Source organism: Antedon bifida, chromosome 3 (genome assembly GCF_963402885.1).
Source record: "Antedon bifida chromosome 3, ecAntBifi1.1, whole genome shotgun sequence".
Lineage (NCBI taxonomy): Eukaryota > Metazoa > Echinodermata > Crinoidea > Comatulida > Antedonidae > Antedon > Antedon bifida.
Window position 1 is genome coordinate 25,147,079 of NC_136228.1, and position 72,089 is coordinate 25,219,167.

Genomic DNA, 72,089 nt, shown 5'->3' on the forward strand with positions numbered 1-72,089 from the left:
TAATTTGGACAACTCGTACCTAATAATTTGGCTAAATCATACCTGATTAATTTGGACAACTCGTACCTAATTAAATTGGACAACTCGTACCCGATTAATTTGGACAACTCGTACCTAATTAATTTGGCTAACTCGTACCTGATTAATTTGGACAACTCGTACCTGATTATTTGGACAACTCGTACCTGATTAATTTGGACAACTCGTACCTAATAATTTGGCTAAATCATACCTGATTAATTTGGACAACTCGTACCTAATTAAATTGGACAACTCGTACCCGATTAATTTGGACAACTCGTACCTAATAATTTGGCTAAATCATACCTGATTAATTTGGACAACTCGTACCTAATTAAATTGGACAACTCGTACCCGATTAATTTGGACAACTCGTACCTAATAATTTGGCTAAATCATACCTGATTAATTTGGACAACTCGTACCTAATTAAATTGGACAACTAATACCCGATTAATTTGGACAACTCGTACTTAATTAATTTGGACAACTCGTACCTAATTAATTTGGCTAACTCGTACCTGATTAATTTGGACAACTCGTACCTGATTATTTGGACAATTCGTACCTGATTAATTTGGACAACTCGTACCTAATAATTTGGCTAAATCATACCTGATTAATTTGGACAACTCGTACCTAATTAAATTGGACAACCCGTACCTAATTAATTTGGCTAACTCGTACCTGATTAATTTGGACAATTCGTACCTGATTAATTTGGACAACTCGTACCTGATTATTTGGACAACTCGTACCTAATTATTTGGACAACTCGTACCTGATTAATTTGGACAACTCGTACCTAATATTTTGGCTAAATCATACCTGATTAATTTGGACAACTCGTACCTAATTAAATTGGACAACTCGTACCTAATTAATTTGGCTAACTCGTACCTGATTAATTTGGACAACTCGTACCTGATTAATTTGGACAACTCTTACCTGATTATTTGGACAACTCGTACCTGATTAATTTGGACAACTCGTACCTAATAATTTGGCTAAATCATACCTGATTAATTTGGACAACTCGTACCTAATTAAATTGGACAACTCGTACCCGATTAATTTGGACAACTCGTACCTGATTAATTTAAACAACTCGTACCTAATTAATTTGGCTAAATCATACCTGATTAATTTGGACAACTCGTACCTAATTAAATTGAAAAACTCGTACCTGATTAATTTGGACAACTCGTACCTAATTATTTGGACAACTCGTACCTGATTAATTTGGACAACTCGTACCTGATTAATTTGGACAACTCGTACCTAATAATTTGGCTAAATCATACCTGATTAATTTGGACAACTCATATCTAATTAAATTGGACAACTCGTACCCGATTAATTTGGACAACTCGTACCTAATTAAATTGAACAACTCGTACCCCATTAATTTGGACAACTCGTACCTAATAATTTGGCTAAATCATACCCGATTAATTTGGACAACTCGTACCTAATTAAATTGGACAACTCGTACCTAAATAATTTGGCTAACTCGTACCTGATTAATTTGGACAAATCGTACCTGATTAATTTGGACAACTCGTACCTGATTATTTGGACAATTCGTACCTGATTAATTTGGACAACTCGTACCTAATAATTTGGCTAAATCATACCTGACTAATTTGGAAAACTCGTACCTAATTAAATTGGACAACTCGTACCTAATTAATTTGGCTAACTCGTACCTGATTAATTTGGACAACTCGTACCTGATTAATTTGGACAACTCGTACCTGATTAATTTGGACAACTCGTACCTAATAATTTGGCTAAATCATACCTGATTAATTTGGACAACTCGTACCTAATTAAATTGGACAACTCGTACCTAATAATTTGGCTAAATCATACCTGATTAATTTGGACAACTCGTACCTAATTAAATTGGACAACTCGTACCCGATTAATTTGGACAACTCGTACCTAATTAATTTGGCTAACTCATACCTGATTAATTTGGACAACTCGTATCTGATTATTTGGACAACTCGTACCTAATAATTTGGCTAAATCATACCTGATTAATTTGGACAACTCGTACCTAATTAAATTGGACAACTTGTACCTAATTAATTTGTCTAACTCGTACCTGAATAATTTGGACAACTCATACCTGATTATTTGGACAATTCGTACCTGATTAATTTGGACAACTCGTACCTAATAATTTGGCTAAATCATACCTGATTAATTTGGACAAATCGTACCTAATTAAATTGGACAACTCGTACCTAATTAATTTGGCTAACTCGTACCTGATTAATTTGGACAACTCGTACCTGATTATTTGGACAACTTGTACCTGATTAATTTGGACAACTCGTACCTAATAATTTGGCTAAACCATACCTGATTAATTTGGATAACTCGTACCTAATTAATTCGGACAACTCGTACCTGATTAATTTAGCTAACTCGTACCTGATTTATTTGGACAACTCGTACCTGATTAATTTGGACAACTCGTACCTGATTATTTGGACAACTCGAACCTGATTAATTTGGACAACTCGTACCTAATAATTTGGCTAAATCATACCTGATTAATTTGGACAACTCGTACCTAATTAAATTGGACAACTCGTACCTAATTAATTTGGCTAACTCGTACCTGAATAATTTGGACAACTCGTACCTGATTATTTGGACAACTTGTACCTGATTAATTTGGACAACTCGTACCTAATTAATTTGGACAACTCGTACCTGATTAATTTAGCTAACTCGTACCTGATTTATTTGGACAACTCGTACCTAATTAAATTGAAAAACTTGTACCTGATTAATTTGGACAATTCGTACCTGATTAATTTGGACAACTCGTACCTAATTATTTGGACAACTCGTACCTGATTAATTTGGACAACTCGTACCTAATAATTTGGACAACTCGTACCTGATTAATTTAGCTAACTCGTACCTGATTTATTTGGACAACTCGTACCTAATTAAATTGAAAAACTCGTACTTGATTAATTTGGACAACTCGTACCTGATTAATTTGGACAACTCGTACCTAATTATTTGGACAACTCGTACCTGATTACTTTGGACAACTCGTACCTAATAATTTGGCTAAATCATACCTGATTAATTTGGACAACTCGTACCTAATTAAATTGGACAACTCGTACCCGATTAATTTGGACAACTCGTACCCCATTAATTTGGACAACTCGTACCTAATAATTTCGCTAAATCATACCCGATTAATTTGGACAACTCGTACCTAATTAAATTGGACAACTCGTACCTAAATAATTTGGCTAACTCGTACCTGATTAATTTGGACAAATCGTACCTGATTAATTTGGACAACTCGTACCTGATTAATTTGGACAACTCGTACCTGATTAATTTGGACAACTCGTACCTAATAATTTTGCTAAATCATACCTGATTAATTTGGACAACTCGTACCTAATTAAATTGGACAACTCGTACCCGATTAATTTGGACAACTCGTACCTAATTAAATTGAACAACTCGTACCCCATTAATTTGGACAACTCGTACCTAATAATTTGGCTAAATCATACCCGATTAATTTGGACAACTCGTACCTAATTAAATTGGACAACTCGTACCTGAATAATTTGGCTAACTCGTACCTGATTATTTGGACAACTTGTACCTGATTAATTTGGACAACTCGTACCTAATTAATTTGGACAACTCGTACCTGATTAATTTAGCTAACTCGTACCTGATTTATTTGGACAACTCGTACCTAATTAAATTGAAAAACTCGTACCTGATTAATTTGGACAACTCGTACCTGATTAATTTGGACAACTCGTACCTAATTATTTGGACAACTCGTACCTGATTAATTTGGACAACTCGTACCTGATTAATTTGGACAACTCGTACCTAATAATTTGGCTAAATCATACCTGATTAATTTGGACAACTCGTACCTAATTAAATTGGACAACTCGTACCCGATTAATTTGGACAACTCGTACCTAATTAAATTGAACAACTCGTACCCCATTAATTTGGACAACTCGTACCTAATAATTTGGCTAAATCATACCCGATTAATTTGGACAACTCGTACCTAATTAAATTGGACAACTCGTACCTAAATAATTTGGCTAACTCGTACCTGATTAATTTGGACAACTCGTACCTGATTATTTGGACAATTCGTACCTGATTAATTTGGACAACTCGTACCTAATAATTTGGCTAAATCATACCCGATTAATTTGGAAAACTCGTACCTAATTAAATTGGACAACTCGTACCTAATTAATTTGGCTAACTCGTACCTGATTAATTTGGACAACTCGTACCTGATTAATTTGGACAACTCGTACCTGATTAATTTGGACAACTCGTACCTAATAATTTGGCTAAATCATACCTGATTAATTTGGACAACTCGTACCTAATTAAATTGGACAACTCGTACCTAATAATTTGGCTAAATCATACCTGATTAATTTGGACAACTCGTACCTAATTAAATTGGACAACTCGTACCCGATTAATTTGGACAACTCGTACCTAATTAATTTGGCTAACTCGTACCTGATTAATTTGGACAACTCGTATCTGATTATTTGGACAACTCGTACCTAATAATTTGGCTAAATCATACCTGATTAATTTGGACAACTCGTACCTAATTAAATTGGACAACTTGTACCTAATTAATTTGTCTAACTCGTACCTGAATAATTTGGACAACTCGTACCTGATTATTTGGACAATTCGTACCTGATTAATTTGGACAACTCGTACCTAATAATTTGGCTAAATCATACCTGATTAATTTGGACAAATCGTACCTAATTAAATTGGACAACTCGTACCTAATTAATTTGGCTAACTCGTACCTGATTAATTTGGACAACTCGTACCTGATTATTTGGACAACTTGTACCTGATTAATTTGGACAACTCGTACCTAATAATTTGGCTAAACCATACCTGATTAATTTGGATAACTCGTACCTGATTATTTGGACAACTCGTACCTGATTAATTTGGACAACTCGTACCTAATTAAATTGGACAACTCGTACCCGATTAATTTGGACAACTCGTACCTAATTAAATTGAACAACTCGTACCCCATTAATTTGGACAACTCGTACCTAATAATTTGGCTAAATCATACCCGATTAATTTGGACAACTCGTACCTAATTAAATTGGACAACTCGTACCTAAATAATTTGGCTAACTCGTACCTGATTAATTTGGACAACTCGTACCTGATTAATTTGGACAACTCGTACCTGATTATTTGGACAATTCGTACCTGATTAATTTGGACAACTAGTACCTAATAATTTGGCTAAATCATACCTGATTAATTTGGAAAACTCGTACCTAATTAAATTGGACAACTCGTACCTAATTAATTTGGCTAACTCGTACCTGATTAATTTGGACAACTCGTACCTGATTAATTTGGACAACTCGTACCTGATTAATTTGGACAACTCGTACCTAATAATTTGGCTAAATCATACCTGATTAATTTGGACAACTCGTACCTAATTAAATTGGACAACTCGTACCTAATAATTTGGCTAAATCATACCTGATTAATTTGGACAACTCGTACCTAATTAAATTGGACAACTCGTACCCGATTAATTTGGACAACTCGTACCTAATTAATTTGGCTAACTCGTACCTCATTAATTTGGACAACTCGTATCTGATTATTTGGACAACTCGTACCTAATAATTTGGCTAAATCATACCTGATTAATTTGGACAACTCGTACCTAATTAAATTGGACAACTTGTACCTAATTAATTTGTCTAACTCGTACCTGAATAATTTGGACAACTCGTACCTGATTATTTGGACAATTCGTACCTGATTAATTTGGACAACTCGTACCTAATAATTTGGCTAAATCATACCTGATTAATTTGGACAAATCGTACCTAATTAAATTGGACAACTCGTACCTAATTAATTTGGCTAACTCGTACCTGATTAATTTGGACAACTCGTACCTGATTATTTGGACAACTCGTACCTAATAATTTGGCTAAACCATACCTGATTAATTTGGATAACTCGTACCTAATTAATTCGGACAACTCGTACCTGATTAATTTAGCTAACTCGTACCTGATTTATTTGGACAACTCGTACCTGATTAATTTGGACAACTCGTACCTGATTATTTGGACAACTCGTACCTAATTAAATTGGACAACTCGTACCTAATTAATTTGGCTAACTCGTACCTGAATAATTTGGACAACTCGTACCTGATTATTTGGACAACTTGTACCTGATTAATTTGGACAACTCGTACCTAATTAATTTGGACAACTCGTACCTGATTAATTTGGACAACTCGTACCTAATTAAATTGGACAACTCGTACCTGATTAATTTGGACAACTCGTACCTGATTATTTGGACAACTTGTACCTGATTAATTTGGACAACTCGTACCTAATAATTTGGCTAAACCATACCTGATTAATTTGGATAACTCGTACCTAATTAATTTGGACAACTCGTACCTGATTAATTTAGCTAACTCGTACCTGATTTATTTGGACAACTCGTACCTGATTATTTGGACAACTCGTACCTGATTAATTTGGACAACTCGTACCCAATAATTTGGCTAAATCATACCTGATTAATTTGGACAACTCGTACCTAATTAAATTGGACAACTCGTACCTAATTAATTTGGCTAACTCGTACCTGAATAATTTGGACAACTCGTACCTGATTATTTGGACAACTTGTACCTGATTAATTTGGACAACTCGTACCTAATTAATTTGGACAACTCGTACCTGATTAATTTAGCTAACTCGTACCTGAATTATTTGGACAACTCGTACCTAATTAAATTGAAAAACTCGTACCTGATTAATTTGGAAAACTCGTACCTGATTAATTTGGACAACTCGTACCTAATTATTTGGACAACTCGTACCTGATTAATTTGGACAACTCGTACCTAATAATTTGGCTAAATCATACCTAATTAATTTGGACAACTCGTACCTAATTAAATTGGACAACTCGTACCCGATTAATTTGGACAACTCGTACCTAATTAATTTGGACAACTCGTACCTAATTAATTTGGCTAACTCGTACCTGATTAATTTGGACAACTCGTACCTGATTATTTGGACAACTCGTACCTGATTAATTTGGACAACTCGTACCTAATTAAATTGGACAACTCGTACCTAATTAATTTGGCTAACTCGTACCTGATTAATTTGGACAACTCGTACCTGATTATTTGGACAACTCGTACCTGATTAATTTGGACAACTCGTACCAAATAATTTGGCTAAATCATACCTGATTAATTTGGACAACTCATACCTAATTAAATTGGACAACTCGTACCCGATTAATTTGGACAACACGTACCTAATTAATTTGGACAACTTGTACCTAATTAATTTGGCTAACTCGTACCTGATTAATTTGGACAACTCGTACCTAATTAAATTGGACAACTCGTACCCGATTAATTTGGACAACTCGTACCTAATTAATTTGGACAACTCGTACCTGATTAATTTAGCTAACTCGTACCTGATTTATTTGGACAACTCGTACCTAATTAAATTGGAAAACTCGTACCTAATTAAATTGGACAACTCGTACCCGATTAATTTGGACAACACGTACCTAATTAATTTGGAAAACTCGTACCTGATTAATTTGGACAACTCGTACCTAATAATTTGGCTAAATCATACCTGATTAATTAGGACAACTCGTACCTAATTAAATTGGACAACTCGTACCTGATTAACTTGGACAACTTGTACCTAATAATTTGGCTAAATCATACCTGATTAATTTGGACAACTCGTACCTAATTAAATTGGACAACTCGTACCTGATTAATTTGGACAACTCGTACCTAATAATTTGGCTAAATCATACCTGATTAATTTGGACAACTCGTACCTAATTAAATTGGACAATTCGTACCTAATAATTTGTCTAAATCATACCTGATTAATTTGGACAACTCGTACCTAATTAAATTGGACAACTCGTACCCGATTAATTTGGACAACTCGTACCTGATTAATTTGGACAACTCGTATCTGATTATTTGGACAACTCGTACCTAATAATTTGGCTAAATCATACCTGATTAATTTGGACAACTCGTACCTAATTAAATTGGACAACTTGTACCTAATTAATTTGTCTAACTCGTACCTGAATAATTTGGACAACTCGTACCTGATTATTTGGACAATTCGTACCTGATTAATTTGGACAACTCGTACCTAATAATTTGGCTAAATCATACCTGATTAATTTGGACAACTCGTACCTAATTAAATTGGACAACTCGTACCTAATTAATTTGGCTAACTCGTCCCTGATTAATTTGGACAACTCGTACCTGATTATTTGGACAACTTGTACCTGATTAATTTGGACAACTCGTCCCTAATAATTTGGCTAAACCATACCTGATTAATTTGGATAACTCGTACCTAATTAATTCGGACAACTCGTACCTGATTAATTTATCTAACTCGTACCTGATTTATTTGGACAACTCGTACCTGATTAATTTGGACAACTCGTACCTGATTATTTGGACAACTCGTACCTGATTAATTTGGACAACTCGTACCTAATAATTTGGCTAAATCATACTTGATTAATTTGGACAACTCGTACCTAATTAAATTGGACAACTCGTACCTAATTAATTTGGCTAACTCGTACCTGAATAATTTGGACAACTCGTACCTGATTATTTGGACAACTTGTACCTGATTAATTTGGACAACTCGTACCTAATTAATTTGGACAACTCGTACCTGATTAATTTAGCTAACTCGTACCTGATTTATTTGGACAACTCGTACCTAATTAAATTGAAAAACTCGTACCTGATTAATTTGGACAATTCGTACCTGATTAATTTGGACAACTCGTACCTAATTATTTGGACAACTCGTACCTGATTAATTTGGACAACTCGTACCTAATAATTTGGACAACTCGTACCTGATTAATTTAGCTAACTCGTACCTGATTTATTTGGACAACTCGTACCTAATTAAATTGAAAAACTCGTACCTGATTAATTTGGACAACTCGTACCTGATTAATTTGGACAACTCGTACCTGATTACTTTGGACAACTCGTACCTAATAATTTGGCTAAATCATACCTGATTAATTTGGACAACTCGTACCTAATTAAATTGGACAACTCGTACCCGATTAATTTGGACAACTCGTACCCCATTAATTTGGACAACTCGTACCTAATAATTTCGCTAAATCATACCCGATTAATTTGGACAACTCGTACCTAATTAAATTGGACAACTCGTACCTAATTAATTTGGCTAACTCGTACCTGATTAATTTGGACAACTTGTACCTAATAATTTGGCTAAATCATACCTGATTAATTTGGACAACTCGTACCTAATTAAATTGGACAACTCGTACCCGATTAATTTGGACAACTCGTACCTAATAATTTGGCTAAATCATACCTGATTAATTTGGACAACTCGTACCTAATAATTTTGCTATATCATACCTGATTAATTTGGACAACTCGTACCTGATTAATTTGGACAACTCGTACCTAATAATTTGGCTAAATCATACCTGATTAATTTGGACAACTCGTACCTAATTAAATTGGACAACTCGTACCTAATTAATTTGGCTAACTCGTACCTGATTAATTTGGACAACTCGTACCTGATTATTTGGACAATTCGTACCTGACTAATTTGGACAACTCGTACCTAATAATTTGGCTAAATCATACCTGATTAATTTGGACAACTCGTACATAATTAATTTGGACAACTCGTACCTGATTAATTTGGACAACTCGTACCTTATTAATTTGGACAACTCGTACCTTATTAATTTGGACAACTCGTACCTGATTATTTGGACAACTCGTACCTGATTAATTTGGACAACTCGTACCCGATTAATTTGGACAACTCGTACCTAATTAAATTGAACAACTCGTACCCCATTAATTTGGACAACTCGTACCTAATAATTTGGCAAAATCATACCCGATTAAATTGGACAACTCGTACCTAATTAAATTGGACAACTCGTACCTAAATAATTTGGCTAACTCGTACCTGATTAATTTGGACAACTCGTACCTGATTAATTTGGACAATTCGTACCTGATTATTTGGACAATTCGTACCTGATTAATTTGGACAACTCGTACCTAATAATTTGGCTAAATCATACCTGATTAATTTGGACAACTCGTACCTAATTAAATTGGACAACTCGTACCTAATTAATTTAGCTAACTTGTACCTGATTAATTTGGACAACTCGTACCTGATTAATTTGGACAACTCGTACCTGATTAATTTGGACAACTCGTACCTAATAATTTGGCTAAATCATACCTGATTAATTTCGACAACTCGTACCTAATTAAATTGGACAACTCGTACCTGATTAATTTGGACAACTCGTACCTAATAATTTGGCTAAATCATACCTGATTAATTTGGACAACTCGTACCTAATTAAATTGGACAACTCGTACCCGATTAATTTGGACAACTCGTACCTAATTAATTTGGACAACTCGTACCTAATTAAATTGAAAAACTCGTACCTGATTAATTTGGACAACTCGTACCTGATTAATTTGGACAACTCGTACCTAATTATTTGGACAACTCGTACCTGATTAATTTGGACAACTCGTACCTAATAATTTGGCTAAATCATACCTGATTAATTTGGACAACTCATACCTAATTAAATTGGACAACTCGTACCCGATTAATTTGGACAACTCGTACCTAATTAAATTGAACAACTCGTACCCCATTAATTTGGACAACTCGTACCTAATAATTTGGCTAAATCATACCCGATTAATTTGGACAACTCGTTCCTAATTAAATTGGACAACTCGTACCTAAAAATAATTTGGCTAACTCGTACCTGATTAATTTGGACAACTCGTACCTGATTAATTTGGACAACTCGTACCTGATTATTTGGACAATTCGTACCTGATTAATTTGGACAACTCGTACCTAATAATTTGGCTAAATCATACCTGATTAATTTGGAAAACTCGTACCTAATTAAATTGGACAACTCGTACCTAATTAATTTGGCTAACTCGTACCTAATTAAATTGGACAACTCGTACCCGATTAATTTGGACAACTCGTACCTAATAATTTGGCTAAATCATACCTGATTAATTTGGACAACTCGTACCTAATTAAATTGGACAACTCGTACCCGATTAATTTGGACAACTCGTACCTAATTAATTTGGACAACTCGTACCTAATTAATTTGGCTAACTCATACCTGATTAATTTGGACAACTCGTACCTGATTATTTGGACAACTCGTACCTGATTAATTTGGACAACTCGTACCTAATAATTTGGCTAAATCATACCTGATTAATTTGGACAACTCGTACCTAATTAAATTGAAAAACTCGTACCTGATTAATTTGGACAACTCGTACCTGATTAATTTGGACAACTCGTACCTAATTATTTGGACAACTCGTACCTGATTAATTTGGACAACTCGTACCTAATAATTTGGCTAAATCATACCTGATTAATTTGGACAACTCGTACCTAATTAAATTGGACAACTCGTACCCGATTAATTTGGATAACTCGTACCTAATTAAATTGAACAACTCGTACCCCATTAATTTGGACAACTCGTACCTAATAATTTGGCTAAATCATACCCGATTAATTTGGACAACTCGTACCTAATTAAATTGGACAACTCGTACCTAAATAATTTGGCTAACTCGTACCTGATTAATTTGGACAACTCGTACCTGATTAATTTGGACAACTCGTACCTAATAATTTGGCTAAATCATACCTGATTAATTTGGAAAACTCGTACCTAATTAAATTGGACAACTCGTACCTAATTAATTTGGCTAACTCGTACCTGATTAATTTGGACAACTCGTACCTGATTAATTTGGACAACTCGTACCTGATTAATTTGGACAACTCGTACCTAATAATTTGGCTAAATCATACCTGATTAATTTGGACAACTCGTACCTAATTAAATTGGACAACTCGTACCTAATAATTTGGCTAAATCATACCTGATTAATTTGGACAACTCGTACCTAATTAAATTGGACAACTCGTACCCGATTAATTTGGACAACTCGTACCTAATTAATTTGGACAACTCGTACCTAATTAATTTGGCTAACTCGTACCTGATTAATTTGGACAACTCGTATCTGATTATTTGGACAACTCGTACCTAATAATTTGGCTAAATCATACCTGATTAATTTGGACAACTCGTACCTAATTAAATTGGACAACTCGTACCTAATTAATTTGTCTAACTCGTACCTGAATAATTTGGACAACTCGTACCTGATTATTTGGACAATTCGTACCTGATTAATTTGGACAACTCGTACCTAATAATTTGGCTAAATCATACCTGATTAATTTGGACAACTCGTACCTAATTAAATTGGACAACTCGTACCTAATTAATTTGGCTAACTCGTACCTGATTAATTTGGACAACTCGTACCTGATTATTTGGACAACTTGTACCTGATTAATTTGGACAACTCGTACCTAATAATTTGGCTAAACCATACCTGATTAATTTGGATAACTCGTACCTAATTAATTTGGACAACTCGTACCTGATTAATTTAGCTAACTCGTACCTGATTTATTTGGACAACTCGTACCTGATTAATTTGGACAACTCGTACCTGATTATTTGGACAACTCGTACCTGATTAATTTGGACAACTCGTACCTAATAATTTGGCTAAATCATACCTGAATAATACCCCTTTTACACTATCACCGCAACAGCGGTGTTACCCCGCAGTTGTTAGTACACCGGGCCGTTAAAAGCCGGTGTTGTGGTTTTTATTGACTGGTGTAAATGGGAAAATCGAACCACCCCGGTGTGCTCTCCGCGGGGTGAAACGAAGCTGAATGTTTTCCGGTGTGCCTCTCCGGTGTAGTCAAGTCGACACCGGAGACACGAAAGTGTAAACGGTTTTTGCGATCCAACACCGGGTTGGTAAAGGTTATTGACATGAAAAGGTCATCTTCTATCATTAAATTTGTTATATGTTTGTGCGAAAAAAATACCTGTTTCTATATTTTGAATGTTTGCATCTTAAAATAATAATTATATTGTATTTAACATTATTTTGTTCTTGTATATATATTTTTTGAGTATTTTATGTGTTCAAAATTCATGATGTTTGTGTGTTTTTAGAATGAAACCGCGCGAAATCACCACCACACGCTCACTACCTCTCTGTCCTGAATACAATCCACACCATTCTCTCTACTGCTAGGTCTACCTCTGTCATGCAAATACAGTGAATAATCATCATTATGTCTTCAAATGTTTGGATCAAGTTAAAATCCTCCTTACCATACGTTGTAATGAGGAAATTGTAGCTATGTTCAACGGGACAAGTAGGGATCGCCGGTGTTATGAACTGATCACTCGCAGATTAAATGTACGTTTGCCTGAGGCTAGCTAACTACTAAGGCCTAGAGTAGAGTAGTCCTAGGCCTAGCCTAGTCCTAGCTAGTAGAAACTAGGCCTAACTAAAGTTAGCCTATGCCCTAGGGCCAGGCTATTTATTGTATAAGGAGGTACAATTTTTATTTATATTTATTTTATCTAGGCCTAGCCTATAGTATAGGCCTAGAGATAAAATAAATATAAATAAAAATGTTCTTTAATACATTAAAAATTATAAAAAAATGTGACCATAAATTCTAGCCTAGCCTAGGCCTAGGCCTAATTCATTTTTTATTGATAATTTATTAGGCTAAATCAGATCATCTGTTTTTATGGTCAGATCATCTGTTTGTATTGTCAGATCATTAACAATTTGCCTAAACAGGCCTATATACCACAATTAACTAAATTTCGACAATATTGTTTTTATGCCAGGAATTTGGTGTGGACAAAACGCACCAACAGCCCAGCAAACAATATAACGTTTGCAGAACGTTATATGAATGTTTCCATGACGTTATATGAATGTTATAAGATAATGTTAGGATGACGTGAAAGTGTGGACCCTTTTTTTTGTTAATCGAACGTTATAACTAACGTTAGTTTTAACATTTAAGAAACGTTTGTATAACGTTATTTCTGACATTAAAAGCAACCTTTAAAAAACGTTACTTGAATGTTTTGTTTGAACGTAATTTGAACGGTTTAAAAATAACGTTAGGGTAACGTAAAAGTGTGGACCCTTTTTCTGGTTAATCGAATGTTATAACTAACGTTGGTTTTAACCTTCAATTAACATTGTTAGAATGTTATTTATTACATTAAAACTAACTGTTAAAAAACGTTATATGAATGTTTTTTTCTGAAACATTTCGTGAATAATGTAAAAATAACGTTAAGATAACGTTAAAATGTGGACCCTTTTTTTGGTTAATTGAACGTTAGAGCTAACGTTAGCTTTAACATTCGGTTAACATTTTTAGAAAGTTATATATTACATTACAAACAACTGTTAAATAACGTTATATAAATGTTTTGTTGAAACGTTATGTGAGTAATGTAAAAATAACGTTAGGATGACGTTAAAATGTGGATCATTGTTTTAGTTAATTGAACGTTATAGCGAACGTTAGCTTTAACATTTAAATAACGTTTGTGTAACATTACCTTTGAAATTAAAAATAACCTTTAAAAAACCTTACTTGAATGTTTTATTTATAAATTATTTGAATGGTTTAAAATATCGTTAAGATGACGTGAAAACGTAGAACTATTTTGGGTTGGCCGAACGTTATAACTAATGTTTGTTTTAACATTCAAACAAGGTTTTTAGAACGTTATATCATTTAGTTGAAAGTTTTGTTGAACGTTATTAAATAAGATAAAATAACGTTAGGTTAACGTGAAATGTGGAGCTTTTTTGTTTGGTATAACATTTAAAGAACGGTTTTAGAGCGTAATTTACTTTAAAAGATTACTGGTGTTCTGAACATATTAATTAGTCCAAGTTAAATGTTTGTTTTATTTTTCACACATTTGTTGGATTGCTTTACAATTGTTTTAGAAACGGACAACGCACACAATTCAAATTACCATCATTATCATTGAAATAAAATACTTTATTATGGTTTTAATAATATTTAATTATTTTACAAATAACAATACTGTAGGCTTTAAGAAAGAGTACGGCTGGGTGGGTGGGTCTAGATATATACAGTATTAGTTAAAAATTAAAATATAGAGGGTGCAATTTATAATACAGTGTAAAAGATAATAAATTATAAAGATATAGCGCGTTGGCGGCGTCTTTTTTTATTTTAGAGCAGAGCCATATATGGCTCTGTTTTAGAGTTAATCGCATGGTTTCCTCATAGTCATAGCCTCATCACTACACCAGTACAGTATGCATTATATGTCTAGGCCTACAAGGTCTTCTGTTGTATCGTCATCATCCTCCTCCATTGAATCGTCAATGGAATCGTCAATGGTTACAGCCTGTAGAGTTAAAAAGTCATTGTTTAAAATAATCATCCTTATTTTTAATTAAGTAGACGTATCTTCTATGGATTTTTTAGGGCGTTAGCGCACTTTCGCACCCCACGGTCTAACTAGGCTAACCCAATTAAAAACATTCACCCGCTGCGCGGCGGTTACAACTTTACGGTGGGTGAACAGCAGAGCCATATAGGCCTAGGCCTATATATAATTCATTCATTCATTCATTCTTTATTTAGCCTTTAAAATCGAAATACATTTAAAACAAGGTAACAAAAACAAGACAGGTGGAAATCTAAGGAGGCAAGGATAAGCAAAAGCAATTAAAATCGCTGTAGCTCACAGACAGGCTTGCTTATCCATCCTTAGATTTAAATGGCCACAAATTTATTTGTGGCCATTTTGGATTTTGGCCGCCATCTTGAAAAATAAATTACGACCAGAGTGGCTCCTAGGAAAAAATCAATTAGTAGGTCCCAACGAAGCTCTATTTGGCGCTTTTGTATGGTCCACCGTGTAACGATTTCCTAATTTTTTTGTTGTTAAGCCACCTGACTATATGCCCAGCGATCTTGGATGGTAACTGGCTAGATAGAGGTTCGAAAGTGCTCAGCGCCTTTTTTAGTTGGTTCACTTAACATTTAGACATGGTATAATGTATCAACAACATTGCTTTGGGATAGCTTAATGCATAACTATTTTATAGTGGTGTGGTACGGTTATCAAAGCTTGTCATGTCAATTTATATAACCTGAATTACTTTCGGGTATTAATATTTATAGTACAACTACTAGCCTAGGCCTAGTATAACAAGGTTTGAAGCAATTGACCATTTTTGTTGTTCCATCTTTCTATGTTCCAAGTCCTGTTTCATTGTCTATGTTTAAACAATGACTATTTTAGTTAAATACTTCAGACTATTGAATTTCATATCCTAGATTGAAATAAATCGGTCTACTTGAAAATAGTTCAATTGCTATTCTTACCTTCATCTTTGTACCTCCTGGACGATGAGGAGCATATTTTAAAAATTCTCCAATTTCTGTCTCGATTATGCTCTCCTTCGATTTTTCGTGAACCCGGAGACACGACCCTGCACATTAAACAAGAAAATATTTCAAAATTATACTTAGATGATTAACTATACAACAGCTAATGAAACAGGTAGTGCACTGCTTGCAGGCTATAAAGACACATTAACTAAAATTAAATAATAATGTACAAAAATAACAGTGAGTATGTATAAAATACGCTAGGCTATGTGTGTGCTCCATGTACTGTATTCTGATTGCGCCCAACATGCATGTCGCGTTGTGGGGAATATCCCTGACGAGTAAGAAATAGTTTTTCGCTTTGACAAAAAAAAATGTGAGCGATTAGGTGAAATCTTTTTTTTACAGCAGTAGCAGAATTTTATTTTTTTATGTTTTTTAAAAATAATAATAATTTAGGTATTTGTATAGCGCCAGAATCAACTAAACCGAAGTAAAAATCAAAGGCGCTTATATTGGATGTTAAAAAGATGCGTTTTAAGTTCTTTTTTAAAAATAGCAATAGAAGTTGATTTAGTAAAATGACGAGGGATAGAATTCCAAAGAGAAGCAGCAGAGAACAATATATATTTAATTAATATGCATAAATTTTACAAAGCATAAACAAATTGCAGATACATGGTCTTTAATATTCTAAAAGAAAACCATGAGTGTACAGTGATACATACTTTCAGCCTTGCATTTAGACAGTACAATGAAAATGAATAGTTTTAGTTTTTTGGAAATAAATATAATGATACTTACTTATAATTACTCTGGAAAGAATAAGCTTTTTAAAGCTTTGCTTTCCCTTCCTTCCCTTCATGCTATAGGAAGACCATAGTTTGTTTGATCCGATCTTCCTAAGCATAATTTTAATGGATGCCTTTACTGTAGGCCCACCAAGAACACTCAGATACTTGATCTAGAACAAAAAATAACAATAATTAATTAAATATTTTTTTTCTAAAAATAATATCATTGGCATATCATCAAAGATGCCGCAGTTGAGTTGGTGTGACTACACAGCTTCAAGGCCTCCTACTAAATATGAAGCTTATATGCATTGTACTGTGCAGGGTACACTTTTAAAAAGCTACTGTAAACTACAATCGCAAGAATAACAATAACATACTATGTTCTTTCTGAAGTCTGTTCCTTTTAGCTTTTCTTCTAGGTCATCAAGTTCCTCTTTTGCATCTAAGGGCTGCAGGAACATGTCCTCCATATCAAAATCCAATGGTTGGTGATTTGCAGCTTGCCGCCGCAAGAATGAAAGCTGTTCTTTTTGATTTTCTACTATTGTGTCCAACTTCATTAGAACATTTTTTTTGAAAGCTGACAAAATAGAACATAAAATGTATGTTGATTTATGTTGTTTTTAAATTACTGTATAATAAACTGTGCAAGTAGCTGGCAGTAGTAGATGGTACAGTATTATTAGGAATTAAAAATTGTTTTGAATTTTACAACCTTAGTTACGCTTTAACAGCATGTACTATGTTCATGTGCTAGCCAAGTTTAAAAAATTGAATGTCCATCCCATTTTAGATAATGGCAAGAAAAACTTTAGCAATAGGTGATTCGCCTGGTTTGAATCACCAAATAAAAAAAAATGTAGAAAATATTAACAAAATTTCTATTCTGAACTTTTCTGAGGATTAAAATTCTTGTTTTTATGTATGAATGTTATTTTTTGATTGTACTTACTTTCATCGGTGCTCTGGGTGATTGACGTTATTGTTGCAATACGTCGTGATGTAGATGGTGTTGTTAGATTTGGTGGCCCCACCATCTCATCAAAGTTTTTTCTTCCAGCACGTGGTGTACTTATTGATTGTGGTGGTTCGGGAAGCTTAGGAAGGTCCATTACCTTTTCTGCATTTGATTTCTTTTTCTTTGCTGAACCAATGCTTTCTGTAAGTGAAATAAAACGAAGTGTTAGGCTTCCAAAAATTGAACTGAATATATTCATCCATAATTTTGGTTTGTAGGGATTCATTCAAATCAGCCATTTGACCACTGTAGGTATTGAAGGTGTGCTGGTTTGTGTTGCTAATATAGGTCATAAAAAAATTACAAAAAATTGTATGTCATTAACAACATGTATACCTTCGCTCTCTGCTTCATAGTCTGAATCATCAGCAAGGCGCTTTGGTACTCTTGATACCCGCCTTCCCAACTCTTCATCTGAGTCATTACTTTCAACAACAGAGTCATTCTTCGCCTGATCTCTGTACTCCTTTGCCTTCTCATATAATTCTGTAAATGTAGTCATTTTTTTAATCAATCATAGCTTTATAAAACTGTATTTTAGTTAGTTTGGTGGTTTAAGGAATAATGGATTTAAGTTTAATTTTAGATTATACAGGTATATTTTCACTAGGCTATTTAATAGACTAGTAATAACATTGTTTAATTTTTCCTTTCACAATGGGAGAAAATAATGCAATTTTGCTCAAGCACTGTTAGTGTTACTTTAGATAAAGATTAATTTTTAGCATAATTTAAGAATGGACTTAACATAACATAACATAAAATAAATCTTTATTAGTTATCATTTTGTAGTGATAAGATACTAAACTTAGTGCAAATAACATATTGATAACTTTGGATACATTAAAAGTGTTTGTGATTCAGAAATATTTTTTCTTACCAGTGTATTTCACTATCCTTATAGGATACAAGGGCCATTTTGGGTCTGGAATTTCATGCCTTTTTGCCCTTGAAACAACGTTTTGCCTTGGCCAGTAGCAGTGTAATTTCTAAAAAACAAAAGTTAAAGTGGTTATCTTTCTATTTTTAATTGTTTTTTCTTCATACAGTGGTACAATACAATAAGTGGCTATAACAAAATACTTACCTCCTGTTTTTTTATTATCCATTTTTCTGAGACAATGTCCACTGCCTCTTCATCATCAAAAATTACTACGGCAAAGTTAGTCATCTGTGGGATGAAAATATTATTTTTATGTTTTTATTGTTTTAATTTAATACATATGTTATATGTCCAACAAATGGCAATGAAAAATTAATTTCTTAAATACTATTATTAGGTTGAGCGTCGTATTGTAAGATTTACCTACTACAGTATAACCCTTTGTTACTCAAAAAAAAAACAACAATCCAATCCCCATTGGACCGAAATAAAAGTGATTGAATCGTGTAGTGTACAACTCATTTGGTATGTCAGTAAAAAAATAGTATTTATTTTTGGAGCACAAAACATCATTTTTTTGGTTAAAAATGGTTAATACAACCTGCAAACCTCTAAAAAACATTGCAAACCTCATGAAAACTAAATAATTTATTTTTGGAATTATACAACCTTTTTTTAACACAATTATTTCTAACCAAAAAATATGTTTTACCCCCAAAATAAGTAGGTAACAAAAAAACTGAAATACAACCAAATGAGTCGTACACTAAATGATTCAATCACTTTTATGGGAGTTGGGGTTTGCTATGTTTTTTTGAAGGTTTGCAGGTTTAACAATATACCACTTTTGACACCATTTACAGTAGAATCAATAAAGGTTAAAAAAAATCATTAACATCTACATCGTAGTGATCAAACATAGTATCATTCTAAAATAGTGATTATAATATTAAAAGTTTCAGTTACATTTTAAAATTACTGTAGATAGATTTTATAGCCTGTGTAAAATTCCCATGAAGATTGTTTCTTCCCCCACCATTACTTTGATTGCCTGTTGTTTTAATTCAGCTTTTGATACCACTCTTATTGATGCATTGCAATTGCGAACTTTATGTACACCAATGAGACGCGAGTTGCATGGATTGTCAAAGGCATCTTGAGTTCTTCTATAAACCCTGCACAGATATTTTTCTTTATCCCAATGCACTTTTCCCACAACTTCTGCACACGAGTCATTTGATAGCAAAAATGCATTGTTTGGCTCAGCTGTTGAGATGTCATCAGTACATGGAATATTAATTAAACTAGCCTTAGAAGTTTCAGCTAACCTCTTAGATATTTGAACTAGAGGATTTTTTCCAGAACGAACTAATTTTTTCAAGTGTTGTAAATAGTTTTCAAAGGGAAATGCTGAGCAGTTGTCAAGGCTTCCGAATGATTTTGCTTCATCAGCAAGGTGTACCATGCTGTGGACATTGTACACTAAAAATTCATTGCCATACAGAACACGTCCCTGCTCATTGAAATATAACATCAAATTATGTGCATACTCTATATAGGTTGCAGCTAACCTTGGTGAAACAAGAATACAGGTGGCAATGCTTAAAGTCATAAAATGGTCAAAATATTTTTTTTGGAGTGTGCCTTTTAAACATATTTTCCCCGTATATAAAAGAAACTGACGGAACTCTGTTGCCTTCCATCTTTCAACCTCTGCTAGGCTACGAGGTTTTCTAGCAAAACATTTGGGGATAGATTTTTGCAGTGACACCAACTTTGTGCTGACTATGTCTTTTTGTAATTGAGACATCCTTACTCCCACCTTTCCTTTTGTCCACAGATATATTAACTTCCTTGTGACTCCTAAACATGACTGGTGCATGTAGTCAATTGGGAAACACTTAACCATATCTATTGGTAAATTGCAGAATGGTGATATTCGTTGCTGTTCCAATCCTACAGGACGAAGATGATGCTCCTGATTAGATTGCCTGCGGAAGGCAGCATCAGATCTGCATTCAAAGGAACGTACATCTTGGTATGTGATTCGTCCACACCAAACTCCACTTTGGTTACACTTATCGCAACCATAGTAACCAGAAAATGATTTGATTTCTTTAACAAAGGCTCTTGCTGGTGCATCACAGACAATGCATTTTATCTCTACTGGTATAGTTTTTTCAGCATTTTCTAAGTGAACTGTGAATCCATTTGTCAGAACATCATTCAAATCTTGTACTATTTCATTAAGAAATTTTAAGTTTTTTGGTTTTGATGTACCGTAAGTTAACACTACCGGAAATACATGGACAACACCCATATTCATTATAGCACATAAAACAGGCCATAGAGATTTGTTAGAACTTTTGTGAAGAGGAATGCCATCTATGTTAAGAGATAATTTAATAGTTTGTACATTTTCTTGCATATCCTTTGGATATTTATGAAATGCACAAAGAAGTTGCTTCTTTAAACCAATGTAAATGTATTGCATATCAGACATTTCAGATGTTACTATATTTCTTGGTGTATTAAGTAATGTGCGAGCAGTTGCTGGTAAATTTGAATGGCCATTTCCCTGTAGTAATTTAAGTAATTCATCTGCAGCATTGTGTTTTATTTGATGTTTGTTTATCCAACTTGCTAAATCATCTACAAATTGATTATCCCTATCTTTTTCTAACTCATTTTCAAACTCAGAATCTGATGTTAATGGAATGTCATGGTCGCTGTAACCCATATGATTGTTTAAGTCATCGCTATTCTCTGAATCACTTCTGTGCTGAACATTTATGGGAAATTCAGGGGGTAAATCATTGACTACTGCTGTAAAATTTTGATCTAAAATTTGTTCTTCTTGTTCATGATTTAATTCATTTCTTTCAACATCATAGTGATGAGGGGGAAAATTATTGATGTTGCAGTTATCATCATCTGACGATGAACTAATTTCATTATGTTGTATTCTCTTTAAAGCACGGCTAGCTGCCATCCATTTTTTGTTGTACTCTGACTTTTTGTTGGTAGCCATCTGTAATTTTTTTGACTGAAAGAATGAATTGTTGTAAAAATTCTCGGTTTTTATTCTTATGGGTATTGCTAAACACCGCAAACCTCCAAAAAAACATAGCAAACCCCACCGAACCAACATAAAAGTGATTGAATCATGTAGTGTACAACCCACTGGGTATATCAATATAAAAAAAAATTAAATTTCTACTGACCCTAACCCAAGTTCTTATTTTTGGGGTAAAACATCATTTTTGGTCAAAAATGATTGCTAAACCCCGCAAACCTCCAAATAACCATAGCAAACCCCACCGAACCAACATAAAAGTGATTGAATAATGTAGTGTACGACCCACTGGGTATATAAATTATTAAATTTTTACTGTTAACTACTTTTTTGTGGATAAAACATCATTTTTTGGTTAAAAATTAGCAATCATTTTTGACCAAAAAATGATGTTTTACCCCAAAATAAGTAGTTAACAGTAGCAATTTAATATTTCTTTTACATGGATATACCCAGTGGGTTGTACACTACATGATTCATTCACTTTTATGTTGGTTCGATGGGGTTTGCTATATTTTTTTGGAGGTTTTCAGGGTTTAGCAATCATTTTTGACCAAAAAATGATGTTTTACCCCAAAAATACTTAGTTAACAGTAAAAATGTATTATTTTTTTTACATGGATATACCCAGTGGGTTGTGTTTAGCAATACCCATTCTTATTTGTTTCTGTACAGATTTTGATGTCCGAACAAAAAAAATTAGAATTTCAATTATTTTCAAATTCTTACAATATGTGGTGTGTGTGGTGTGTACAAGCGATCGATAGAATAATGTTGTAGATACCGATGCTGTACCCACAATTTGAATTTCTTGCAATCTGAATTTTTTAACATTTTGTAACTTTGTTGAACAAGTAATAATTACTTATTTTGTGATTCTTTCCCATTAAATTAACAATCATAAAAATTCGTCAGAGTGATGATTTAATTTTGAGTTTAATGCTAACATTTGTTTTTAAGAAATCATAAATTAAATCTAGGTATTTTAGGTTCAGTTTAGTTGTTTTTTAGATTATGTGTACGGTTAAATAATAAATAAGTCAGATTTTTCAAATTATGTAGGTTCATGTAGTAAAATACTTTGTATTTATTCCTAAATTGCGAAATAACATTTTCTTAAACCAAAAAACACCGAGGTCTATAATAATGAAGTACTGCATAAAGCTATGTGTCACGAATGGGACAGCAAATAAACATGACTTTTCAGAAGGTATACATTTATCCTCATTATAAAAGATACTTAATCTGTTTTTTATTGTTGCCAGATAGTTGTTTTATATAACTTACTTTAAATTATAACATTTTATTATTATTTATTTATTTTTATTAAATATGATTTATAATGTCGTTGCGGACGAGACATTTTAACATCCAAATAGAACACTTTTGTCTAGGTTAAAAAATATTATAATTTTGCTATTAAAAGAATTGTTTTTGACACAGCGCAAACTTTTATTTACAATCATCAATATAATTCAACCATTGAAACACTGATAAAAGGGGTGGTATTGTTAAATCCTTCAAACATCACAAAAAAACATATTTTTAAACCCCATTGAACCAAAATAAAAGTGATTGAATCATGTAGTGTACAGTATGACTAAATTGGTATGTCAGTCAAAAAAAAAATTGTTAAAAATTGTTAAATACAGTACTTATTTTTGGGGTAAAACATCATATTTAAGGTTAAAACTAATTGGGTTAAAAAATGCTGTTTTACCCAAAAATATGTTGTAACAACAAAACTTTCTTTTAAATTGACATACCAAGTGGTAGAAAGGTTGTACACTACTACATATTCAATTCAAAATTCTTTAATCATCCCACACGGGGCAATTCAAATAAAAAGGTCTGGATTAAAATTATCTTACAAAATATCACAAAACACAGTACAAAATAACAAGAGTCAAATTAAAAAAATTTAAGAGTCAGATGGCCACTGCACTCGCAAAAACGAATTCCTTTTCCGGTTTGTTCTACATGCTGGGCATCGAAAGTGACACCAATGAGGCATTAGCTTGAAATCACTGAACAAGGCATGGTTAACATTTTTTAGAATAGCTCTACTTTTTTCTAGAGTTTGCATGTCACAAAAAGAAGATAAGCTACAAAGTTGACAACCTATTAATTTAGAACTTAAGTTAACAATTCTTTGTAGTGAGTTTTTCTCTTTGACCCTAACTAAGACTAAAAAACCAGCATAAAAGAGGAAAAAGTTAAAACGTTCTCAATATCAAGGAATTATAAAAAACCCTAAGAATTCAATCAATCAATTCAATCATTTTTATTTGGTTTTCATGAGGTTTGCCATGTTTTTTGAAGGTTTGCAGGTTTATGAATTATTTTTAACTAAAAATTATGTTTTACTCCAAAAATAAATACTATTTTTTTACTGACATACCAAAGTTGTACACTACACAATTCAATCACTTTTATGTTGGTTCAATGGGGGTTTGCTATGCTTTTTAAACAGTAAATGTAAGTGTATATTTTTTTTAATAACTAATTAACAAACTATAGCATTTATATATTGTGATATTATACAGAATTCCCACTGGCAATATAAAAGCTGAAATGTAAACATCAATAGTATCAAAACAAATGTAATGGTATTAAACTCAAATTAAAACAAATGAAAATGTCTATTCATTACCTTAATTTCACAATCAAACAGGTTGCTGTTGCTTCCAAATAGAAGTCAAATTTGTTGTGGACCAGCTGATGACAAAATTTAAAAATTTATGAAAGATAATACAGTACAGTATAATAATGTGCAAAGAGATATCAATTGTTGGCCTTGTTAACATTAATGCTAAACAAAGAATGAATTAGTTCAAAAATATAAAACAATTATAGGCTCAATAACTGACCAATCGGATTCAGTTAACTAAAATGATCAACCAATGAAGTGAATTATAGGCTAATGGCTGTTAACCATAGAGAAATTCTCCACATGAGTTAACAATTACAGTAAGTGGTTTTACACATAAACAATTAATCAGCAAGCAATCTCATGATCTGTGTTGTTTAATTCAAATAATGAGACAAAATTTGTATTAATTACTAATTAATAGAGTAATATTCAGCCTAAAAAAATACTTTTTAATTTAGTTGCAAACAAGAAATGGTTATTTGATTAATCATGGAGGTAAACTCATTGGCTTCATTTCTTTTAAGTCTAGTTTGCATTTCAATTGAATAATGCTAAATTTAACAAAAGTAACATTACCTAAATTCCATCAGCACTAAATGTGACCATGGACCTTTGCAGTTCCCACCAAGCTGACTTTCTCGTTGAACACTTTTAGATTTCACTCAATGACCAAAAAATAGATTACAAAAGACCTCGGCGTAAAATATTTAGGTGTACGTCAAATCCAAGTCTCACCAACTCTCTAATTCTAGTGAGAAATACGATCTGACGCAACGTCTCAAAATGATGTAATCATCGGCATGTAAATAAAAGTCTTATAATAGTTCAGACTCGCAAAGTTATTTTTTTCTATGGGTTTACTGTTACTGCTGAAGGTCCTTACTTATGACATATATTTTTACCATAAAACTTCAAAAGAACCCTAGGCCCTATAAGATTCTCCTTTTTTTAGGACTCTTGGGTGGGCTTCTTTTCGAGATTACTTTTGCAAACCAAACAGGGTGGGGAGGCGTTCTTTTTGAGAGCTTCTTTTCGAAAAGAAGCTCAGTGTAAACTACATCTCCCTGGTTCTACTGGGTAGTGTAGTTAATTGTGTTTGGTAAAATTGCTATACCACCAGTCCATTGGGAGTGACCTTCTCAGATATCACAAGATTTTATGAGAATTCTATGCTAATCATTGAAGGCTACTTTCAGTTAAATATTGTATTTGTTACCACAGTGTTATTTTGTCATTTTAACAAAGGTACTTTTCTATAATCTATAATAAATGAACTACAGTATTACTTGCCAGTACCGTACTGTAGTTTACATATTAAGATTTAGAATATTCAAGTATATGTTATGATTTCCATTACTAAATTGACATTACTAAATTTAGATCTTATTAGTAATATTGTTAAGGCTTTCAACCAATCCATTAATACTTGTGTGACTCCTAGTAATACTAATGAAGATATGCTAACTGATGAATCTCCCCAGCCTATTAGGATTGTACTACCGTACAAGGATCAAACTTGTTGTAACACGGTTACTAAACAACTTAAACAACTTAGTGCGAAGATTGAAAACGATATTTTACCAGTATTTACTAGTCGTAAGATAGGTGACACCTTAAAACCTAAAGAAATGAAACCCAGAATCATTAATTCACAATGCGTGGTGTACAAATTTCAATGTGGTTTGTGTGATACAAACTATGTCGGTTACACTTGCCGACACCTTTACAAACGCATTAATGAACATAACAAAAGTATTATAGGCGATCACCTAAAACAACATGGCATAACTGGTGATATCTCAGAATACTTTAGAGTCTTATCTAAATGTAACAATAAGTTTGATTGCCTAATTAAGGAGATGTTGTGGATCAAAGAGATAAAACCTACACTCAATAAACAATCGGATTCCATCAAAGCTAAATTGTTTATCTAACTCAGTAGGAGGAGCTAATTACTTAATTAGCCCTCAATTAGCATTTCCTGTCACCAACTTTGGTGCTTAGTGCACATAATTATTATTGTTTTGTATTCACTTGATCTTGAAAATGGTTCTATGATGGTACCGAAACGTCGATCTCTATTTTTGTCATTAAATTTTATATTGAAATTATATAGTAAACGTCTTTTAATTCGTAAATTGACATATTCAATTATTTTACACATTTTTTTTAGGAATGGTAAAAAAATGATCTATTTCAAATTGTATATTGTATACAATTTAAATATTGCTAAACAATATATTAAAACTATGCATATCATAGGGTGTACAAATTGTCTTCAATCTGATATCTAGCAATTTCCACAAATGTATATTTAGGAAGATACATTCCTATGTAGATGGAATCAAACTTTAAAAATTATTGAGACAGCTGCAAAATTTGGTGTCCATGAATATGAACTTGTACTTAATAAATTACATCCTTGTGCTAAGGGTGAGTGAATATATAATAATTGTCCCTCTGAATATTAATTTTTATAACAATTTATAATAATTAAAATTAACTCAAATTTGATTACTATTGAAGAGTGCTAGGTTTGTACTAATATGTAATAGAGTGTATCATCATGGTATTATTAACACTTGCAAGTGTTTTAATTTTTGGTTTCTATCCTTAGGGCACAAATACCATAAGATACAATTATGTTACAATTAAAACATTATAAACTATATGGAACGCTGCTTGCGCAACAATTCAGCGAATTTAATTTCGCAAGTGTTGTCGCAGGGTGAATGAAATGCTTCAATGATAAACATTTTTTTGTTAAAAGAAACCTAATTTGTCTTTCCTGGCCATGATTTTATCCAGCATTTCAAATCATCATTCCAAAAGCTGATTCTTGCAGCAATGACTTCCATAAATATTTTTGTTCCTACATTACAGTACTTGACACTCAAGGCTAATGGTAATGAGGTAACCAATGCATCATTGGTTTCACTAACCAAATTTTCCCTTAGTTTCTCACTTTGAATTCTTTGTATCATAATAATCTCCATGATCTCAATTATTGTATATAATCTTCTATAACAATAAAATTTATATATTTAATTAATTACAAAAAGAAAAACATTTTGCTTTTATTGAATCAGATTTTTTATTTATATTTATTTGGATTTACACCTTTAAATCGGTGGCACGCACACAATATTACGTAACAAATAAGTAATCAAACTATAACATATAACTACAGTAATACAATTCCCACCCCCACCCCACCCCCTTTTCTTTAAATTTATTTAATACAGCAATGATACATACTTGTTTCAGAGTAATACTAATACATGAGTAAAAAAAACAAATTCCACCTCAAAATCTATTCTCATACTGGCTTTAGTAGCAATTTTTAGTAGCTTTTATACCATGGATTTCCTCCATGCTTATACGAAAAACTATTGGTTTACAAAAAGCAAAACACTTAATTTGCCCCAACCTATTTTCCTGTTGAGTTAATCTAAGTTCTATAAGGTTCCTCTAATTCTATTTTAGTGATGATAATAGGTGGTGATTGTGCTCCCATTACTGTACATTCTTGATAAATTGTGCTTTTAGACAATGTATTTAAAGTCTACTAAACACTATTGGATGATTTTCATATTTGATATTAAAGTATACAGTATTTTGGTTTAGTTAAATCATATTTATTATTATATATTATTTTTGATTAATTTTGTTTATAATGAAAATGTAATACATATACCTGTTATTATTATTGTTACATTATTTTAACAAATGAAGCAACAAATTTATATAACATTTTAAGAAATTTGTCATTGATGAATAATAATTACCAATTTAAAATACTCCTTTTCATTTTATTATGTGAACTCTTTGTATAGATATCATGTAAAAACACAATCCTTGTATTGGGGGATGATCTCATGAAATTTAAATCCATTAAAATACAAGGTACATGAAAATTATGAATCAAACTATAAAATGCTTTTTCGAAATGAAAAATAATAATTTTATTGAACATATGCTTTTATAACAGCAGCACACTTTGACATGAAGGTGAGGAAACTTAAACTATACTATATTTATATAGACAAATTACAAAAGTATGATATTTGACCTACTAAACTATTACAAAACACCTACATTAAAATACTACATTTAAAAAGTGGTTAGAATGATCATAAAAAATTAAAATTACACAGTAATGTCAATTCCAAATGAATATTATTATTATATTAATTATTATGAATGTGGGTTGTATTTATTGTTATTGTGTCATTGGTAATTTGGTTTAGTGGATGGTGGTACTATCTGAGTGTTATCTGTTTAATTTTAGTTTACTTTTTATTTTATATTATATATATGTGTGAAGCCATGTCATCAATCAATCTCACTCATTTCCTGGTAACTTAGGCCCTATTTCTGCTGCCAATAAACAATATGGTATTTTTTTATACCTGCGACATGATCCGTCAACATCATGTTTTTATTTTCTGTCGCTGTTAGCTGTTTTACACACATGTATAGATATATTCGGCGAAAATGTGGAGCAAAGACGTCACAGTATTTACTATATAAATCTGTGTGGGGAAGGAGGGGGTGGGGAAGCTAAAATTTCTGGTCAACTAAAAGGTAATAAAAGGGACAACCACATTTTTAAAGACATTTCTAAAAAACATAAAGCAAGAGTACGGAATAGACTTGTCTCCAAAGCAAGTAAACTCAAAGCTGAAGAGCCTGCGAAAGCAGTACAACATTGCAAAAGACAATAACTCGGGGAGGGAATGAATTACTTGTCCCCATTAAGATGTTTTCTGTGCTCTCACAACATCTCTATCACTAGGGCTAGGCTGTTGAAAGTGAGACGTAAAACTTCCTTTAAGGCTTTATTGCGACTTTTAATTATCGACCAAATAAATGAATGGCAATTTGGGTAAAAAGGATGAAATTTAACACGACTACCCAAGAAGTATTGTTAGCAGAAACGGGGTACTGAAAAGTACGATATAAAAAATACCGTATTTTATACCGTATTTTTAAACCGTATTTTGAGTAGTTGCAGCAGAAACAGGTGCTTATTCTATATGAATGAGTCAGGTATATCAGAGGTGGGCCTGTAACCAGGAATGTACCTCTGGTCAAGACTTCAATAACTTTTGCTCCCATAGGATACAACTGGGTTCATTTACCTTTTATAAGTACTACTAGTACTGCATAATTAGGACACGGTAAAGTCATATCTGAATTGAAGTTCTAATATATATATTAATAGTTTATTTTGTATTTTTGTAGTTAAGTTAAGTGTTCTCCGAATAAATTATTAGTAATGGTCTCCCTTCCTTTGATGTTTTTATGGCCTCCAGATGTTACTTGCCAGTGTTTGCAATAGAGATAACATTAAATGAAGTTAGGTAAGAATTATTAATTGGCTTAAACAAATTTATGATAATAGGGTAAAGTCAAATAAAAGTAAAATTAATTAAAATCAGATATAAATTTTAATAGAAGAATAACAGCTATTTATCTCCCTGGCTCAATGTAGTTATGAAATTAGAGAAGGTAAAGGTTGTTGATTTTAAAGATACATTCCAATACACTTGCTTTAGATAGATATTTATGTACAAATAGGTCATAGTTTTATCAATATGGTAACTACACAACAAATTTACCAAATACCAGTTCATTGCAGACTAATGGAAATTTGGATAACATTTGTAAATGTTTGTATGTCTATGCGTATGAAACTCAAATTGCCAAATGTCTTTAATCCTCTAAAAATAGAACGACTATACAAAGTTTGTCGCCATGTGAATAAAAATGCTTCAATGATAAAAATGTTGTTGTTAAAAGAAACCAATTTCCTGAGATGTTTTCTTGGTCTTGTATCCTGCATTTCAAATCATCATCAAGAAAGCTGACTCTTGCAACACCACTCAAGGCTAATGTACTTAATGCATCATTGGTTTCAGTAACCAAATTGTCCCTTAGTTTCTCACTTTTACCTCTAATAATCTAAACTAGTTATGTTATGGCTAACTTGATTAAAATTTATTGGAGTAACTTAAGTAATCAAACTGGTGTCAATACTTATAATGATATAGTTATCAATAGTCATGTTTCTGATGTTAGGGAAAATTATATAGATTATGTCAATGATGATCCACAAAAAGTTCTGGATGATATAAGAATTTCATTTGAAGATGTTAAAAGTTCAATACTTCATTCTAAAAACAATAAAGCACCTGGTGTTGATGGCATCACTAACGAATTGTTAAAGAACGGAGGTGACTGCCTTATTAGGTCACTTACATATCTTTTAAACTATTTTGTTACATCAGAGAGAATTTCCACCGAGTGGAATAAGGGATCATTATACCTACCCATAAAAAAGATAACTAGAGGTATTACATTATCATCATGTGTTGCTAAAATTTTCAATCGTATTATTTGTGATCGTATCTCAGAATTTCTTTAGAGTAATCTAGTATTGTTACGGAAATCCAGGGAGGCGCTTTAGGAAAAATCATAGATGTGAGGACCACATATTTACACTTAAAGCATTACTGGCTACGCGTAATGCGGAAAATATGTTAACATACTTAGCCTTCATGGATTTCATTCTTTTGACACGGTTTGGCGTAATGGCCTTTTGTCAATAGCATGGAATACTGGTATCCCTGGTAAAGTCTGGAAAATTATTGATAAACTTTATACAAATGTCAAATGTAATGTTAAGTTTGATGATATTGTAACTGATTATTTTATGTCGATGGAGGGGTTAAGCAAGGCTGCGTATTATCACCGACCTTATTCTGTATTTTTATAAATGAACTCTCCAAAATGTTTTATAATGAAAATGTTGGATGTCATACTTTGGGCACAAAAATTAGCTGTCTTTTTTGAGCTGATGACGTTGTCTTTCTCAATTAAAAGTATTCTGAATAATACTGGATTTAATAATGTATTCTCAAATAACATACCTATAGATTCAGGTTTGTTTAAATCTTTAAAGTGTGTTAATTGTCAAATGTATGAATTGGATTGGTTTAAAAAAAAGCTGTACCAAAACCATCATTATCACTTTATGTTAAATTAAAAAAATTGCCTGAGTTAGAAAATTATCTTACTGTTAAAACTGATTTTCTTGGTGCTCAATTGAAATTTAGGGCAAGATCAAATACTCTTCAACTTGAAAGTAAATTAAGTAAATGGGATATGAATAATACTGGTAATTGTATATGTTATGTAAGGATGAACTTGAAGATTTATATCATTTTATGTTAAATTGTAAAGTACTACAAAAAGTGCGAATTTCAGAATTTGAATGCTTGAAAAAAAACCGTAATGATTCTGGTCTATCAGATCTATGGAATTCACTCCAGTTAAATAATTCAGAGGTTATTTAATGATTATACTTGGGCCTTTAGACAACGTATCAAGTCTAACATTATTGAATGATTTTTATATTTTAGTTATCTTACTGTTTTCTTTTGTTAATCAATTCTGTTTACAGTCATCAAATAATTCACTACAGCTGAAATAATCTAATCTATGCTTTCCTGTTTATTGATTGTCCCTAATTTGGGTTCCTATTGTTCCTTATTATTTTTGCTGGTAACACTGTGTATCAAGAGTGTGTATATCTTAACATAGATCTAAGTACTGTATATTCCTTTGTTCATATACTAATTGATATGCTAATTTAGTTTCCAAAGTATGTGGATTGCATTTAATTGGTATTAGTATTACAGTTTATTTTTAATTTGGTTTTATCAAATTTCCGTTTAATCGGAGTATTATCTGTTTTAATCTAGTCTATTTTTATTTTTATACTCAAATTTTAAAGGAGCAAATTTAAAATTCAAAGCAAGAACCAATAATTTAGACCATTGTAATATTTGTCAAACTAATTCAATAGAAACAATTGATCATTTCTTATTTGTCTGAAAATATATCCTCCATAAGAAACACTTGTTTTAATGAATTGAAAAGGGACTTATGTACAATTGATGAATACTATTGTAATATTTGTCAAACTATCAATAAAAACTAATTTATCATTTCTTATTTTTGACTTATTTCTTATTTGAATACTATTTGGAAATGTTTTTTAATGGTTCAACAAAATTTAAACACCATTGATTACTAGATAACATCTATGATTTATATCAAGATAAAACAATTTGCTCAATTTTTGGACTTTAATTGTAAATCATTTTTAATTACAGCTATAGTTAAGTCTAGGACCTGGGTCAAATTTGTATGCATTTAATTTAGGAGAGAACATCTCAACTGTTAGGATAATTTGACACCAACGAACAACATGGAATGTGTGCTGAATTCGCTATCCGGGGCGACCATGCCCAAAATCAGGGTCACTGACATTTGACCTAGAAATGACCAAAAAACACATTTTCTGGTTAAATTATTCTTTAAAATGCTACTCAACTTGTATTGACAATTTTTAATTATGAAACTAATTGTATGGAAAATGTGCATATTTTCATTACTTTTATACAAAAAACAAGTATTTGGTAGTGTAATTGTTATGTTTTTTTATATAATATTAAATTATTTAAGTGTTTGAAAAAACTATTTGGTATCAAATGAAAGCCCATTAAATATTCTATCCATTGCTACCCAACTTGTATTAAGAATCTGTAATTATGTTGTATTTTTTTTATATCTAGGCGGAGGATAGTCTAGATCATTATCCTATAACACTAACAGTTGAGATACTCTCTCCTAAATTGATGCATACAAATCTGACCCAGGTCCTAGACTATATGACTATACATTCATTTTAACTATTATTCATAATGGGTGTTAGTTTGTCCAATTTGTTAAATTTATTGGATATTTTACGTACTGGTGGCCATCTCGGATTTGACACCCTTAATCTTTTTTAGAAAAACATCTTTTTTGTATTACTTTACAACGTAGAGAAACTAAATCAGCTGGAATTTTGCTTTTAACAAAAAATGACAAAAAAATTACATAGTGGCCTATTAATATGAATATATATGTTCCGAGTATTTTGATACCAATATCATTTTGATAGACCAAAGGGTTACGGAGATAGGGCAATTTGGATGCCATTTTGAAATTGCATTGAAAATCTGTAACTATGAATAATGATGTAGATTTTTTTTTTAAATTTGCATATTTTATTAATTTTTGACAAAAATGAGTATATTAAATAGTGTAAATTTATTTTGGTTTATTTATAATGATTAAATTATTAAAGTGTTTAGAAGATTGTGCATATTTTGACAAAAATGAGTACTGTATACTGTACGTAAGTGCAAGTAGTGTACATTTATTTTGTATAATAAATCAATATTTTTTTAGTTTTAATGAAATATGTGACACTATATCAAATGAAAGCCAATCAAATATGCTATCCAATTGAATTGTAAAGTTAAAATTAATAAAGCTACTTTAGAAAATGTTTTATAATATTATAAATAAACCAAAATAAATTTACACTACTTACTGTATACTCATTTTTTTTCAAACACTGATGATGTAATGATTTAATATTATATAAATAAACATACCAATTACGCTACCAAATATTCATTTTTTTGTATAAAAGTAATAAAAATATGCACATTTTCCATACAATTATCTTCATAATTAGAAATTTTCAATACAAATGCTTTTATTTGATACCACACAGTTTGTCCTTGGCATTTTAAAGAATAATTAAACCTGAAAATGTGTTTTTTGGTCATTTTTTCGCTAGAGGTTGTGTTAGACTGAATATAAATATGAATATTCTGAACAATTTTTCACCAAAAGCAAATCTGTACGACAAGTGGTTGTCGAGATATAAGAACCACACATTTTTAACTTAAGACCCTGATTTTGGGCATGGTCGCCCCGGATAGCGAATTTGGCACACATTCCATGTTGTTCGTTGGGGTCAAATTATCCTATAACAGTTGAGATATTCTCTCCTAAATTAAATACAAATCTGACCCAGGTCCTAGAAAACAGAAACAGTCAAAAACATTTCAATAGAATAGATTTTACTATTATGAAAATTGTGCATTGTCAATTGTCCTTAAGATCGACAATTGTCCTTAATATGCACTTATTTCTTAAATGTATTGTTTATAGTTCATAGATTTTACAAATATGGTACAGTATTGTTAATTGTTATAACTTTTTGTGAACATTTTGTATGGGTTGAACCTCTCGTTACGTGTTCCTCCGTTTTAAAGGAGAGAAACCAATAACTATTATTATTATATTATGTTGGCACCTTTATCAACTCAGTAAAGGCACCATAGCAGAGCTATTAAAGCAACATAATATAAGTCTTATTGAAACTTTTAATCATTTTAGGATATTGTCTAAGTGCAAATCCAAATTTGATTGTTTAATTGCTTAATAAACAAAGCTATTCAGTTAAAGCTAAATTGTTTATTAATTAAGAAGGAGGAGCTTAATAACTTAAGTTCTCAGTATTGTAGGCCTTCTTTGATGTTAATTAACCAATTAATTAGTATTTCCTGTTACCCATTGGTGTTTATTGTTTTGTATAATTCGATTCGGTCTTGTTTTTTGTTATTAAATTTTATTGTCAAGTTATATAGTAAGCGTCTATTAATTAGTATAACAACAACATTTTTATATTTAATGACAAAACGTAGATAAAACGATTTTAATATTATTTTACAAATCTGTTGTCCTTAGCATTTTAATTAATTAATTAAAATATAATAGATCTGACATAAGATTATGTGTACCGCGTACTCATATGACAAGATATAGGAATTCTTTTTATCCAAATTCAATTTTTCAAATTTAATCAGGCGCTAGTTTTGTTACTTATCATTTGTATTATGTATGCCAAAGGAAAGCAAATTTCCACAAATTATTGGACGAATAAAATATATATTATATCTGATCTTAAAACTTTTTGAAAATGGAACATGTTCCCAATGTTAAATCATTACAGTGGCATATTATAACAATAGACCTATTATAATTTATAGGTCCATCAATGATACCAACACACAGATTTATTTCATTTATTTTATATACTATCATCATGTAATTATTTTTAAACCATGATTTGACCAAAAAGATTGTATCCTTTTATTTTGTATATTAATTGTAGTAAGGGATTGTAATGCTTTTATAACCATATTACTACACAATTAACTGCTCTTAGTCTTATCTCTGTGAGTGACAATAAAATCTCCCTCCCCATTAAATAACACCCCTCCCCCCTTCTACCCTAATGACATTCACACAGAGGTTCCAAATATATTGAAAAGATCATTTTTTTATGTTGCGTTATTAAAAATCTGTAATTTAACGAGAAAATGTGACTTTTATACGCAATTTTTTCCACTCATGTCGTAAATTGTTTACCACAAATGCGATGGAGCGTGACCGAAATTACGATACGCCGTCAGCGCCCGTTGACAAATATGCTATAAAACCTATAATTGACTATTTATAGAATAATGTAAATTTAATTTACAATAAATACTAATGACATAATAAAGAAATCCAAATATAAATTGAAATATTTACAGATAATGTGTTTAAAAATATCCAAATAAAAACGGCCTTCCATAACATAAAGTGCGCCCTCAATCGTCATACATTTATCAAACTTTTGAATTTTATGTTTATGTTTTATGCCATCACAAATGGCAAAATATATTTTTCGACTTTATGTTATTGTTAACTAGATTAAGAAGGAAAAAATCTACAAAGTCTACAAGATAATAATTTCACTTAACAAACTTTAACAGCGGAAAACGGCCAGTTTGTGATTAGTCAGAATCAGAAAATATTTACTCATTCTTCCCTAAAGGATGGTGGAGCTGAATTGTATTGGCATCCCACATTGTGTGACGTTTTTGAGACATTTTAGAATAAATTTCATCCCAAGTGTTATTTGAAAATATATTATTGAAAAAAAAAACCAAAACAACGCTTTTCTCAATTACGTTGTTGCCAAATTGAATACTGGTTCTAAGTTGTGTATGACCAAATCGAATTAACACGGGTGTTAAGATAAACAAATACACCATCATCCAGACTGTACCTCCCTTCCTAGACTCATAATAACTACTGTACGCATCTTGGCCCACTACAATTCAGAGAATTAAAACGCATAATATTTACGAGAGACTTGTTTCCATTAAGAATCTTCATTGAATGTCAACAACCATATTATTATTTTCCCATAAAAAAGGCCTATATAAATTTGGAAAAGAAACATCAAACTTTGCTAAGAAAAATATAAGATAAGAACTAAAAACAAATACATGTAAAAACTGCAGGTGTGCTAGGCAGATTCCGACTATACAGACATTTTGCGAAAGATCTGATCCTGTTATTTTTTCTAATGTCCTTTCTATGACTTAATAATCGCGATAGTTTTTAAATTGTCTGAATTTTATTTCAAAACCCAATACCTACAGCAAAATTAACTCGCAAATATAACAGGAAGGTTTTCCAAACGCCATGCTCTGTTGTCAAAATCTACAATTATTGTGTGAAATGAGAATAATATTATATCTTATATCTTTGAACAATGTAAATATAGGTTAACTATTTCAGCGGTACGTTTACAATCTGCGTAGGAACCTTTTTGAAAAGTCTTTGTAGGGCCTCATCGCATAAATGTGTTTCTTTCATCTCTGTTTATTCCGTTCCGTTTACATTGTATGTTTGCCAATGTTTTTATTGAATTAAAGATTGATAGTTGGTAACTAATGTAAAGAGGGTTTGTGCAAAATGTGGTCATCCCTAACCAGAGCTGCTTAGAAGTAGTTTTGGTCATATATTTTGTAGAAACAGCACTTGTGACAAAATCCGCCGTCAATATGTGCTGACAACCACATTATTTTGTGCAAACTTGCCACCCTCAATGTGCAATTGATGTATCAAATGATTTCTACACTTGTGTTGTTTTTGATGGAAATATAGGTTCAAATCGGCAAAAAATCATCACCCAAACATGACGCCGTTATATGTAACAAATTTTGATGTTAAATGTGCAAATAATATTTTTTAATCAAAAAACTGTTTCGTTTGCTAATGTGAGATTGAACGGCTGGTAATAATATGTATATTTTGTAACACGAAACATTTTTTTTGTGTTCAATTCAATTCAAATTCACATTTATTTAGCCAAAAGCAGCATGGACCTTACACTCGAAAAACGGCATTCTGTAGTAGTACCGGTAGTAAGTCCATTTACAAAAATAAAAATAAGTCATACTATTATTGCTGAGAATTATAAATTAACTTCAATCTGTGGAAGTAGTGTCATCATCAGCTATAGACACGATCGTACATCCAATATCATCGGACAAAATGTGTTGTTTTTTAGAAGACAGCATCTTTTATTCTGGATTACACAATCATATCTGCAAGGTGGACAAGGACGACACATCTCATTTTGGATATTGCATTTTTGCTATTTATTATTGAATTTTTCAAACAAAAATATGATATAGATAGTAACAACGGATAGGATTATGTGCTAGATGTATCCCGGGTCGTCCCTATGCAACGTATTTTGGTGTTGAAATATTATACTATATAGGGGGCGCTATAACAAGCAAAAATTGTATTCATAAAAGCATGCACAGCAAATTCATATCCAAATATCAGCAACAGAATTCATTTACGGCCTACAGAATTTTGCAAATCAAGATTTTATAAGATATCTCAACGTTAAAATCATATTGATGTTTTAGTTAACCCCTTCTCTGCGTATACCCGGTACTACCGGGTATAAACAAACGTCGTTGAAATACCGGGTATGGGCAAAACAATTATTTAATCGTATTTGCCTATAATATATAGCACCCTCTATATTCTTTCGATGAACTTGAATATTTTTGCAAGTCATTAAAAAAATTTTCCAGCAAAAAAAACGGCCCTCTATAGTTGTATTATCGTCTTGAAAATAATGCGCCCTCTATAGTTAATTAATTAATTAATTATATATAGTATAGTATATATAATAGTATTTCTATCTTGGAAAGTTGTTTTGAGTAGCGTAATGGCGGCAATTTTGAAAGTAACAAAAATTTACCAGCCCCAAACGTTTTTGGGATAGGATCCCGTTATTATCAAGAGGTGTGTATAACGTTAGCAAAATGTTTTCAAAATGTAATGGTTTCATTACAACGTTATTGTTAATGTTCATTTCACGTTAGTACTAAATGTTAAATTTAAACGGTTGTTGTAAATGTTTCAACGTTATCTAAAAAAGAATGTTTGGATGTTTCTAAAACGTTAGAAAAATGTTAACATGTTATGTAATCGTTTGTTTTAAATTGTAAACGTTTGTATAACGTTAGCAACAAGTTATTGAAATGTTGCTTGATGGTTTATTAGTACAACGTTAATGGGAACGTTCATTACACGTTAAATACTTGTTAAAAACAAATGTTATTTAGATGTCACATTATTTCAAAGTTATGTTGATGTTATATTTGAACGTTATTGTAAACGGTTTTTTTAACGTTAGCAAAATGTTACCAAAACGTTGTCTACTGGTTTACTTACAACGTTATTGGGAACGTTCATTGCACGTTAGGCCAATGTTAAAAACAAATGTTATTTAGATGTCACATTATAATGTTTATTGTAAATGTTATTTAAAAGTTATGTTGATGTTATATTTGAACGTCATTGTAAACGGTTTTTTTAACGTTAGCAAAATGTTACCAAAACGTTGTCTACTGGTTTACTTACAACGTTATTGGGAACGTTCATTGCACGTTAGGCCAATGTTAAAAACAAATGCATGTCACATTTTAACGTTTATTGTAAATGTTATTTCAACGTTATTTCAAAGTTATGTTGATGTTATATTTGAACGTTATTGTAAACGGTTTTTTAACGTTAGCAAAATGTTACCAAAACGTTGTCTACTGGTTTATTTACAACGTTATTGGGAACGTTCATTGCACGTTATGTCAATGTTAAAAACAAATGTTATATAGATGTCACATTTTAACGTTTATTGTAAATGTTATTTCAACGTTATTTAAAAAGTTATGTTGATGTTATATTTGAACGTTATTGTGAACGTTTTTTTAACGTTTGCAAAATGATATCAAAATGTTGTCTAATGGTTTATTTACAACGTTATTGGGAACGTTCATTGCACGTTATGTCAATGTTAAAAACAAATGTTATATAGATGTCACATTTTAACGTTTATTGTAAATGTTATTTCAACGTTATTTAAAGAGTTATGTTGATGTTATATTTGAACGTTATTGTAAACGTTTGTATAACGTCAGCAACATGTTATTGAAATGTTGCTTGATGGTTTATTTACAACGTTATTGGGAACGTTCATTACACGTTAGGCCAATGTTAAAAACAAATGTTATGTAGATGTCATTTTTTAATGTTTATTGTTAATGTTATTTCAACGTTATTTAAAAGTCATGTTGATGTTATATTTGAACGTTATTGTAAACGTTTGTATAACGTTCGCAAAATGTTATCAATATGTTTTCTAATGGTTTATTTATATCAATATTGGGAACGTTCATTGCACGTTAGGCCAATGTTAAAAGCAAATGTTTTATAGATGTCACATTTTAACGTTTATTGTAAATGTTATTTCAACGTTATTTAAAAAGTTATGTTGATATTATACCTGAACGTTATTGTAAACGTTTGTATAACGTTAGCAACATGTTATTGAAATGTTGCTTGATGGTTTAATTACAACGTTATTGGGAACGTTCATTGCACGTTAGGCCAATGTTAAAAACAAATGTTATATAGATGTCACATTTTAACGTTTATTGTAAATGTTATTTCAACGTTATTTAAAAAGTTATGTTGATGTTATATTTGAACGTTATTGTAAACGTTTGTTTAACGTTCGCAAAATGTTATCAATATGTTTTCTAATGGTTTATTTACAACGTTATTGGGAACGTTCATTGCACGTTAGGCAAATATTATTTAAAACAGTTATGTAGATATTGCTTTTCAATGTTATTTTGAATGTTTTACAGACGTTATATAAATATTATTTAGAACGTTAGACAGATGTTGAGTTTGAACGTTATTTTATACTGTCTGATTAACGTTATCAGCATGTTATAAAAACATATTGATTGCAACGTTATTGTGAACGTTCAATTAACGTTATACAAATGTTACTGAATTAGTTTTGTAAATGTTACTTTTGGACATTATTGTAAACGTTATTCTAACATTAGATGAACGTTATCAAAACATGTTTTGTAATGGTTACATTTTGAATGTTATTGTAAATGTCCTTCAAACGTTACATAAACGTTATTATAAATGTTCTGTATGAGGTAAAACGTAACATTTTTTAGAACGTTTATTTAACGTTAGGTAAATGTTAATAAAACAAGTTTGGAAAATGTTATATATTAACGTTATTATAAACGTTTTTACAACGTTGAAAGAATGTCCGACGAATAAGTCTTGTTAAGTGAACGTTATTTTAAAGTTCTTTTAACGTTCGTAGTGAACCTAACCAAACAATAACCAAACGAGAACGTTAGAAAAACGTTATGTGTTTGCTGGGAGGTGGTGTATAAACTAAAGGCTCTCAAAGCACACTTTTTCAAAGTAAATAACAAAAACAAGACTTCTGGAGAGAGGAGGAACACATTTTATGCATATGACCTGTGTCATGACATATGGGGCCACTCTGCACTAGCAACACCAGTCAATTTGTTCAGTTCGATTCAAAACGTTGGTAAGTTGTTGATTTCCTTTGTTGTTAAAACATTTTTCAAAATCTTTATTACATTTATATTAAATTTTTAAATTACATTTTCATTATTAAACATTACACAAACTATGTTTTTTGAAAACTTAAATAGAATCTGTCGAAAAATCTAATGGAGTCGGAGATGACCGCGCTAATGAAGAAGTAGTAGTTGGAGTAGGGGAACTAATGGTCGAGAACACAGATGAACCGAGGATAGAAGAGAACAGAGGAACTGGAGATGAAATAGTATTTGGAGATGAAATAGTACTTGGAGATGAAATAGTATTTGGAGATGAAATAGCAATCGGAGATAAAAGGGTAATCAGAGATGAAGCAGAAATCAATGATAAAAGAGTAATTGAAGTTGAAACAGTAGTTGCGGATGAAAGAGTAGTTGAAGGGGAAAGAGTAGTTGGAGAGGATAAACAAATCGAGGAGGCAAACGAGCCTCAACCTCAAGGCAAGTGTAAATAATTAACAATTATTAAATATTTTAATTTTAATAATATTGTGTTGCATCAATCACAGCATAGTTTAAACCTCAAAATATTACCGGTAGTTTTTAACATTTATTTTCACAGCACCCAAAAAAAAGCCGAAAAAAAAAAACAAATTCCAGGAGACAATGGAGGCAGTAACAGGGTCACTGAAAGATGTAATAAATACCCAAAATGCTCAGTTCGAAAAAGCTGAAGAACGGCGCATAGAGAGACAGGAACGCTCTGATGCAGAAATGATCAGGCAACACAATGCTAGTATCCAAAACATGATGTCTGCATTTCAAAACACGCAGATGCAGACAATGAGTATGTTGACGAATCTTCTTCAGACAAGAAATGGCCCACCACCAGATCAATATTACCACCCCCATCGAACAGTAGAACTTCATCCCCCATATCACTCTCCTGCATATAGTTCTGCCTCATACAGCTCACCACACAACTCAAGTAGTGATAGCTACAGTCCTATCTAAAAAAAATTTAGCTAAAGCTAAAATTTGTTGGTGAAACAGGTAGCATCAATTTAAAAATTGATGCTACCTGTTTCACAAAAAAGATGTTCGTTTTACCTAAATGTTTATAGTCATATAGTTAAAATATGATACCCATTTAAAAGTAATTTTGTACTTGAAGTATTGGTTTTGCATTTTCCAAATATAAAAAAAAATTTTTGTTTTTACCAAAAATGTTTATGGTATATACTGTAATGCTTTTCTGGGCATAGTTTTGACCTATATGAAAATCATTTCAAATCAATGTAGATATTTAATTGATGTTATGCAGAGTTTAAACTTTTAAAATATTTAAAATATTCCACTGAGTTGGAAATGTTACCTTAGTTTTTGTTTGATTTTTACGACAATAAGTTTGTCAGTATTAACTAGCAGTTACACATGTGCAAGACTTGCTGTGTAGATAGCATTATTACTATTACAAATGCAAATGTGTACATACGCTACTGTATATACTGATATGTCTTTATATTATATTGATAGTTTTTAATATATGGTAAAGTTTGAAAAGCTAATGATGTTAGCAAACTAATGTTGAGCATTAAAACAAATACTGAATAATTTATTACTGGTAATTATTTCTTTTAATATGCATACTTACTATATGTGAATACATTGTGTTTGGGTTTTTTTTTCAAAGCCTTATTAATATTTTTTTGGGAACAAAACATCTTAATATTATACTTTTACAAGATCTAATATAACTTTTTAGTGACAACAATAGCATCTGATTTAATCCACTATACAGGATTCAATGTTGTAAAGAAGCAGTAATGGCATCCCTGATAACTACTCCATTATCCAGCCTTCCAACACCATCCTGATTTTCATCTAATGGTATTATAGCAGGTTGGGCTTGCATCTCTTCATTTCTCAAATCATCCCATTCTTCATTGTATTGTTCTTTGTGTATTTCACAGAAGTTATGCAGTAAACAGCATGCTGCAATGACTTCACTAGAGAAACCCACAGTCACGTCGTTTCTTTTCATGAGCCGTCGCCATCTGCCCTTCAGTCTTCCAAATGCGTTTTCAACAACAACTCGGGCAGAACTTAATGTTTTGTTGAAATTGCGCTGTGCTGGAGTAAGGTTTGCATTGTGTACAAATCCTTTCATCAACCAGGGTTTTAAAGGGTATGCTGGGTCTCCAATTAGGCACACTGGTATATCAATACCATTAATAATAGCATTTTTCTGTTAAAAAATCATAGCAAAATCTGTAATAATCACTCATGCAAAATTCACAATTAAGATTAGTGGAATATCTCGATATCTTACATCTCTACTGAAAAGCAAGCCATTATTTCTGTCTGCTAAAATAGGCAAATCCGAGTGTGCGAAAACCCTGGCGTCGTGTGTTCTTCCAGGCCAACCAGCATATACATCAGTGAATCTAAACATTTTAAAAACAAGTTATGAGTAAATAATGTCATTACAATTCTTTAAGTTTTGTTAAGGAAAGTGTAAAAACTTTTGCATTTCATATACAGTATTACAAAACTACAATTACCTGTATTTATGATCAACAACTGCCTGGAGAATAATGCTATACCATCCCTTTCTGTTGTGGTAGTCTGCTTTGTTATTTGATGGACCTATGATAGGTAGATGTGTCCCATCTATAGCTCCCGCACATTGGGGAAATCCTTTCCTGCTAAATCCTTCGATGACATGGTCAAGTCTGTCTCCTTAGAATTTAGAATTATTAAATTAGTAAGAAAACACTGCTAATTCTATGAACAAACATAATTTCATCTCATACAACAAACTTACCTTGTGGAAGTGATATATACCGCCGAAAGAACTGATGATTTAGCAAAGCAGACACAACTTGTCTTGTCAATACACACAGTGTTGATATTGCTATGCCAAAAATGTTGGCCAAAGTTCTAAAAATTAATCAAAGTAATTAATAAATTAAAATGTATTAATTTTAATATAAATGAATAATTCGCCTTTTTACAAACCATGTTTCATTTCATTTCATTTATTTTGTCTCAAAAAAAAAAAAATAACAAACAATAGAGAGAGATAGGATTCCCAAAAGCGAACTAAATCAAACTATCAAGTGGGTCAATAGCAAAACAAAATCATCCAACAAAAAAATACAAAATTACAACATTTAAAACATGTGTATCATTAGATGTTATTCAAACTATTAGGGTCCACTAATGATATAACAAATTAATACAAAAAAAAATTTTGTTCATCTTCAGGAGTGAAGATGAACATCAATATTTTATGGCAATATTTTTAAACTAGCCTAGTCCATAGGCATACCCATTTTTTTTTCTATTTCCTTCAACAAAATTCATAACATAAAGATGAATTTTTTTTAATTCATATTATTTTAAGACGTTAGGCCTACATACCGATATTCTGTCGGCGTTGCCAACCACCAAATTACTATCCCAACTCTCTCTCTGTACGGAATTGCCCTGCGAAAAGTTGTATCTTGTCTCTCAACAAGAGGCCGTAGTTGTTCAGCAAGTCTATCAAATGTTGCGCGACACATTCGGAAATGTGACCGAAATGTTTCATCGCTGTAATGTTCCACATTAGCAGCCCAAAACAGGCGACCATGGGCACGGTTTTGTACCCAGATTCTGCGATCAACAAGGTTCGCTCCAAGCGTTGCGGCTGCCAAAACTTCGACGACTAGGCCCAGTTGACGTCGGTTTAGGGCTAAACGCCTTCGCCGTCTACTCCGTGAATTTGCTCTCCTTTTCCTTTGTAGATTCATTAAAAATCTAAAATTCAAGTCGTTAATTTGATATATGTATTGAAAACATAACGCTTGATAACTCAAAAGTAATGCAAGTATTACAATTTTAACCGGCTCCATTGTTATTAAATATTATTCCTGTCGCGCAGACAGGAGTACAGTTTACTATTTTTACAAATGTTGATTGACAGCACCGGGGTGATGCTGTAGTGTAAATGGGAACAACCCGAGTTCATCTCGCAGTTTTTTCTGTTAGTGTAAACGAAAATAGCCTCCGAGTTAAACTCGGGTTACTCTCCCAGTTGATAGTGTAAAAGGGGTATAATTTGGACAACTCGTACCTGATTATTTGGACAACTTGTACCTGATTAATTTGGACAACTCGTACCTAATTAATTTGGACAACTCGTACCTGATTAATTTAGCTAACTCGTACCTGATTTATTTGGACAACTCGTACCTAATTAAATTGAAAAACTCGTACCTGATTAATTTGGACAACTCGTACCTGATTAATTTGGACAACTCGTACCTAATTATTTGGACAAATCGTACCTGATTAATTTGGACAACTCGTACCTAATAATTTGGACAACTCGTACCTGATTAATTTAGCTAACTCGTACCTGATTTATTTGGACAACTCGTACCTAATTAAATTGAAAAACTCGTACCTGATTAATTTGGACAACTCGTACCTGATTAATTTGGACAACTCGTACCTAATTATTTGGACAACTCGTACCTGATTACTTTGGACAACTCGTACCTAATAATTTGGCTAAATCATACCTGATTAATTTGGACAACTCGTACCTAATTAAATTGAACAACTCGTACCCCATTAATTTGGACAACTCGTACCTAATAATTTGGACAACTCGTACCTAATTAAATTGGACAACTCGTACCTAATAATTTGGCTAAATCATACCTGATTAATTTGGACAACTCGTACCTAATTAAATTGGACAACTCGTACCCGATTAATTTGGACAACTCGTACCTAATTAATTTGGACAACTCGTACCTGATTAATTTGGACAACTCGTATCTGATTATTTGGACAACTCGTACCTAATAATTTGGCTAAATCATACCTGATTAATTTGGACAACTCGTACCTAATTAAATTGGACAACTCGTACCTGATTAATTTGGACAACTCGTACCTGATTATTTGGACAACTTGTACCTGATTAATTTGGACAACTCGTACCTAATAATTTGGCTAAACCATACCTGATTAATTTGGATAACTCGTACCTAATTAATTTGGACAACCCGTACCTGATTAATTTAGCTAACTCGTACCTGATTTATTTGGACAACTCGTACCTGATTAATTTGGACAACTCGTACCTGATTATTTGGACAACTCGTACCTGATTAATTTGGACAACTCGTACCTAATAATTTGGCTAAATCATACCTGAATAATTTGGACAACTCGTACCTGATTATTTGGACAACTTGTACCTGATTAATTTGGACAACTCGTACCTAATTAATTTGGACAACTCGTACCTGATTAATTTAGCTAACTCGTACCTGATTTATTTGGACAACTCGTACCTAATTAAATTGAAAAACTCGTACCTGATTAATTTGGACAACTCGTACCTGATTAATTTGGACAACTCGTACCTAATTATTTGGACAAATCGTACCTAATTAATTTGGACAACTCGTACCTAATAATTTGGACAACTCGTACCTGATTAATTTAGCTAACTCGTACCTGATTTATTTGGACAACTCGTACCTAATTAAATTGAAAAACTCGTACCTGATTAATTTGGACAACTCGTACCTGATTAATTTGGACAACTCGTACCTAATTATTTGGACAACTCGTACCTGATTACTTTGGACAACTCGTACCTAATAATTTGGCTAAATCATACCTGATTAATTTGGACAACTCGTACCTAATTAAATTGAACAACTCGTACCCCATTAATTTGGACAACTCGTACCTAATAATTTGGACAACTCGTACCTAATTAAATTGGACAACTCGTACCTAATAATTTGGCTAAATCATACCTGATTAATTTGGACAACTCGTACCTAATTAAATTGGACAACTCGTACCCGATTAATTTGGACAACTCGTACCTAATTAATTTGGACAACTCGTACCTGATTAATTTGGACAACTCGTATCTGATTATTTGGACAACTCGTACCTAATAATTTGGCTAAATCATACCTGATTAAATTGGACAACTCATACCTAATTAAATTGGACAACTCGTACCTAATTAATTTGTCTAACTCGTACCTGAATAATTTGGACAACTCGTACCTAATAATTTGGCTAAATCATACCTGATTAATTTGGACAACTCGTACCTAATTAAATTGGACAACTCGTACCTAATTAATTTGGCTAACTCGTACCGGATTAATTTGGACAACTCGTACCTGATTAATTTGGACAACTCGTACCTGATTAATTTGGACAACTTGTACCTGATTAATTTGGCTAAATCATACCTGATTAATTTGGATAACTCGTACCTAATTAATTTGGACAACTCGTACCTGAATAATTTAGCTAACTCGTACCTGATTTATTTGGACAACTCGTACCTAATTAAATTGAAAAATTCGTACCTGATTAATTTGGACAACTCGTACCTGATAAATTTGGACAACTCGTACGTGATTATTTGGACAACTCGTACCTAATAATTTGGCTAAATCATACCTGATTAATTTGGACAATCGTACCTAATTAAATTGGACAACTCGTACCCGATTAATTTGGACAACTCGTACCTAATAATGTGGCTAAATCATACCTGATTAATTTGGACAACTCGTACCTAATTAAATTGGACAACTCGTACCAGATTAATTTGGACAACTCATACCTAATTAATTTGGCTAACTCGTACCTGATTAATTTGGACAACTCGTACCTAATTAAATTGGACAACTCGTACCCGATTAATTTCGACAACTCGTACCTAATTAAGTTGGACAACTCGTATCTGATTATTTGGACAACTCGTACCTAATAATTTGGCTAAATCATACCTGATTAATTTGGACAACTCGTACCTAATTAAATTGGACAACTCGTACCTAATTAATTTGGCTAACTCGTACCTGATTAATTTGGACAACTCGTACCTGATTATTTGGACAACTTGTACCTGATTAATTTGGACAACTCGTACCTAATAATTTGGCTAAACCATACCTGATTAATTTGGATAACTCGTACCTAATTAATTTGGACAACTCGTACCTGATTAATTTAGCTAACTCGTACCTGATTTATTTGGACAACTCGTACCTGATTAATTTGGACAACTCGTACCTGATTATTTGGACAACTCGTACCTGATTAATTTGGACAACTCGTACCTAATAATTTGGCTAAATCATACCTGATTAATTTGGACAACTCGTACCTAATTAAATTGGACAACTCGTACCTAATTAATTTGGCTAACTCGTACCTGAATAATTTGGACAACTCGTACCTGATTATTTGGACAACTTGTACCTGATTAATTTGGACAACTCGTACCTAATTAATTTGGACAACTCGTACCTGATTAATTTAGCTAACTCGTACCTGATTTATTTGGACAACTCGTACCTAATTAAATTGAAAAACTCGTACCTGATTAATTTGGAAAACTCGTACCTGATTAATTTGGACAACTCGTACCTAATAATTTGGACAACTCGTACCTGATTAATTTAGCTAACTCGTACCTGATTTATTTGGACAACTCGTACCTAATTAAATTGAAAAACTTGTACCTGATTAATTTGGACAACTCGTACCTGATTAATTTGGACAACTCGTACCTAATTATTTGGACAACTCGTACCTGATTACTTTGGACAACTCGTACCTAATAATTTGGCTAAATCATACCTGATTAATTTGGACAACTCGTACCTAATTAAATTGGACAACTCGTACCCGATTAATTTGGACAACTCGTACCTAATTAAATTGAACAACTCGTACCCCATTAATTTGGACAACTCGTACCTAATAATTTCGCTAAATCATACCCGATTAATTTGGACAACTCGTACCTAATTAAATTGGACAACTCGTACCTAAATAATTTGGCTAACTCGTACCTGATTAATTTAGCTAACTCGTACCTGATTAATTTGGACAACTCGTACCTGATTATTTGGACAACTCGTACCTGATTAATTTGGACAACTCGTACCTAATAATTTGGCTAAATCATACCTGATTAATTTGGACAACTCGTACCTAATTAAATTGGACAACTCGTACCTAATTAATTTGGCTAACTCGTACCTGAATAATTTGGACAACTCGTACCTGATTATTTGGACAACTTGTACCTGATTAATTTGGACAACTCGTACCTAATTAATTTGGACAACTCGTACCTGATTAATTTAGCTAACTCGTACCTGATTTATTTGGACAACTCGTACCTAATTAAATTGAAAAACTCGTACCTGATTAATTTGGACAACTCGTACCTGATTAATTTGGACAACTCGTACCTAATTATTTGGACAACTCGTACCTGATTAATTTGGACAACTCGTACCTAATAATTTGGACAACTCGTACCTGATTAATTTAGCTAACTCGTACCTGATTTATTTGGACAACTCGTACCTAATTAAATTGAAAAACTTGTACCTGATTAATTTGGACAACTCGTACCTGATTAATTTGGACAACTCGTACCTGATTAATTTGGACAACTCGTACCTAATTAATTTGGACAACTCGTACCTGATTAATTTAGCTAACTCGTACCTGATTTATTTGGACAACTCGTACCTAATTAAATTGAAAAACTCGTACCTGATTAATTTAGACAACTCGTACCTGATTAATTTGGACAACTCGTACCTAATTATTTGGACAATTCGCACCTGATTAATTTGGACAACTCGTACCTAATAATTTGGCTAAATCATACCCGATTAATTTGGACAACTCGTACCTAATTAAATTGGACAACTCGTACCTGAATAATTTGAACAACTTGTACCTGATTAATTTGGACAACTCGTACCTAATTAATTTGGACAACTCGTACCTGATTAATTTAGCTAACTCGTACCTGATTTATTTGGACAACTCGTACCTAATTAAATTGAAAAACTCGTACCTGATTAATTTGGACAACTCGTACCTGATTAATTTGGACAACTCGTACCTAATTATTTCGACAACTCGTACCTGATTAATTTAGCTAACTCGTACCTGATTAATTTGGACAACTCGTACCTGATTATTTGGACAACTCGTACCTGATTAATTTGGACAACTCGTACCTAATAATTTGGCTAAATCATACCTGATTAATTTGGACAACTCGTACCTAATTAAATTGGACAACTCGTACCTAATTAATTTGGCTAACTCGTACCTGAATAATTTGGACAACTCGTACCTGATTATTTGGACAACTTGTACCTGATTAATTTGGACAACTCGTACCTAATTAATTTGGACAACTCGTACCTGATTAATTTAGCTAACTCGTACCTGATTTATTTGGACAACTCGTACCTAATTAAATTGAAAAACTCGTACCTGATTAATTTGGACAACTCGTACCTAATTATTTGGACAACTCGTACCTAATTAATTTGGACAACTCGTACCTAATAATTTGGACAACTCGTACCTGATTAATTTAGCTAACTCGTACCTGATTTATTTGGACAACTCGTACCTAATTAAATTGAAAAACTTGTACCTGATTAATTTGGACAACTCGTACCTGATTAATTTGGACAACTCGTACCTAATTATTTGGACAACTCGTACCTGATTACTTTGGACAACTCGTACCTAATAATTTGGCTAAATCATACCTGATTAATTTGGACAACTCGTACCCGATTAATTTGGACAACTCGTACCTAATTAAATTGAACAACTCGTACCCCATTAATTTGGACAACTCGTACCTAATAATTTCGCTAAATCATACCCGATTAATTTGGACAACTCGTACCTAATTAAATTGGACAACTCGTACCTAAAGAATTTGGCTAACTCGTACCTGATTAATTTGGACAACTCGTACCTGATTATTTGGACAACTCGTACCTGATTAATTTGGACAACTCGTACCTAATAATTTGGCTAAATCATACCTGATTAATTTGGACAACTCGTACCTAATTAAATTGGACAACTCGTACCTAATTAATTTGGCTAACTCGTACCTGAATAATTTGGACAACTCGTACCTGATTATTTGGACAACTTGTACCTGATTAATTTGGACAACTCGTACCTGATTTATTTGGACAACTCGTACCTGATTTATTTGGACAACTCGTACCTGATTAATTTGGACAACTCGTACCTGATTAATTTGGACAACTCGTACCTAATTATTTGGACAACTCGTACCTGATTAATTTGGACAACTCGTACCTAATAATTTGGACAACTCGTACCTGATTAATTTAGCTAACTCGTACCTGATTTATTTGGACAACTCGTACCTAATTAAATTGAAAAACTTGTACCTGATTAATTTGGACAACTCGTACCTAATTAATTTGGACAACTCGTACCTGATTAATTTAGCTAACTCGTACCTGATTTATTTGGACAACTCGTACCTAATTAAATTGAAAAACTCGTACCTGATTAATTTGGACAACTCGTACCTGATTAATTTGGACAACTCGTACCTAATTATTTCGACAACTCGTACCTGATTAATTTAGCTAACTCGTACCTGATTAATTTGGACAACTCGTACCTGATTATTTGGACAACTCGTACCTGATTAATTTGGACAACTCGTACCTAATAATTTGGCTAAATCATACCTGATTAATTTGGACAACTCGTACCTAATTAAATTGGACAACTCGTACCTAATTAATTTGGCTAACTCGTACCTGAATAATTTGGACAACTCGTACCTGATTATTTGGACAACTTGTACCTGATTAATTTGGACAACTCGTACCTAATTAATTTGGACAACTCGTACCTGATTAATTTAGCTAACTCGTACCTGATTTATTTGGACAACTCGTACCTAATTAAATTGAAAAACTCGTACCTGATTAATTTGGACAACTCGTACCTAATTATTTGGACAACTCGTACCTGATTAATTTGGACAACTCGTACCTAATAATTTGGACAACTCGTACCTGATTAATTTAGCTAACTCGTACCTGATTTATTTGGACAACTCGTACCTAATTAAATTGAAAAACTTGTACCTGATTAATTTGGACAACTCGTACCTGATTAATTTGGACAACTCGTACCTAATTATTTGGACAACTCGTACCTGATTACTTTGGACAACTCGTACCTAATAATTTGGCTAAATCATACCTGATTAATTTGGACAACTCGTACCCGATTAATTTGGACAACTCGTACCTAATTAAATTGAACAACTCGTACCCCATTAATTTGGACAACTCGTACCTAATAATTTCGCTAAATCATACCCGATTAATTTGGACAACTCGTACCTAATTAAATTGGACAACTCGTACCTAAATAATTTGGCTAACTCGTACCTGATTAATTTAGCTAACTCGTACCTGATTAATTTGGACAACTCGTACCTGATTATTTGGACAACTCGTACCTGATTAATTTGGACAACTCGTACCTAATAATTTGGCTAAATCATACCTGATTAATTTGGACAACTCGTACCTAATTAAATTGGACAACTCGTACCTAATTAATTTGGCTAACTCGTACCTGAATAATTTGGACAACTCGTACCTGATTATTTGGACAACTTGTACCTGATTAATTTGGACAACTCGTACCTGATTTATTTGGACAACTCGTACCTAATTAAATTGAAAAACTTGTACCTGATTAATTTGGACAACTCGTACCTGATTAATTTGGACAACTTGTACCTGATTAATTTGGACAACTCGTACCTAATTAATTTGGACAACTCGTACCTGATTAATTTAGCTAACTCGTACCTGATTTATTTGGACAACTCGTACCTAATTAAATTGAAAAACTCGTACCTGATTAATTTAGACAACTCGTACCTGATTAATTTGGACAACTCGTACCTAATTATTTGGACAATTCGCACCTGATTAATTTGGACAACTCGTACCTAATAATTTGGCTAAATCATACCCGATTAATTTGGACAACTCGTACCTAATTAAATTGGACAACTCGTACCTGAATAATTTGGCTAACTCGTACCTGATTATTTGGACAACTTGTACCTGATTAATTTGGACAACTCGTACCTAATTAATTTGGACAACTCGTACCTGATTAATTTAGCTAACTCGTACCTGATTTATTTGGACAACTCGTACCTAATTAAATTGAAAAACTCGTACCTGATTAATTTGGACAACTCGTACCTGATTAATTTGGACAACTCGTACCTAATTATTTCGACAACTCGTACCTGATTAATTTGGACAACTCGTACCTAATAATTTGGCTAAATCATACCTGATTAATTTGGACAACTCGTACCTAATTAAATTGGACAACTCGTACCCGATTAATTTGGACAACTCGTACCTAATTAAATTGAACAACTCGTACCCCATTAATTTGGACAACTCGTACCTAATAATTTGGCTAAATCATACCCGATTAATTTGGACAACTCGTACCTAAATAATTTGGCTAACTCGTACCTGATTAATTTGGACAACTCGTACCTGATTAATTTGGACAACTCGTACCTGATTATTTGGACAATTCGTACCTGATTAATTTGGACAACTCGTACCTAATAATTTGGCTAAATCATACCTGATTAATTTGGAAAACTCGTACCTAATTAAATTGGACAACTCGTACCTAATTAATTTGGCTAACTCGTACCTGATTAATTTGGACAACTCGTACCTGATTAATTTGGACAACTCGTACCTGATTAATTTGGACAACTCGTACCTAATAATTTGGCTAAATCATACCTGATTAATTTGGACAACTCGTACCTAATTAAATTGGACAACTCGTACCTAATAATTTGGCTAAATCATACCTGATTAATTTGGACAACTCGTACCTAATTAAATTGGACAACTCGTACCCGATTAATTTGGACAACTCGTACCTAATTAATTTGGACAACTCGTACCTAATTAATTTGGCTAACTCGTACCTGATTAATTTGGACAACTCGTATCTGATTATTTGGACAACTCGTACCTAATAATTTGGCTAAATCATACCTGATTAATTTGGACAACTCGTACCTAATTAAATTGGACAACTCGTACCTAATTAATTTGTCTAACTCGTACCTGAATAATTTGGACAATTCGTACCTGATTATTTGGACAACTCGTACCTGATTAATTTGGACAACTCGTACCTAATAATTTAGCTAACTCGTACCTGATTTATTTGGACAACTCGTACCTGATTAATTTGGACAATCGTACCTGATTATTTGGACAACTCGTACCTGATTAATTTGGACAACTCGTACCTAATAATTTGGCTAAATCATACCTGATTAATTTGGACAACTCGTACCTAATTAAATTGGACAACTCGTACCTAATAATTTGGCTAAATCATACCTGATTAATTTGGAAAACTTGTACCTAATTAAATTGGACAACTCGTACCTAATTAATTTGGCTAACTCGTACCTGATTAATTCGGACAACTCGTACCTGATTAATTTGGACAACTCGTACCTGATTAATTTGGACAACTCGTACCTAATAATTTGGCTAAATCATACCTGATTAATTTGGACAACTCGTACCTAATTAAATTGGACAACTCGTACCTAATAATTTGGCTAAATCATACCTGATTAATTTGGACAACTCGTACCTAATTAAATTGGACAACTCGTACCCGATTAATTTGGACAACTCGTACCTAATTAATTTGGACAACTCATACCTAATTAATTTGGCTAACTCGTACCTGATTAATTTGGACAACTCGTATCTGATTATTTGGACAACTCGTACCTAATAATTTGGCTAAATCATACCTGATTAATTTGGACAACTCGTACCTAATTAAATTGGACAACTCGTACCTAATTAATTTGTCTAACTCGTACCTGAATAATTTGGACAACTCGTACCTGATTATTTGGACAATTCGTACCTGATTAATTTGGACAACTCGTACCTAATAATTTGGCTAAATCATACCTGATTAATTTGGACAACTCGTACCTAATTAAATTGGACAACTCGTACCTAATTAATTTGGCTAACTCGTACCTGATTAATTTGGACAACTCGTACCTGATTATTTGGACAACTTGTACCTGATTAATTTGGACAACTCGTACCTAATAATTTGGCTAAACCATACCTGATTAATTTGGATAACTCGTACCTAATTAATTTGGACAACTCGTACCTGATTAATTTAGCTAACTCGTACCTGATTTATTTGGACAACTCGTACCTGATTAATTTGGACAACTCGTACCTGATTATTTGGACAACTCGTACCTGATTAATTTGGACAACTCGTACCTAATAATTTGGCTAAATCATACCTGATTAATTTGGACAACTCGTACCTAATTAAATTGGACAACTCGTACCTAATTAATTTGGCTAACTCGTACCTGAATAATTTGGACAACTCGTACCTGATTATTTGGACAACTTGTACCTGATTAATTTGGACAACTCGTACCTAATTAATTTGGACAACTCGTACCTGATTAATTTAGCTAACTCGTACCTGATATATTTGGACAACTCGTACCTAATTAAATTGAAAAACTCGTACCTGATTAATTTGGACAATTCGTACCTGATTAATTTGGACAACTCGTACCTAATTATTTGGACAACTCGTACCTGATTAATTTGGACAACTCGTACCTAATAATTTGGCTAAATCATACCTGATTAATTTGGACAACTCGTACCTAATTAAATTGGACAACTCGTACCTGAATTATTTGGCTAACTCGTACCTGATTATTTGGACAACTCGTACCTAATTAAATTGAAAAACTCGTACCTGATTAATTTGGACAAATCGTACCTGATTAATTTGGACAACTCGTACCTAATTATTTCGACAACTCGTACCTGATTAATTTGGACAACTCGTACCTAATAATTTGGCTAAATCATACCTGATTAATTTGGACAACTCGTACCTAATTAAATTGGACAACTCGTACCCGATTAATTTGGACAACTCGTACCTAATTAAATTGAACAACTCGTACCCCATTAATTTGGACAACTCGTACCTAATAATTTGGCTAAATCATACCCGATTAATTTGGACAACTCGTACCTAAATAATTTGGCTAACTCGTACCTGATTAATTTGGACAACTCGTACCTGATTAATTTGGACAACTCGTACCTGATTATTTGGACAATTCGTACCTGATTAATTTGGACAACTCGTACCTAATAATTTGGCTAAATCATACCTGATTAATTTGGAAAACTCGTACCTAATTAAATTGGACAACTCGTACCTAATTAATTGGGCTAACTCGTACCTGATTAATTTGGACAACTCGTACCTGATTAATTTGGACAACTCGTACCTGATTAATTTGGCTAAATCATACCTGATTAATTTGGACAACTCGTACCTAATTAAATTGGACAACTCGTACCCGATTAATTTGGACAACTCGTACCTAATTAATTTGGACAACTCGTACCTAATTAATTTGGCTAACTCGTACCTGATTAATTTGGACAACTCGTATCTGATTATTTGGACAACTCGTACCTAATAATTTGGCTAAATCATACCTGATTAATTTGGACAACTCGTACCTAATTAAATTAGACAACTCGTACCTAATTAATTTGTCTAACTCGTACCTGAATAATTTGGACAATTCGTACCTGATTATTTGGACAACTCGTACCTGATTAATTTGGACAACTCGTACCTAATAATTTAGCTAACTCGTACCTGATTTATTTGGACAACTCGTACCTGATTAATTTGGACAACTCGTACCTGATTATTTGGACAACTCGTACCTCATTAATTTGGACAACTCGTACCTAATAATTTGGCTAAATCATATCTGATTATTTGGACAACTCGTACCTAATAATTTGGCTAAATCATACCTGATTAATTTGGACAACTCGTACCTAATTAAATTGGACAACTCGTACCTAATTAATTTGTCTAACTCGTACCTGAATAATTTGGACAACTCGTACCTGATTATTTGGACAATTCGTACCTGATTAATTTGGACAACTCGTACCTAATAATTTGGCTAAATCATACCTGATTAATTTGGACAACTCGTACCTAATTAAATTGGACAACTCGTACCTAATTAATTTGGCTAACTCGTACCTGATTAATTTGGACAACTCGTACCTGATTATTTGGACCATACCTGATTAATTTGGATAACTCGTACCTAATTAATTTGGACAACTCGTACCTGATTAATTTAGCTAACTCGTACCTGATTTATTTGGACAACTCGTACCTGATTAATTTGGACAACTCGTACCTGATTATTTGGACAACTCGTACCTGATTAATTTGGACAACTCGTACCTAATAATTTGGCTAAATCATACCTGATTAATTTGGACAACTCGTACCTAATTAAATTGGACAACTCGTACCTAATTAATTTGGCTAACTCGTACCTGAATAATTTGGACAACTCGTACCTGATTATTTGGACAACTTGTACCTGATTAATTTGGACAACTCGTACCTAATTAATTTGGACAACTCGTACCTGATTAATTTAGCTAACTCGTACCTGATATATTTGGACAACTCGTACCTAATTAAATTGAAAAACTCGTACCTGATTAATTTGGACAACTCGTACCTGATTAATTTGGACAACTCGTACCTAATTATTTGGACAACTCGTACCTGATTAATTTGGACAACTCGTACCTAATAATTTGGCTAAATCATACCTGATTAATTTGGACAACTCGTACCTAATTAAATTGGACAACTCGTACCCGATTAATTTGGACAACTCGTACCTAATTAATTTGGACAACTCGTACCTAATTAATTTGGCTAACTCGTACCTGATTAATTTGGACAAATCGTACCTGATTATTTGGACAACTCGTACCTGATTAATTTGGACAACTCGTACCTAATTAAATTGGACAACTCGTACCTAATTAATTTGGCTAACTCGTACCTGATTAATTTGGACAACTCGTACCTGATTATTTGGACAACTCGTACCTGATTAATTTGGACAACTCGTACCAAATAATTTGGCTAAATCATACCTGATTAATTTGGACAACTCATACCTAATTAAATTGGACAACTCGTACCCGATTAATTTGGACAACACGTACCTAATTAATTTGGACAACTTGTACCTAATTAATTTGGCTAACTCGTACCTGATTAATTTGGACAACTCGTACCTAATTAAATTGGACAACTCGTACCCGATTAATTTGGACAACTCGTACCTAATTAATTTGGACAACTCGTACCTGATTAATTTAGCTAACTCGTACCTGATTAATTTGGACAACTCGTACCTAATTAAATTGGACAACTCGTACCCGAATAATTTGGACAACTCGTACCTAATAATTTGGCTAAATCATACCTGATTAATTTGGACAACTCGTACCTAATAATTTTGCTATATCATACCTGATTAATTTGGACAACTCGTACCTAATTAAATTGGACAAATCGTACCCGATTAATTTGGACAACTCGTACCTAATTAATTTGGACAACTCGTACCTAATTAATTTGGCTAACTCGTACCTGATTATTTGGACAACTCGTACCTGATTAATTTGGACAACTTCATACCTAATAATTTGGCTAAATCATACCTGATTAATTTGGAAACTTGTTCCTAATTAAATTGGACAACTCGTACCCGATTAATTTGGCTAACTAGTACCTTATTAATTTGGACAACTCGTACCTGATTATTTGGACAACTTGTACCTGATTAATTTGGCTAACTCGTACCTGATTAATTTGGACAACTCGTACCTTATTATTTGGACAATTCGTACCTGATTAATTTGGACAACTCGTACCTAATAATTTGGCTAAATCATACCTGATTAATTTGGACAACTCGTACCTAATTAAATTGGACAACTCGTACCTAATTAATTTGGCTAACTCGTACCGGATTAATTTGGACAATTCGTACCTGATTAATTTGGACAACTCGTACCTGATTAATTTGGACAACTTGTACCTGATTAATTTGGCTAAATCATACCTGATTAATTTGGATAACTCGTACCTAATTAATTTGGACAACTCGTACCTGATTAATTTAGCTAACTCGTACCTAATTTATTTGGACAACTCGTACCTAATTAAATTGAAAAATTCGTACCTGATTAATTTGGACAACTCGTACCTGATTAATTTGGACAACTCGTACGTGATTATTTGGACAACTCGTACCTAATAATTTGGCTAAATCATACCTGATTAATTTGGACAACTCGTACCTAATTAAATTGGACAACTCGTACCCGATTAATTTGGACAACTCGTACCTAATAATGTGGCTAAATCATACCTGATTAATTTGGACAACTCGTACCTAATTAAATTGGACAACTCGTACCAGATTAATTTGGACAACTCGTACCTAATTAATTTGGCTAACTCGTACCTGATTAATTTGGACAACTCGTACCTGATTATTTGGACAACTCGTACCAGATTAATTTGGACAACTCGTACCTAATAATTTGGCTAAATCATACCTGATTAATTTGGACAACTCGTACCTAATTAAATTGGACAACTCGTACCCGAATAATTTGGACAACTCGTACCTAATAATATGGCTAAATCATACCTGATTAATTTGGACAACTCGTACCTAATAATTTTGCTATATCATACCTGATTAATTTGGACAACTCGTACCTAATTAAATTGGACAAATCGTACCCGATTAATTTGGACAACTCGTACCTAATTAATTTGGACAACTCGTACCTAATTAATTTGGCTAACTCGTACCTGATTAATTCGGACAACTCGTACCTGATTATTTGGACAACTCGTACCTGATTAATTTGGACAACTTCATACCTAATAATTTGGCTAAATCATACCTGATTAATTTGGAAACTTGTTCCTAATTAAATTGGACAACTCGTACCCGATTAATTTGGCTAACTAGTACCTTATTAATTTGGACAATTCGTACCTGATTATTTGGACAACTTGTACCTGATTAATTTGGACAACTCGTACCTAATAATTTGGCTAAATCATACCTGATTAATTTGGACAACTCGTACCTAATTAATTTGGCTAACTCGTACCTGATTAATTTGGACAACTCATACCTTATTATTTGGACAATTCGTACCTGATTAATTTGGACAACTCGTACCTAATAATTTGGCTAAATCATACTTGATTAATTTGGACAACTCGTACCTAATTAAATTGGACAACTCGTACCTAATTAATTTGGCTAACTCGTACCTGATTAATTTGGACAACTTGTACCTAATAATTTGGCTAAATCATACCTGATTAATTTGGACAACTCGTACCTAATTAAATTGGACAACTCGTACCCGATTAATTTGGACAACTCGTACCTAATAATTTGGCTAAATCATACCGGATTAATTTGGACAACTCGTACCTAATAATTTTGCTATATCATACCTGATTAATTTGGACAACTCGTACCTAATTAAATTGGACAACTCGTACCCGATTAATTTGGACAACTCGTACCTAATTAATTTGGACAACTCGTACCTAATTAATTTGGCTAACTCGTACCTGATTAATTCGGACAACTCGTACCTGATTATTTGGACAACTCGTACCTGATTAATTTGGACAACTTCATACCTAATAATTTGGCTAAATCATACCTGATTAATTTGGAAACTTGTTCCTAATTAAATTGGACAACTCGTACCTGATTAATTTGGCTAACTAGTACCTTATTAATTTGGACAACTCGTACCTGATTATTTGGACAACTTGTACCTGATTAATTTGGACAACTCGTACCTAATAATTTGGCTAAATCATACCTGATTAATTTGGACAACTCGTACCTAATTAATTTGGCTAACTCGTACCTGATTAATTTGGACAACTCGTACCTTATTATTTGGACAATTCGTACCTGATTAATTTGGACAACTCGTACCTAATAATTTGGCTAAATCATACCTGATTAATTTGGACAACTCGTACCTAATTAAATTGGACAACTCGTACCTAATTAATTTGGCTAACTCGTACCGGATTAATTTGGACAATTCGTACCTGATTAATTTGGACAACTCGTACCTGATTAATTTGGACAACTTGTACCTGATTAATTTGGCTAAATCATACCTGATTAATTTGGATAACTCGTACCTAATTAATTTGGACAACTCGTACCTGATTAATTTAGCTAACTCGTACCTGATTTATTTGGACAACTCGTACCTAATTAAATTGAAAAATTCGTACCTGATTAATTTGGACAACTCGTACCTGATTAATTTGGACAACTCGTACGTGATTATTTGGACAACTCGTACCTAATAATTTGGCTAAATCATACCTGATTAATTTGGACAACTCGTACCTAATTAAATTGGACAACTCGTACCCGATTAATTTGGACAACTCGTACCTAATAATGTGGCTAAATCATACCTGATTAATTTGGACAACTCGTACCTAATTAAATTGGACAACTCGTACCAGATTAATTTGGACAACTCGTACCTAATTAATTTGGCTAACTCGTACCTGATTAATTTGGACAACTCGTACCTGATTATTTGGACAACTCGTACCAGATTAATTTGGACAACTCGTACCTAATAATTTGGCTAAATCATACCTGATTAATTTGGACAACTCGTACCTAATTAAATTGGACAACTCGTACCTAATTAATTTGGCTAACTCGTACCTGATTAATTTGGACAACTCGTACCTGATTATTTGGACAATTCGTACCTGACTAATTTGGACAACTCGTACCTAATAATTTGGCTAAATCATACCTGATTAATTTGGACAACTCGTACCTAATTAATTTGGACAACTCGTACCTGATTAATTTGGACAACTCGTACCTTATTTATTTGGACAACTCGTACCTTATTAATTTGGACAACTCGTACCTGATTATATGGACAACTCGTACCTGATTAATTTGGACAACTCGTACCCGATTAATTTGGACAACTCGTACCTAATTAAATTGAACAACTCGTACCCCATTAATTTGGACAACTCGTACCTAATAATTTGGCTAAATCATACCCGATTAAATTGGACAACTCGTACCTAATTAAATTGGACAACTCGTACCTAAATAATTTGGCTAACTCGTACCTGATTAATTTGGACAACTCGTACCTGATTAATTTGGACAATTCGTACCTGATTAATTTGGACAACTCGTACCTAATAATTTGGCTAAATCATACCTGATTAATTTGGACAACTCGTACCTAATTAAATTGGACAACTCGTACCTAATTAATTTAGCTAACTTGTACCTGATTAATTTGGACAACTCGTACCTGATTAATTTGGACAACTCGTACCTAATAATTTGGCTAAATCATACCTGATTAATTTCGACAACTCGTACCTAATTAAATTGGACAACTCGTACCCGATTAATTTGGACAACTCGTACCTAATAATTTGGCTAAATCATACCTGATTAATTTGGACAACTCGTACCTAATTAAATTGGACAACTCGTACCCGATTAATTTGGACAACTCGTACCTAATTAATTTGGACAACTCGTACCTAATTAATTTGGCTAACTCGTACCTGATTAATTTGGACAACTCGTACCTGATTATTTGGACAACTCGTACCTGATTAATTTGGACAACTCGTACCTAATAATTTGGCTAAATCATACCTGTTTAATTTGGACAACTCGTACCTAATTAAATTGAAAAACTCGTACCTGATTAATTTGGACAACTCGTACCTGATTAATTTGGACAACTCGTACCTAATTATTTGGACAACTCGTACCTGATTAATTTGGACAACTCGTACCTAATAATTTGGCTAAATCATACCTGATTAATTTGGACAACTCGTACCTAATTAAATTGGACAACTCGTACCCGATTAATTTGGACAACTCGTACCTAATTAAATTGAACAACTCGTACCCCATTAATTTGGACAACTCGTACCTAATAATTTGGCTAAATCATACCCGATTAATTTGGACAACTCGTTCCTAATTAAATTGGACAACTCGTACCTAAATAATTTGGCTAACTCGTACCTGATTAATTTGGACAATTCGTACCTGATTAATTTGGACAACTCGTACCTGATTATTTGGACAATTCGTACCTGATTAATTTGGACAACTCGTACCTAATAATTTGGCTAAATCATACCTGATTAATTTGGAAAACTCGTACCTAATTAAATTGGACAACTCGTACCTAATTAATTTGGCTAACTCGTACCTAATTAAATTGGACAACTCGTACCCGATTAATTTGGACAACTCGTACCTAATAATTTGGCTAAATCATACCTGATTAATTTGGACAACTCGTACCTAATTAAATTGGACAACTCGTACCCGATTAATTTGGACAACTCGTACCTAATTAATTTGGACAACTCGTACCTAATTAATTTGGCTAACTCGTACCTGATTAATTTGGACAACTCGTAACTGATTATTTGGACAAGTCGTACCTGATTAATTTGGACAACTCGTACCTAATAATTTGGCTAAATCATACCTGATTAATTTGGACAACTCGTACCTAATTAAATTGAAAAACTCGTACCTGATTAATTTGGACAACTCGTACCTGATTAATTTGGACAACTCGTACCTAATTATTTGGACAACTCGTACCTGATTAATTTGGACAACTCGTACCTAATAATTTGGCTAAATCATACCTGATTAATTTGGACAACTCGTACCCGATTAATTTGGACAACTCGTACCTAATTAAATTGAACAACTCGTACCCCATTAATTTGGACAACTCGTACCTAATAATTTGGCTAAATCATACCCGATTAATTTGGACAACTCGTACCTAATTAAATTGGACAACTCGTACCTGATTAATTTGGACAAATCGTACCTGATTAATTTGGACAACTCGTACCTGATTATTTGGACAATTCGTACCTGATTAATTTGGACAACTCGTACCTAATAATTTGGCTAAATCATACCTGATTAATTTGGAAAACTCGTACCTAATTAAATTGGACAACTCGTACCTAATTAATTTGGCTAACTCGTACCTGATTAATTTGGACAACTCGTACCTGATTAATTTGGACAACTCGTACCTGATTAATTTGGACAACTCATACCTAATAATTTGGCTAAATCATACCTGATTAATTTGGACAACTCGTACCTAATTAAATTGGACAACTCGTACCTAATAATTTGGCTAAATCATACCTGATTAATTTGGACAACTCGTACCTAATTAAATTGGACAACTCGTACCCGATTAATTTGGACAACTCGTACCTAATTAATTTGGACAACTCGTACCTAATTAATTTGGCTAACTCGTACCTGATTAATTTGGACAACTCGTATCTGATTATTTGGACAACTCGTACCTAATAATTTGGCTAAATCATACCTGATTAATTTGGACAACTCGTACCTAATTAAATTGGACAACTCGTACCTAATTAATTTGTCTAACTCGTACCTGAATAATTTGGACAACTCGTACCTGATTAATTTGGACAACTCGTACCTGATTAATTTGGACAACTCGTACCTAATAATTTGGCTAAATCATACCTGATTAATTTGGACAACTCGTACCTAATTAAATTGGACAACTCGTACCTAATTAATTTGGCTAACTCGTACCTGATTAATTTGGACAACTCGTACCTGATTATTTGGACAACTTGTACCTGATTAATTTGGACAACTCGTACCTAATAATTTGGCTAAACCATACCTGATTAATTTGGCTAACTCGTACCTGAATAATTTGGACAACTCGTACCTGATTATTTGGACAACTTGTACCTGATTAATTTGGACAACTCGTACCTGATTAATTTGGACAACTCGTACCTGATTAATTTGGACAATTCGTACCTGATTAATTTGGACAACTCGTACCTGATTATTTGGACAATTCGTACCTGATTAATTTGGACAACTCGTACCTAATAATTTGGCTAAATCATACCTGATTAATTTGGACAACTCGTACCTAATTAAATTGGACAACTCATACCTAATTAATTTGGCTAACTCGTACCTGATTATTTGGACAACTCGTACCTGATTAATTTGGAAAACTCGTACCTGATTAATTTGGACAACTCGTACCTAATAATTTGGCTAAATCATACCTGATTAATTTGGACAACTCGTACCTAATTAAATTGGACAACTCGTACCCGATTAATTTGGACAACTCGTACCTAATAATTTGGCTAAATCATACCTGATTAATTTGGACAACTCGTACCTAATTAAATTGGACAACTCGTACCCGATTAATTTGGACAACTCGTACCTAGTTAATTTGGACAACTCGTACCTAATTAATTTGGCTAACTCGTACCTGATTAATTTGGACAACTCGTACCTGATTATTTGGACAACTCGTACCTGATTAATTTGGACAACTCGTACCTAATAATTTGGCTAAATCATACCTGATTAATTTGGACAACTCGTACCTAATTAAATTGGACAACTCGTACCCGATTAATTTGGACAACTCGTACCTAATAATTTGGCTAAATCATACCTGATTAATTTGGACAACTCGTACCTAATTAAATTGGACAACTCGTACCCGATTAATTTGGACAACTCGTACCTGATTAATTTGGACAACTCGTACCTAATAATTTGGCTAAATCATACCTGATTAATTTGGACAACTCGTACCTAATTAAATTGAAAAACTCGTACCTAATAATTTGGCTAAATCATACCTGATTAATTTGGACAACTCGTACCTAATTAAATTGGACAACTCGTACCCGATTAATTTGGACAACTCGTACCTAATAATTTGGCTAAATCATACCTGATTAATTTGGACAACTCCTACCTAATTAAATTGGACAACTAGTACCCGATTAATTTGGACAACTCGTACTTAATTAATTTGGACAACTCGTACCTAATTAATTTGGCTAACTCGTACCTGATTAATTTGGACAACTCGTACCTGATTATTTGGACAATTCGTACCTGATTAATTTGGACAACTCGTACCTAATAATTTGGCTAAATCATACCTGATTAATTTGGACAACTCGTACCTGATTAATTTGGACAACTCGTACCTGATTAATTTGGCTAACTTGTACCTGATTAATTTGGACAAATCGTACCTGATTATTTGGACAACTCGTACCTAATTATTTGGAAAACTCGTACCTGATTAATTTGGACAACTCGTACCTAATTAATGTGGCTAAATCATACCTGATTAATTTGGACAATTCATACCTAATTAAATTGGACAACTCGTACACGATTAATTTGGACAACTCGTACCTAATTAATTTGGACAACTCGTACCTAATTAATTTGGCTAACTCGTACCTGATTAATTTGGACAACTCGTACCTGATTATTTGGACAACTCGTACCTGATTAATTTGGACAACTCGTACCTAATAATTTGGCTAAATAATACCTGATTAATTTGGACAACTCGTACCTAATAATTTGGCTAAATCATACCTGATTAATTTGGACAACTCGTACCTAATTAAATTGGACAACTCGTACCTAATTAATTTGGACAACTCGTACCTAATTAAATTGGACAACTCGTACCTAATTAATTTGGCTAAATCGTACCTGATTAATTTGGACAACTCGTACCTAATTAATTTGGACAACTCGTACCTAATTAAATTGGACAACTCGTACCTAATTAATTTGGCTAACTCGTACCTGATTAATTTGGACAACTCGTACCTTATTAATTTGGACAACTCGTACCTGATTATTTGGACAACTCGTACCTGATTAATTTGGACAACTCGTACCTAATTAAATTGGACAACTCGTACCCGATTAATTTGGACAACTCGTACCTAATAATTTGGCTAAATCATACCCGATTAATTTGGACAACTCGTACCTAATTAAATTGGACAACTCGTACCTAAATAATTTGGCTAACTCGTACCTGATTAATTTGGACAACTCGTACCTGATTAATTTGGACAACTCGTACCTGATTATTTGGACAACTCGTACCTGATTATTTGGACAACTCGTACCTAATAATTTGGCTAAATCATACCTGAATAATTTGGACAACTCGTACCTAATTAAAGACCCCTTCCCTGCAATTTTGGACGTTTTTTGGAAAATAATACATATATATCACTTTAAAAACATTAAACCATGTCATTCCTTGTCTTAAATGTACGTTTTATGGTAAATTATGATAAAAAGTGAGAAACAATGCACTACCTAAGTAGCTCGCGGCGATCGACCTCTCGTGGACGGTCTTAGGCCTAGCCTAGCTAGGCTTAGTTTTGTAGGCCTAGCTGGTAAACATCGGTAACGTACGAACATCGTACGCTAGCTATATACCTAGCCTGACGTTGTATAGTTGCTGCATTAATTGTCTTTCTATTTTTGCCAGACTCCGTTGATACAAATTGGGGAAAACCCGGTATTTTCGCTGAAAAGTTAGGAGTCTTCCATTTGTTTTGGCCTCACGATCGATCGAAAAGTGGGCGAATTACAGGTGAAAAACAAAAATATCAATCAGCGCAATGCATTTTGGGATTTATAGCGGGCCGCTATAATTATTAGAATCGACTTATTGTTCACATTTTTAACCGTTTAAAGACGAAAAAAGTTATCGCAATAGGACCATATAGTATTATTTGTACATCAAATATAGTTTGTGATCTTAAATTAGATCTAAAAAACGTAGGGAAGGGGGCTTTAAATTGGACAACTCGTACCCGATTAATTTGGACAACTTGTACCTAATAATGTGGCTAAATCATACCTGATTAAATTGGACAACTCGTACCCGATTAATTTGGACATCTCGTACCTAATTAATTTGGACAACTCGTACCTAATTAATTTGGCTAAATCGTACCTGATTAATTTGGACAACTCGTACCTGATTATTTGGACAACTCGTACCTGATTAATTTGGACATTTGTACCTAATAATTTGGTTAAATCATACCTGATTAATTTGGACAACTCGTACCTAATTAAATTGGACAACTCGTACCTAATTAATTTGGCTAACTCGTACCTAATTAATTTGGCTAACTCGTACCTGATTAATTTGGACAACTCGTACCTGATTATTTGGACAACTCGTACCTGATTAATTTGGACATTTGTACCTAATAATTTGGCTAAATCATACCTGATTAATTTGGACAACTCGTACCTAATTAAATTGGACAACTCGTACCTAATTAATTTGGCTAACTCGTACCTGATTAATTTGGACAACTCGTACCTGATTATTTAGACAATTCGTACCTGATTAATTTGGACAACTCGTACCTAATAATTTGGCTAAATCATACCTGATTAATTTGGACAACTCGTACCTAATTAATTTGGACAACTCGTCACTAATTAATTTGGCTAACTCGTACCTGATTAATTTGGACAACTCGTACCTTATTAATTTGGACAACTGGTACCTGATTATTTGGACAACTCGTACCTGATTAATTTGGACAACTCGTACCTAATTAAATTGGACAACTCGTACCTAATTAAATTGGACAACTCGTACCCGATTAATTTGGACAACTCGTACCTAATTAAATTGAACAACTCGTACCCCATTAATTTGGACAACTCGTACCTAATAATTTGACTAAATCATACCCGATTAATTTGGACAACTCGTACCTAATTAAATTGGACAACTCGTACCTAAATAATTTGGCTAACTCGTACCTGATTAATTTGGACAACTCGTACCTGATTAATTTGGACAACTCGTACCTGATTATTTGGACAATTCGTACCTGATTAATTTGGACAACTCGTACCTAATAATTTGGCTAAATCATACCTGATTAATTTGGACAACTCGTACCTAATTAAATTGGACAACTCATACCTAATTAATTTGGCTAACTCGTACCTGATTAATTTGGACAACTCGTACCTGATTAATTTGGACAACTCGTACCTGATTAATTTGGACAACTCGTACCTAATAATTTGGCTAAATCATACCTGATTAATTTGGACAACTCGTACCTAATTAAATTGGACAACTCGTACCCGATTAATTTGGACAACTCGTACCTAATAATTTGGCTAAATCATACCTGATTAATTTGGACAACTCGTACCTAATTAAATTGGACAACTCGTACCCGATTAATTTGGACAACTCGTACCTAATTAATTTGGCTAACTCGTACCTGATTAATTTGGACAACTCGTACCTGATTATTTGGACAACTCGTACCTGATTAATTTGGACAACTCGTACCTAATAATTTGGCTAAATCATACCTGATTAATTTGGACAACTCGTACCTAATTAAATTGGACAACTCGTACCCGATTAATTTGGACAACTCGTACCTAATAATTTGGCTAAATCATACCTGATTAATTTGGACAACTCGTACCTAATTAAATTGGACAACTCGTACCCGATTAATTTGGACAACTCGTACCTAATAATTTGGCTAAATCATACCTGATTAATTTGGACAACTCGTACCTAATTAAATTGGACAACTAATACCCGATTAATTTGGACAACTCGTACTTAATTAATTTGGACAACTCGTACCTAATTAATTTGGCTAACTCGTACCTGATTAATTTGGACAACTCGTACCTGATTATTTGGACAATTCGTACCTGATTAATTTGGACAACTCGTACCTAATAATTTGGCTAAATCATACCTGATTAATTTGGACAACTCGTACCTAATTAAATTGGACAACCCGTACCTAATTAATTTGGCTAACTCGTACCTGATTAATTTGGACAATTCGTACCTGATTAATTTGGACAACTCGTACCTGATTATTTGGACAACTCGTACCTAATTATTTGGACAACTCGTACCTGATTAATTTGGACAACTCGTACCTAATATTTTGGCTAAATCATACCTGATTAATTTGGACAACTCGTACCTAATTAAATTGGACAACTCGTACCTAATTAATTTGGCTAACTCGTACCTGATTAATTTGGACAACTCGTACCTAATAATTTGGCTAAATCATACCTGATTAATTTGGACAACTCGTACCTAATTAAATTGGACAACTCGTACCTAATTAATTTGGCTAACTCGTACCTGATTAATTTGGACAACTCGTACCTGATTAAATTGGACAACTCTTACCTGATTATTTGGACAACTCGTACCTGATTAATTTGGACAACTCGTACCTAATAATTTGGCTAAATCATACCTGATTAATTTGGACAACTCGTACCTAATTAAATTGGACAACTCGTTCCCGATTAATTTGGACAACTCGTACCTAATAATTTGGCTAAATCAAACCTGATTAATTTGGACAACTCGTACCTAATTAAATTCGACAAGTCGTACCCGATTAATTTGGACAACTCGTACCTAATTATTTTGGACAACTCGTACCTAATTAATTTGAACAACTCGTACCTGATTATTTGAACAACTCGTACCTGATTAATTTGGACAACTCGTACCTGATTAATTTGGACAACTCGTACCTAATAATTTGGCTAAATCATACCTGATTAATTTGGACAACTCGTACCTAATTAAATTGGACAACTCGTACCCGATTAATTTGGACAACTCGTACCTAATAATGTGGCTAAATCATACCTGATTAATTTGGACAACTCGTACCTAATTAAATTGGACAACTCGTACCCGATTAATTTGGACAACTAGTACCTAATTAATTTGGACAACTCGTACCTAATTAATTTGGCGAACTCGTACCTGAATAATTTGGACAACTCGTACCTGATTATTTGGACAACTCGTACCTGATTAATTTGGACAACTCGTACCTAATAATTTGGCTAAATCATACCTGATTAATTTGGACAACTCGTACCTAATTAAATTGGACAACTCGTACCTAATTAATTTGGCTAACTCGTACCTGATTAATTTGGACAACTCGTACCTGATTATTTGGACAATTCGTACCTGATTAATTTGGACAACTCGTACCTAATAATTTGGCTAAATCATACCTGATTAATTTGGACAACTCGTACCTAATTAAATTGGACAACTCGTACCTAATTAATTTGGCTAACTCGTACCTGATTAATTTGGACAACTCGTACCTTATTAATTTGGACAACTCGTACCTGATTATTTGGACAACTCGTACCCGATTAATTTGGACAACTCGTACCTAATTAAATTGGACAACTCGTACCTAATTAAATTGGACAACTCGTACCCGATTAATTTGGACAACTCGTACCTAATTAAATTGGACAACTCGTACCTAAATAATTTGGCTAACTCGTACCTGATTAATTTGGACAATTCGTACCTGATTAATTTGGACAACTCGTACCTGATTATTTGGACAATTCGTACCTGATTAATTTGGACAACTCGTACCTAATAATTTGGCTAAATCATACCTGATTAATTTGGACAACTCG

General features: G+C 32.9%; 2 protein-coding genes across 2 annotated transcripts; one reads left to right on the top strand and one right to left on the bottom strand.

Annotated features, from left to right (window-relative positions):
- Nucleotides 1-15,433: 15,433 nt before the first annotated feature.
- LOC144837818 (uncharacterized) lies at nucleotides 15,434-17,913 on the bottom strand. The gene is made up of 4 exons (XM_078693088.1): nucleotides 17,752-17,913; nucleotides 17,382-17,541; nucleotides 16,572-16,678; nucleotides 15,434-15,585 (listed from the first exon to the last, which is right to left on the bottom strand). The coding sequence occupies exons 1-4, from the start codon at nucleotides 17,842-17,844 to the stop codon at nucleotides 15,499-15,501; spliced, it is 447 nt and encodes a 148-aa protein (XP_078549214.1). The 5' UTR covers nucleotides 17,845-17,913; the 3' UTR covers nucleotides 15,434-15,498.
- Nucleotides 17,914-26,461: 8,548 nt separating this feature from the next.
- On the top strand, nucleotides 26,462-42,694 carry LOC144838326 (uncharacterized). Its single transcript, XM_078693664.1, has 4 exons — nucleotides 26,462-26,600; nucleotides 41,578-41,706; nucleotides 41,834-42,181; nucleotides 42,303-42,694. The coding sequence occupies exons 1-4, from the start codon at nucleotides 26,462-26,464 to the stop codon at nucleotides 42,692-42,694; spliced, it is 1,008 nt and encodes a 335-aa protein (XP_078549790.1).
- The last annotated feature ends 29,395 nt before the right edge of the window (nucleotides 42,695-72,089 follow it).

What these genes read in the sequence shown, in the direction of transcription:
- LOC144837818 (XM_078693088.1), bottom strand. Translation starts at nt 17,844, where the DNA reads ATGGAGGACATGTTCCTGCAGCCCTTAGATGCAAAAGAGGAACTTGAT. An exon ending in TCTTTCCAGAGTAATTATAA is followed by an intron (nt 16,679 to 17,381) that starts GTAAGTATCATT and finishes TTTAATGTGCAG; the next exon opens with GGTCGTGTCTCCGGGTTCAC. An exon ending in CAGGAGGTACAAAGATGAAG is followed by an intron (nt 15,586 to 16,571) that starts GTAAGAATAGCA and finishes TTAACTCTACAG; the next exon opens with GCTGTAACCATTGACGATTC.
- LOC144838326 (XM_078693664.1), top strand. Translation starts at nt 26,462, where the DNA reads ATGCTAACTGATGAATCTCCCCAGCCTATTAGGATTGTACTACCGTAC. An exon ending in CAGTTCGATTCAAAACGTTG is followed by an intron (nt 41,707 to 41,833) that starts GTAAGTTGTTGA and finishes AAACTTAAATAG; the next exon opens with AATCTGTCGAAAAATCTAAT. An exon ending in AAACGAGCCTCAACCTCAAG is followed by an intron (nt 42,182 to 42,302) that starts GCAAGTGTAAAT and finishes TTATTTTCACAG; the next exon opens with CACCCAAAAAAAAGCCGAAA.